General features: G+C 44.2%; 7 protein-coding genes across 8 annotated transcripts in view; all 7 read right to left on the bottom strand.

The window, feature by feature from the left end:
• Nucleotides 1–3,365, bottom strand: part of LOC143018567 (techylectin-5A-like) — a 5,422-nt gene extending 2,057 nt beyond the window's left edge. The window contains exons 1-4 of the mRNA XM_076174051.1: nt 3,166–3,365; nt 2,430–2,846; nt 1,924–2,065; nt 871–1,107 (exon numbers count right to left, since the gene is read on the bottom strand). Coding sequence (XP_076030166.1) covers nt 871–1,107; nt 1,924–2,065; nt 2,430–2,846; nt 3,166–3,333 — 964 coding nt within the window. The 5' untranslated portion in view covers nt 3,334–3,365. The remainder of the gene's footprint in view (nt 1–870; nt 1,108–1,923; nt 2,066–2,429; nt 2,847–3,165) is intronic.
• Nucleotides 3,366–8,138: 4,773 nt separating this feature from the next.
• LOC143018679 (uncharacterized) lies at nt 8,139–8,982 on the bottom strand. The gene is made up of 2 exons (XM_076174266.1): nt 8,822–8,982; nt 8,139–8,721 (listed from the first exon to the last, which is right to left on the bottom strand). Exons 1-2 carry the CDS (start codon nt 8,980–8,982, stop codon nt 8,139–8,141), a joined length of 744 nt encoding a protein of 247 aa, XP_076030381.1.
• A 2,071-nt stretch (nt 8,983–11,053) lies between these two features.
• On the bottom strand, nt 11,054–16,132 carry LOC143018568 (techylectin-5A-like). The gene is made up of 5 exons (XM_076174052.1): nt 15,929–16,132; nt 15,169–15,585; nt 14,084–14,225; nt 13,022–13,255; nt 11,054–11,530 (listed from the first exon to the last, which is right to left on the bottom strand). The coding sequence occupies exons 1-5, from the start codon at nt 16,094–16,096 to the stop codon at nt 11,301–11,303; spliced, it is 1,191 nt and encodes a 396-aa protein (XP_076030167.1). The 5' UTR covers nt 16,097–16,132; the 3' UTR covers nt 11,054–11,300.
• Nucleotides 16,133–22,590: 6,458 nt separating this feature from the next.
• Nucleotides 22,591–32,709, bottom strand: LOC143018565 (microfibril-associated glycoprotein 4-like). Of its 2 annotated transcripts, none has more exons than XM_076174049.1 (5): nt 32,514–32,709; nt 31,762–32,175; nt 25,615–25,753; nt 24,549–24,782; nt 22,591–23,094 (listed from the first exon to the last, which is right to left on the bottom strand). In XM_076174049.1, the coding sequence occupies exons 1-5, from the start codon at nt 32,679–32,681 to the stop codon at nt 22,862–22,864; spliced, it is 1,188 nt and encodes a 395-aa protein (XP_076030164.1). In that variant the 5' UTR covers nt 32,682–32,709; the 3' UTR covers nt 22,591–22,861. The 2 variants fall into 2 exon arrangements, with proteins under 2 accessions (XP_076030164.1, XP_076030163.1); XM_076174048.1 differs by lacking the exons at nt 31,762–32,175; nt 32,514–32,709 and adding exons at nt 26,704–27,120; nt 27,471–27,673 and having other exon boundaries at nt 22,593–23,094.
• Nucleotides 32,710–40,250: 7,541 nt separating this feature from the next.
• On the bottom strand, nt 40,251–45,345 carry LOC143018564 (microfibril-associated glycoprotein 4-like). Its single transcript, XM_076174047.1, has 5 exons — nt 45,136–45,345; nt 44,375–44,800; nt 43,342–43,483; nt 42,277–42,510; nt 40,251–40,740 (listed from the first exon to the last, which is right to left on the bottom strand). The coding sequence occupies exons 1-5, from the start codon at nt 45,301–45,303 to the stop codon at nt 40,508–40,510; spliced, it is 1,203 nt and encodes a 400-aa protein (XP_076030162.1). The 5' UTR covers nt 45,304–45,345; the 3' UTR covers nt 40,251–40,507.
• Nucleotides 45,346–50,511: 5,166 nt separating this feature from the next.
• On the bottom strand, nt 50,512–54,876 carry LOC143018566 (ficolin-2-like). The gene is made up of 5 exons (XM_076174050.1): nt 54,682–54,876; nt 53,929–54,342; nt 52,917–53,058; nt 51,854–52,087; nt 50,512–51,000 (listed from the first exon to the last, which is right to left on the bottom strand). Exons 1-5 carry the CDS (start codon nt 54,847–54,849, stop codon nt 50,771–50,773), a joined length of 1,188 nt encoding a protein of 395 aa, XP_076030165.1. The 5' UTR covers nt 54,850–54,876; the 3' UTR covers nt 50,512–50,770.
• Nucleotides 54,877–60,615: 5,739 nt separating this feature from the next.
• On the bottom strand, nt 60,616–65,484 carry LOC143018563 (techylectin-5A-like). Its single transcript, XM_076174045.1, has 5 exons — nt 65,288–65,484; nt 64,598–65,005; nt 63,569–63,710; nt 62,529–62,762; nt 60,616–61,081 (listed from the first exon to the last, which is right to left on the bottom strand). The coding sequence occupies exons 1-5, from the start codon at nt 65,453–65,455 to the stop codon at nt 60,849–60,851; spliced, it is 1,185 nt and encodes a 394-aa protein (XP_076030160.1). The 5' UTR covers nt 65,456–65,484; the 3' UTR covers nt 60,616–60,848.
• Nucleotides 65,485–69,939: the final 4,455 nt, after the last annotated feature.

Below are 69,939 nucleotides of genomic sequence, written 5' to 3'. Positions count from 1 at the left end.
CCAGAACCATCGGAGCCAAGACATAGTCCATAGCCAACTGTGTCGGTTCCAGTAACCGCATTGAAGTCGCCCAAAACAATAAGTGTGCCTTGTGGCGGGCACTGGTCAAGCTTAGCATAGAGCATTTCTTCTAGGTCATATGCCCACCGGAGGTTCAGTTCACTCCAAGCCTGGCTTGAAGTGTTCGTCCCAATTTGCAACACCACGGCACTCCGTCCAGCGAGTTTTGTGATTTTGACGGGAATGATTTGCGAGTCTCGTCCCCAACATATATGTCCAGTATGACTGCCATAAACATACGCCTGAATTTCGCCTGCTCACGCCCCCACCCACCACCGAGCCCAACGAAGGGAGACTAGAATTTGGCATACATATTAACCCAATAGTCCCAGGGACCATGGGAAAGGAAACGCACCCACCACCTTGACACTAGGAGAAGACACCGCGAACCGTGCAGTCTCTGCCCAGTAGATAGTTGCTTGACTCAAGGTGTGCATGACCCCCCAACAAATTCATATCAAGCAGCACAGCCGATTTCAATCTCCTAAGCAAGAGGGGTCATCCGTCATAGCCTGAATAGAGGTCCAAAGAGGAATGTTGCTAGCCCTATGGGGACACCGCAGTGCAACCCAGCACTGGAACATCATATTGCCTCCAGGAGTACCGTCTCAGTGGTCACTTTCATTTGATTCACAACACATGGGCACTTCAGAGCTATATCCCTCGATGATGGGGATTTGATTTTTCTCAATACGATAGGTGACGAAAGTAACTTGAATAAAGAACAACAAAGGAAAGGTCATGTTTACATGGTCCTGATGTAGGTTTTGGCCCCATGTCTGTTTAGAAAGAAAGAAAAGTTAAACTTACTACTAGATGATTGGTCATTATCCTGGTCGAAAGCTGAGAACTTGGACCCGCTGCTGACTGTCATCGAGTCGCCAGCGTCTCCCGTGTAGGTTCCCACAGTCAGCTTGTACTTGTCGTTAGCGCTGTCCACCTGGAAACTGGCATACTGGGCCCATCGCTTGCTGCCCTCCCAGTCCTCTAACTCCGCTCTCAACACGTACCGTTGGTGATAACTTAGCACATGTATGTTCTCATTGCCTGTTGAAAAAACCAAGTAAATAATGCTCTGTTCGTCACCTCTTTCCTTATTCTATCCATCCTCGTAACCCCCACCACACTTTTCAAACACTTCTCAGACACATTTAGATATCTCCTCTTTGCCTATCTTAAATTCCAATTCTCTGTCCTGTAGAGTGCCGTAGGCATAATCACCCCTTCACACAGTCTTCTCTTTGCATCCATTCCCAGATACCTATTAGATTATTCATGACACTTGTCACTCTACAGTTTACCTCCACCCCTACTCCTCCATTCCCTGCTCCATTTGACCCAGAATGATTAAAAATATTCACCTCCCCTGGCTTCTCTCCTTAAACACTGACCTCTAGCTCACTGCCCCTTGTACGCTTCATGACCTTACAAGGTGGAATTATGTGCGTAAGCAAATCGGTACCACTTCGAAAAGGGCGAAAGACACATTTGTGTAATTTTGATATCCCGTGGGTCAGTTTTGGATGCTCCATGGAGATGATTAAATTAGCGTGATAGCATCTGAGCTATGAGGGAAAAGTGACACCCAGTACAGAAGCGACCAACTCTTCGCCACTGAGTGGGGGGAGGGGAGGAAGGGGGTTCCCGTGGAGTTGAATAAAATCACCTGTAGAAAGATGGGGTGTTTGGGGAAAGGAGGGGAGGTGTGAGTGACGGTGGAAGATGCACCCCATCAACCAAACCTATACGAAACACTTGTTCGTTTATTCCGTTTGCCGCTAAGTGATTTAATGCAGCCGAGGAGGAACCCCCATCCCCGTTGAGGATTCGGAAGGTGACGAGGAAGGCCTTGGAGACACTCACCGAGCCAGTACTCGCCGGCGGGGTTGCCGAAGCCCTCGGCGTACTCGGCGTAGGACCTGTTGAAGTTCTCCTGGTACTCCTCCTCCTGCCGCGCCAGAAGGATCGTCCATCCACCGCCGTCCGTGTCCATGTCGCAGTACACCTGACGGAGAAGCAGACGAAGGGAAGATTTTTTTTTTTTTTCAAAGGCAGAGGAAAGCAGACTGGGACAGAGAGCCAACGAGTTCGGTGATAAACCCCCACCCCGCCCCGAGGAGGAGTGACGACGACCGTGACGTATGTGGGGTGGAGGGTGGGAGGCCGTTCGACCTCCTCCTCCTCCTCATCCTCGGGAACTAGACTGACCATGGCCAACACCAGCTATAACTATAGCAGCAACAACAACGACCCCTGGCTCTTTACACACGACTGAATAAAATCGCCTAGCGTCGACCAGAACAAAGATTCTGAAGCAGGCCACAGGGTCGAGAGAGAGAGAGAGATAAAGAGGAGGGGGTGGGACCTACCTGCATCGTCTTCTTGCACTTGCAGGAGTAGGGCTGGACCGTGTAGACACCGCTCTTCGTGTGGCCCAGGAGGAGTAGGTCCATGCAATCTGCTGGAGGAAGGCGCCCTTCGCCCTTGCCCCCCAGGAGCTCCACTTCCACTGGGGAGGCGAGGGTGCTAACGGCGTCGGGGAGAGGCGAATCTCCTAGAGGCAGAGGCGGTGGAGTCAGGGGGGAGGCGGGGGCGGCGGCGGGCACAGGGTGTGGAAGTGCGCCCTTGGGAGGAAGAGAAGGCTTCCTTCTGCAGGAGGTGGCGTCTTCTTCTCGGCGCTCAAGGAGCCCCGACAGCGCCACCAGATGCGTCGAGAAGTTGTCGAGGACGTGGACGATCCTGTCCGCCGTCATAGACCCGGAGGAGAAAGAGGAGGAGGCTCCGTCCTGCGACACAAAGAGGAGGAGGCGTTAACTGAGTCAGTGCAAAGGGAAGGGAGAAGAGGGTCCATACGCACAGCTTTGTCAGAGCCCCGTTGGTGATAGACCTTGACAGACTTTCTTCTGGCTGACGTCGTCAACAAACAGTAAATTCCCAACTGCGGAGACTTTGTTGACGACTCGAGAGGACTCAGAGTCGAGACTCGCCTTCCGTTGACCTCTGTCGTCCACCTAAAGAGTCTGACACCAGCCAGAAGCAAATCTTCGAGGCCTGCCACCGCCTTCTAATCATTTAAGAAAAAATGTATTAATAATCATCCCCTACCACGTTGAGGTGCAGAGGCGCGTTGCTAGCGTCGAGGAGAGAAGACTTGTCTCTATCGGTGCCATCTTCGTGTCCTTCGGTGTCGCCCTCGGCGGTGGCGACCTCGAGGCCTCGACTCCCCATGAGGCAGTAGACGAGAAGGAGCAGCCACAAGAGTGAGAAACTCATAGCGGAGGACTGAGGCGTACAAAGTGGGTCGCGGTTGCAACAATGTATGTATATACGTGTGTGTGTGTATATGTACACATACACCGAGAAGTGCACCGTTGCCACTAACTCTTTCCATGACGATTATCTACCAATGGCTAACCATTGTATTAAAGATTAAACCTCATAGAGATTATGGATTGCCAACAGCCTAAACGATCCTCATTCTAAATCCACTAACTAGTTAGTTAACTGGGTAACCCACCTAACTAACCTGACAGAAGAAACTGGCAACTCGGTGGCCTCTTGAGGACACTTTACTTGGGGAATTCCTCCTGTGGATCCCACAAGGGTGAAATTACATGATGTGCTCATTAGGCACTCAAGTGTTTATTACTTCATGTTTTACTGTAAACATGACTGAGACTGCGTTCGTGCGCACACGCATGAATGCACACACATGAGAATGTGTATACACGTAGATAGAGATGGTGGAAAGAGAGTGTGGGGGCAGAGAAAGACAAAAGAATGATATGACCGAAAACAGGACGGATGGGGCCTTTTCTCTTTGCTCTGGCCGTCACCAGGCTATCCGATTGATCTCCATAGCAGAACCCACTCGAAAGGGAAAGGGTTATGATCATCACCTGTTGGTACCGCACGCCGGGTGCGCGCTCGCCCCCCTCACACACCGTCGCCAGTCCACCGCGGTTTCTCCGAGCAAGCTTGCGTGCATCCACCCTTCCCATAACAAACAGCTTTCAACGGGATCGATCAACTCTCCCCAGCCATGAGTTCTTTAGGCCTCCCCTTCCTTTGCCTCCTCCACTGAAGGCTGTCTCAGGTGGAGACAGCCCTGTTGGTGGGATCAGCATCAGGGAAACGTGCCACATGACGCTCAGGTTCAAGTTCAACTAAATCAGAGTTTAAGAGTAAAAGGATTAAAGGGAAAACGGACATGGGTTAATGAGTTTAGATCAAATTAGAGATAAGTGAAATATTGAATCTGAAATAAGCGAAAGTGAATATAAAACACGGAGAGGGGACAGAGGAGAAAAGATTGGAGGAGTAATGGCAATAGCAAAAAGTTGTATTGAAGTGGAAGAAATAGAAATGGGAGAAGGCATGGCCGAAATAATGAATATAGAAAAAAGAGGAACAAGATATATAACAGTGGCATACCCACACTCTCAAGAGAGGAGCCTTTAATGAAATGGAATATAGAAACTTGATAAAAAAAATACAACTGAGGAACTACAATGGGTTTAGAGAAAAGAGGAAATATCACTGCTATGGGTGAGCGTGTGTGTGTGTGTTTACTTATTCGTGTGTATTTATGTGTATGTTTACATATCTGCGTACGTGTTTACGAAGTCAGGTCAGGTCAGGGATATCCCTGTTAATGGTACCATGTAACCCATTACTACCTGCCTCATGGTCCGCTGCATTGCAGCCGCACCCAACTATGGGAAGGGCTTCAGGAGTAAACCTCAAGGAAAAATGAGGAGTTGGAGTTACGAAGGAAGTTGCCTGTTGTGTAACAACATCGTTTTGGCAACTCCTGCAACGGCGCTAACGCCAAAGTGTGATAGCGTTGCTGTTCCTCTGGATCCATCAGCGACGTGGAGAGGGAGTGTGGTCGTGCATCCTGGGTGACTGTTTGTCCTACATATCATCTTACCCTGCCTTGCACACACACACACACACACACACACACACACACACACACACACACACACACACACACAAATATATATATATATATATATACTTATATACTGTATAAACATATATATATATATATGAAAAAGGTGGAAACAAGAGAGTCACGGATCTTGTTCCGAGTTTATTCCTGACCGGTTTCGCTTGTAGCTTCTGAAGAAGCTACAAACGAAACCGGTCAGGAATAAACTCGGAACGAAACCCGTGACTCCCTTTTTTTCACCTTTTTCAACTTGTCACAATGTCTCAATGTATGCAGTATATGTATGTATAAATGTGTATGTGTAAACATGCGCTTATGTTCTGTTTTATATATACCTACGCGAATTTCCGGAGACACACAATATATATGTGTATATATATATATATATATATATATATATATATATATATATATATATATATATATATATGTAAAAGAAGGGAGCAGGTTTTCTATAATGCACGTATAGTTCAAAACGATAGCATTGTAGTAGTTATTTAGATTTCCTCTCGTATTTTCAATTTTCCTGATTAAGATTTTGCCATTAACCGGGTGAACAGGAACTAGGTCTTCGTATTCTTCTGCTTCGTTTTCTTTAATTGTAGAGCTCGAAGTTTCGTCTTAAGAAAGACATTTTCAACAGTAGAGTGTAATACCAAAAAATACACAATCAAATACAGCAACGATGACAAGTGTATAGACACGGTAAAGGAAACATGGACTAGAGGTGAAGCTTTTATTCCTGACGTTTCGTCTATCGACTTTCTCAAAGGAATGAGCATACTAGATACATACAGAGTTTATATACACGCCATACGGCGTATGCCGTATGGCGTGTATATAAACTCTGTATGTATCTAGTATGCTCATGCCTTTGAGAAAGTCGATAGACGAAACGTCAGGAATAAAAGCTTCACCTCTAGTCCATGTTTCCTTTACCGTGTCTATACAACTTGTTCACATGGATTTTCAGATGACAAGTGTACAAAAATAAGTGATACAAGGACGATTCTGGTGATGTATGATACAATACAATTCTGGTAAAATAAGATACAAAACAATTACACACAGTAACGAGTAAAATATAAGAACAATTTTTGTAATAAGTGTGAAAGGTACAATACAAGAAAATTATAAGAAGGCGTGTACCTAAATTCTAAGGTAGGTGGGGAAAAATACAAGCATGACCTCTACTGAGCTTTATATATATATATATATATATATATATATATATATACATACATATATATATATATATATATATATATATATTATATATATATACTGTATATATATATATATAATATATATACATATTATATATATATATATATATATATATATATATATATATACATATATGGAAGATCAAGCGGTCGGCACTTAAAGGGGCCAATTGTGTGACCTCAGAGGTCAGGGGAAAAGGGAGCGGTTACTGGAGGAGGGTGAAGAGCCGGAGGAAGAAGGGGAGGGATAAGAGGAGGAGGAAGAGGGTGAGAAGAAGGAGACGGGAGAGGGAGGGAGGGGGTAAATTAGGATTCATAGGCCATGAGGAAAACAATAGAATACTAGAGGTCATATTAGATTGGATATTAATGACTGGTGCTTTGTCTAATATGGATTCTCCCACACCCGACCCTGAGCCAAAGTCCCCTCCTCTCCCCTTTCACCTCGAATGTCTTCTGAGACGGTGTGTCTCCGAAGTCTATGCAAGAAAAGAGAAGTTCACTTCGGAGAGAATCTTAAGTATGAAACTATAGTCTGTGCACTCCAGGGAGTCTGTTCAGGGTGTGGCTTACATCGTGATTTACTACTAGCCATTCTGCCAAATCAACCTTAGTATATGCCTCTCTCTTATTTCCCATCTAGGTCTGTAGTGATTCACAATCCGTTTCGGTTTTTATTTTCCTCAACAATTGAGCATCGTGTGCAAAGGAGCTCATATAGCATTCCACATCTTCATCCATGTCATTCACGTAAATAGTGAACATTATTGGAGCTAATACTGATTCGTGTGAAACTCCACTAATCACCTCCTCCCAACCTGAACACTTTTCTCTGAGCACTACTCTCATTTTTCTACCATGCAGGAAATATTCCATCCATTTTAGTAGGTTATCTTGTATTCCTCGTACATGTGTATGTGTGTCTGTGTCTTTGATTTCAATCCGCTGAAAAAATCTCCATTGGTAAAATATTTGAAATAACTTCGTTTATTCTTTTGGTCACGGCTTGGAAATCAATTTCAGTTTAGATGAAGATATTTTATTCAGCTGAGGGAAGAACCTTTCCCACCACCCTGGACAAAATGGACAGTCAATATGAGAAAGGAATTATGGTTCTCTATTTTTTTCACCTCGCCTATGTATTTCAAGTACAGCAAACAGTTTGTTGTAGGACACTCTTGTCAAGGGGACTTATTATTATTTTACCTTTTTTTTTTTTTTTTTTTGTCTTTTCTGTTTTCTTTTTTGTTTTTACCTTTTTCTGTATATTTCTTCTTTTTGCTTCTTTTTTTATTTTTGTTGCTGTTTTATTCTTCATTTCTTCCTTGTTTGTTTTTCTTTTTTAATTTTGCTTCGACATTTTCAATCTTTTGAGACATTTCATTAGGGAGAAATTACATATTTTTTCTTCTTAATTTTTCTTGATAAATGTTTCTCCTTTTCATTTCATTTGTATCTTCCTTCACTCTCTACTTCGTTTATTTGTTCATTTATTCATTTTTCTCGCATTTTCTTTGCATATTTTTTAATGTCTTTATCTTTTTCTATGCCTTTTTTCATTTCTTTTTGGAGAAAAAAAATAGACGTTTTTCACTTTTGGGTTTTATTCCCCTAAGACCGAATTCAGACCGTGACATTTTCCCTCTGTGGGAACTGAATATGAACCACCTGCCAGATGGTGGCTCTGGTCTTTGGTTTGGTGTCCAGCATCCTCAAGAAGATTTTGTGGAGAGCTTCTTGCTGTCCTTGGCAGAAACTCCAGGTACAAGGTTCTTGAAGGAGGGTCTTCCACGTTTATAGCTGTGGAGGTAATACTCCTTTCGAGTCCTCTTGAAGTCCTAGGGGAACTTCTTGAAGTAAGAGAGGTGCCCAGTGGCCAGCTGGTACAGGACACATCACAAGTACCAGACGTCGGCCTTGTCTCCGGCGTAAGGATTCTGCATCTTGCCCAGCACCTCTGGAGACATATACCAAGGCATTCCCTGAACGGTCGTCATCTCTTGCTTGTAGGCGTTCGATGTCTTCGCCGAAGTACCGAAGTCAGTCACCTTGACGACCTCCTCCTTGTCGTCGAGGACGACTTTGTCGGCTTTGAGGTCAAGGTGAACGAAGCCGTTCTCGTGCATAAAGGTCACGGCGGCCACGAGCTGCATGGCGTAGGAGACGACACGGGCGCTCCAGGCCAGGGAAGAAGAAGAAGAAGCCTGCCCCGATAGAGTTCTCTTGCTGATGGTACTCAACGTACCACGAAGGCAGTGCACAAGGGCTTTGAGAGCCTCGATCTCCTTTGAGGTCTCGTTGGCGCACGCCTTCCCTCTGAGAGGGATCTTGGAGACGCCTGTGCTACCGGTGGCACTGTCTGAGACGACGAAGGTTTCTCCGAAGCCTCCAGACCCCAGGGAAAAATGGATGTGGTAGTTGGCTCTGAAAGGTCTTCGGCTGGCCACTTCAATAGTCTCCGAAGTCGATGGAGACTCTCTTGAGTGACGGCGTTCGAGGTTGTTTCTTTGTCCTCTGTCTCTTCGTTGACTTGTTGTTCATGGTCTTCCACAGGGCCTGTTGCTTTTGGGGCTTCCACCTCTGACGGAGGTTGGACGGAGTTTCAACTTCCCCTCGGAGGACTCCTTGGTGTGCTAGGTCCTCCTCCTGAGTGCCTGAGGAACATTTGAAGAACGACTTCAGGAGCAAGGCAAAGCAGAGACGCGCCCGCGCAAAGTTGGTAATGGAAAGAGGCGCCATACCAACGACTTGGTTGAAGTTGGGGTGGAGCGAACTAGGCCATCCTTGGCTGGGTCGCTCAAGTCAGATGTGACCCTTGAACGCCCATGAGGTCACCCGCCCCAAGTAAGCTGAAGTAGGTTGTGTGGCGTTAGCGTTGCTGACATTTTTAGTCACGAGCGGGAATCGAACTAAGATCGTTGCTATTTTAGCGATCGAGAACTGTACCTCTGTACCGTCAAACCGTGCGTGTGTTTAACTTATTGTAGTACACAGGAAGGGAGCTACGCTCGTAAGGTCCCGTCTCTTACCTTCTATTTATCATACCGCTTTGGCTGCATCGTCTTCTAGGCTGTTCTAAGGTTACGCATTTGTTACGCATCTGTCAAACTTTGTCTACGCGCGCGCGTGTGTGTATGTGTGTGTGTGTGTGTGTGTGTGTGTGTGTGCGTGTGTGTTGAACCATATTTTTACTTAGTTGTATTATACAGGAAAGTAGCAACGCTCGTGGGTAACTGTATCTTACTCTCCAATTTATCATATTTGTGTGTGCGTGCGTACATCACACACAAGGATGTAACTTTACCTGACCTGACCTAACCTAACCATAGCCCACCTTAATATTTGTCACCCCAGGATAGCCCACTTGAAGAATTGTCACCTGGTCGTTATCTGGGAGAACAAATCTTCAGGTGACCCGAAAAATGCTGAAATGTGTGAAAACCGAAAAAGAAAATGGAGATGAAAGAAATCTCCTGACGGCAGATATGGAGGAAGATAAAAGTGGCAGCTGTTACGTCATTGTGGATGACGTCACCACAATGAACTTTTTTGTTTTTATTCTAACTAATTACTTTCAGCTTCCGCTGCCACTTTTTATGTTATTTATCCACACATACGTGCACACACACACGAACACGTACGCACACAGACATACACACATACATACAGACGACTTGACGGCGCAGTGGTAACGATCGCGGCCGCCAACACGGCGGTCCTGGTTCGAATCCAGCACAGGGCTGAAATAATTTTAGTTAGGTTGCTCTGCGAGTCGTTACTTCAACTCTCGTAGGAGGGGAGTTGTGTGCGTGTGAGGTCACAGCATCACCCATAGATCAGTCATATATGAGCTCTGAGCTCTCTTCCGGGAGGGTAATAGCTGTCGATCATAAGTCCAACATGTGATCTAAGACCATGGTGAAGCACGCACACCGGCTAGATGGTGTGGTGTTATCGTGCGATCCGAGTTCGTGCCTCGCCCGAGGCTGAAAATTTAATTATCGCTACACTGTGAGCCGGCACTCCAACTCTGGTGGGTAATGAGTTGTGTGTGTGTGCGTGTGTGTGTGTTTACCTAACTGTATTTACCTAATTATTTTACACAGAAAAGGAGCAACGCTTATTGGGTCCCATCTGCTACTCTCCAATCATCATTCCTAGCCTCTATTTCATATACAGTTCCAACTTAATCTATACCCTTGATTTTCAATCATCATATTTAGATTTGAATTCATGTGTTGTTCCAACTTGGGATATATTACCTTCCAAGCTATTCCAAGTATTTACGCATCTACACGGAAAAATGTGTTTCTTCACATGATCTCTTAAGCCCTTCCATCTTTGATCAATGCAGTCCTACGCCCTTCCATCTCTGTCGATGCAATCTGTCCCCTCTAGTGACCTGAAAACCGTAATCATATCATCTCTTTCTCTTCGATCTTTCAAAGTTGACAGACCCAATTCTATTACTTTTTCTTCATATGTTTTATATGCCAGGCTGGGGACCAGTTTAGTTGCTGCCCTTTGTATTCCCCATATCTTGCTTATATCCCTCACATTGTGTGGGGACCATACCACTGACGCATATTCCAGTCTTGGACGGATCAGGGTTTTGATGAGCTTCAGTTTTGTGTGTGTGTGTGTGTGTTTCTCCAAATAACGTTTTTAGAAATATATAGCACATATGACCTCTTACCAAAATAGTGAGACTGTATTACATATATATATATATTGGAATAAGAAAGAAACAAACATATCTCTCGTTGAGAGCTGCTAATGTAAATTAAAACAAATCGATTGAAAAACGTGATTTTATTGTAAGATTACACTGGAGGCTGTTGAGATACCCTCTTGTTGATTTATACATTTACAAGGGTCTTTTTACTCTTATAAAAGCGGTGAGGTGATCAGAACACTTTTGCCTTGACTCTTCGTGGATGAAAAGAAAAAGATTCTCCTCGATCTGCCCCATGCACTTGCTCCTTAACAATATACAGGGAAAGCTTGGTGGTGGCATTCTTATAAAAAAAAAACAAAGACCTCTGCGTCACCTCTCTTTAACCACAACTCCCGACGTCCATGTGCGCCACGGAGACTTTCCTTTTGCATGCCAGGGGCCTTATCATAAAGTAGAGACTCTTAAGGGAGTAACTGTGCCCATGCCAGGTCTGCCAGTTGACCCCCTTTATCAATCCCTTGTATTTACCCCTCAAGAACTCCCCCGTGGGAAGCGTCAGGTAGCAATTATTGAACCAAAATCCCGCTCCGTATGTGGCTGCGCAGTTTGCTGTGGAAAGAAGGCATAGATTACGAAGGTGTTAAAAGAATATACAATGACAACTCCAAGAAAAGAAAACTAATGACAGAGGCCTGGTCGACCAAAGAGGACAGTATCAACAGATCATCATCATCATCATCATCATCAATTGGGGAGGTGCAGAAGTAAGCGTTTTTTTTTTTTTCTTCTTCTTTTTTGAGCAAGCTCCCGTGCAGCCATCCTTACCATCCCAAATAACTCTCGACAAGTTCAGTCAACTTGTACCAACCATTGAGTATTGTGTCTTGTGGAAACAACCAGTGAGTACAATTAACTTCAGGGAAACTTGACACATGCTCATATACCTAAAACTGACGTTCACGTACTATGCTAGTAACTGGCCTAGACTGTCTTACAGTACAGTCTCTGGTGTGATGCAAAGTCATTCCAGTGCCGAGTGCTCCAAACTGATTAAGAATTGTTACCGGAAACTCTTGGGTGCACACATCATCCCTGACTTTGTCCAGATGAAACCCAGGTGGATTGCATCTCGGGATTCTCCTGGATTTGATACACAGTCAGAGTATTGCGACCACACACCTATCAGTCCCAATGAATTCAGCACCTTGATAAACCATGCAGTTCTGTAGGAGCTTTCGATCTCCGTGGCTAATCTTTCGGCATAACTATACCATGTCCATCGGTGTGGCTCTCGGAACCAAGAACCGCCACTTCTCTGCCTTCCGGACTTTGCGAAGCTCAGAATGAGAAAACTGTTAATGTTCCTGGTTCCAGAACCATCGGAGCCAAGACATAGTTCATAGCCAACTGTGTCGGTACCAGTAACCGCATTGAAGTCGCCCAAAACAATAGGTGTGCCTCGTGGCGGGCACTGGTCAAGCTTAACATAGAGCATTTCTTCTAGGTCATATACCCACTGGAGGTTCACCCCAAGCCTAGCAGCATGTGTTTGCAACCCCACGGCACTCTGTCCAGCGAGTTTTGTAATTTTGACGGGAATGGGTTTCGAGCCCGTCCCCACCATATATGTCCAGTATGATTGCCATGAACATACACCTGAATTTCGCCCCGTCATGCCTCTACCCACCACCGTGCCCAACGAGGGGAGACTAGTATTTGACATACATACAGTATTAACCCAATAGTCCCAGGGTCCATGGGAGAGGAAACGCACCCACCAACTTGACACTAGTAGAAGACACCGCGAACCGTGCAGTGTCTTTCCAGGTGATAGTTCCTTGACTCATGGTGTGCATGACAAAGAAATATATAGATAAATAAATCAGTCCTCACAGCCGATTTCCATCTCCACCTCCAGGAGTCCCGTCTCGGTGGTCACTTTCATCTGACCCACAACACATGAGTATTATATGTTTCTCAATACGATAGGTGACGAAAGTAACTTGAATAAAGAACAACAAAGGAAAGGTCATGTTTACATGGTCCTGATATAGGTTTTGGCTCCATGTCTGTTTAGAAAGAAAGAAAAAATTGACTCACCAGAGCCTTTGTCATTGTCCTGGTCGAAAGCTGAGAACTTGGACCCGTTGCTGACTGTCATCGAGTCGCCAGCGTCTCCCGTGTAGGTTCCAAGAGTCAGCTTGTACTTGTCGTCAGCGCTGTCCACTTGGAAACTGGCATACTGGGCCCAACGCTTGCTGCCCTCCCAGTCCTCTAACTCCGCTCTCAACACGTACCGTTGGTGATAACTTAGCACATGTATGTCCTCATTGCCTGTTAAAAAAATCATATAAATGATGCTCTGTTCGTCACCTCTTTCCTTATTCTATCCATCCTCGTAACCTCCACCACACTTCTCAAACACTTCTCAGATACATATAAATATCTCCTATCTGCCTATCTTAAATTCCAATTCTCTATCCTGTAGAGTGCCGTAGGCACAATCACCCTTCACACAGTCTTCTCTTTGCATCCATTCCCAGATACCTATTATTCATGTCACTTTTCACTCTACAGTTTACTTCCACGCCTACTCCTCCATTCCCTGCTACATGTGACCCAGAATGATTAAAAATATTCACCTTCCCAGGCTTCTCTCCTTAAACACTGACCTCTAGCTCAATGACCCCTGTACGCCTCATCACCTTACAAGATGGAATTATGTGCGTAAGCAAATCGGTACCACTTCGAAAAGGGCGAAAGACACATTTGTGTCATTTTGATATCCCGTGGGTCAGTTTTGGATATCCGCAACCGTACAGCGCTCCAAGGAGATGATTAAATCGCGTAGTAGCATCTGAGCTAAAAGGGAAAAGTGACACCCAGTACAGAAGCGACCAACTCTTCGCCTCCGAATGGGGGGAGGGGCAGAAGGGGGTTCCCGTGGAGTTGAATGAAATCATCTGTAGAAAGACTGGGGTGTTTGGGGAGGGAGAGGGGAGATGTGGGTGACGGTGGAAGATGCACCCCATCAACCAAACCTGTACGAAACACTTGTGCGTTTATTCCGTTTGCCGCAAGGTGATTTCATTCAGCCCAGGAGGAACCTCCATCCCCGTTGAGGATTCGGAAGGTGACGAGGAAGGCCTTGAGGAGACTCACCGAGCCAGTACTCGGCGGCGGGGTTACCGAAGCCCTCGGCGTACTCAGCGTAGGACCTGTTGAAGTTCTCCTGGTACTCCTCCTCCTGCCGCGCCACGAGGATCGTCCATCCACCTCCGTCCGTGTCCATGTCGCAGTACACCTGACGGAGTAGCAGACGAAGGGATTTTTTTTTTTTTTTTTTTTTTTTTTTTTTTTTTTTTTTTTTTTCTTCCATTCTTCAAAGGCAGACAAAACAGACTGGGGCGCGAGCGGTGATAGTACTTATGATAGTAAATGTAACAATACTTAAAACAATAGTAAGATGATAGTAATAGAAATAGTGATTATAGCGCTCATAATAATAATCACAATAATAATGATAACAGCAATAATGATAATGATAATAGTAATAACAGTAATAATAGTAATAATAATGATACTAATAATAGTAATAATAGCAATAATGATATTGATAAGAATTATAATGACTGATAACAATAAAAATATGATAATAATAATAATGATGATGATGATGATAATGATAATAAAGGGCACAATAATGATACTAATAACTGTGATGATAACCATCATTATCACCACCATCATCATTCTCTTAAGACCCGACTGGAGGTGATTGCACTGGAAGGCGAATCAAATCGCCTGGCGGCAGGTCAGAGTAACGTGGAAAGTGTTACCGGGCACGGAAAGGGGAAGCCGGGGCTAACAACAACCAGAAGAAATACTTTAACGTCGAACTACCCGGTCAGAGAGCCAACGAGTTCGGTGATAACCTCCCCGCCCCGCCCCGAGGAGGAGTGACGTCACAAGTGACGACGACCGTGGCGTATGTGGGGTGGAGGGCGGGAAAGCTGCTCGACCTTCTCCTCCTCCTCCTCGTACTCCTACTCGTGCTCCTCCTTCTCTTGGGCAACTACTATAGTAGACTGACCATCACCAAGAGCAGTTATAACTATAGCAGCAACAACGACACCCCTGGCTCTTTACACACGACTGAATACAATCGCCTAGCGTCGACCAGAACAAAGATTCTAAAGGAGGCTACAGGGTCGACAGAGAGATAGAAAGGAGAGGTCGGGACCTACCTGCATCGTCTTCTTGCACTTGCAGGAGTAGGGCTGGACCGTGTAGACACCGCTCTTCGTGTGGCCCAGGAGGAGTAGGTCCATGCAATCTGCTGGAGGAAGGCGCCCATCGCCCTTGCCCCCCAGGAGATCCACTTCCACTGGAGAGGCGAGGGTGCTAACGGCGTCGGGGAGAGGCGAATCTCCCGGAGGTAGAGGCGGTGGAGTCAGAGGGGAGGCGGGGGCGGCGGCGGGCACAGGGTGTGGATGTGCGCCCTTGGGAGGAAGAGAAGGCTTCCTTCTGCAGGAGGTAGCGTCTTCTTCTCGGCGCTCAAGGAGCCCCGACAGCGCCACCAGATGCGTCGAGAAGTTGTCGAGGACGTGGACGATCCTGTCCGCCGTCATAGACTCGGAGGAGAAAGAGGAGGAGGCTCCGTCCTGCAACACAACACAAAAAGGAGGAGGTGTTAACTAAGTCAGTGGAAAAGGAAGGGAGAAGAGGGGGGGAGGGCGTAGTGGGTCCATACGCACAGCTGTGTCAGAGCCCCGTTGGTGGTAGACCTCCACAGACTTTCTTCTGGCTGGCGTCGTCAACAAACAGTAAATTCCCAACTGTGGAGATTTTGTTGACGACTCGAGAGGACTCAGAGTCGAGACTCGCCTTCCGTTGACCTCTGTCGTCCACCTAAGGAGTCAGACACCAGCCAGAAGCAAATCTTCGAGGCCTGCCACCGCCTTCCAAATCGTTTAAGAAAAAAAGGCATTAATAATCATCCCTTACCACGTTGAGGTGCAGAGGCGCGTTGCTAGCGTCGAGGAGAGAAGACTTGTCTCTTTCGGTGCCATCTTCGTGTCCCTCGGTGTCGCCCTCGGCGGCGGCGACCTCGAGACCTCGACTCCCCAAGAGGCAGTAGAGGGAGAGGAGCAGCCACAAGAGTGAGAAACTCATAGCGGAGGGCTGATGCGTACAAACTGGGTCGTGGTTACAGCAATGTATGTATATACGTGTGTGTGTGTATATGTATACATACACCGAGAAGTGCACCGTTGCCACTAACTCTTTTCATGACGATTATCTACCAATGGCTAACCAATGTATTAAAGATTAAACCTCACAGAGATTATGGATTGCAACAGTCTAAACGATCGTCATTCTGAATCCACTAACTAGTTAGTTAACTGGGTAACCCACCTAACTAACCTGACAGAAGAAACTGGCAACTCGGTGGTCTCTTGAGGACACTTTACTTGGGGAATTCCTCCTGTGGATCCCACAAGGGTGAAATTACATGATGTGCTCATTAGGCCCCCAAGTGTTTATTGCTTCATGCTTTACTGTAAACATGACTGAGACTGCGTTCGTGCGCACACGCATGAATGCACACACATGAGAATATGTATACTCGTAGATAGATAGAGAGAGCGTGCAAAGAAAGTGTGGGGCAGAGAAAGACAAAAGAATGGTAAGACCGAAAACAGGACGGATGGGGCCTTTTCTCTCTGCTCTGGCCGTCACCAGGCTATCCGATTGATCTTGTAACGTAATATTAGATATTACGTCATATGTGTAATTAAGTTATAGAATTGTGTTCCTTTGTATTACATAACTATGTTCATATTTCTTGTCTATGTATGTATTGTAACAATGTTAAGCTGTAACGCCCGTCCACTATATGTAGTCTTGCCTACGTGCGGAGAGAGGTGCGCACTTTTGTAGAACAAACAGACAAGCGAAATCCTGAATAGTTCGGAGCGCACAGATTTGACAGTTACTAAATAAGTAGATTGTTCAAGCGAGTCGAGGGTCTTAAAACTACCCATGTTGACGTGTATTAACTTACCCTCCTCCCCTCCTTTCGCTCTCCCGAACACTCACCCGGAAGTATCCCGCTTCCGGTCCAATGGTATATAAGCGGTGGAAATCGCTCACTCCTCGTCATTTTCTCGCATATCTTATCTCTTGATAAAAACTGGAAGTTTAGACTCATGAGACGATTGGTGTGAAGTGATCACCCTTTTTGCCTACATTACGTGTCTGATATACATTGCATTACTTTACTTATATTTGTACTTATTACTTATTCTGATGCATGTTCCTGATCTCTTTGTACTTAGATAGTACCATATTGTATACGTATCTTGTGTTTCTTATTTGAACGATAATTTCCATATTCTTATAATCATGTAACGGTCCCATTGACCCTACTGCCCATTCTCTTTTGTGTTGATTGCCTGTAAATATTTTCCATATTAATAATTTCGTTTACTAGTTTTATCGCTAGTTTAATATTCCTTTCCTAGAATCTTCTTTGTTACCTTTACTTCTAGTCTTACGAATTATCTAGGCCCTGACCAGGTAGTTCAGTCCTACAGTGGCTTCTAGAAGTGAGCTGGTTCTTAAGCACTTAGACGTTATACGTAACGTCTCTTCACTAACCAGCCGGCCCGTAACAATCTACATAGCAGAACTTACTCGAAAGGGAAAGGGATATCATTATCATCATCATCATCTACAGTTGGGACCACACGCCGGGTGTTCGCTCGCCTCTCCCACACACCGTCGCCAGTCCCCCGCGGTTTCTCCGATCCAGCTTGCGTGCATCCACCCTTCCCATAGCAAACAGCTTTCAACGGGTTCGATCAGTTTTCCCCAGCCATGAGTTCTTTAGGCGTCCTCTTCCTTTGCCTCCTCCACTGAAGGCTGTCTCAGGTGGGGACAGACCTGTGGGTGGGATCAACATCAGAGAAACGTGCCACATGACGCTCAGGTTTAAGTTCAACTAACTCAGAGTTGAAGAGTTAAAGGACTAAGGGAAAAATAAACAGGGATAATGAAGTTAATTCAGATTAGATTAAAGTGAAATATTGAAGCTGAAATAAGCGAAGGTTAATATAAAATATGGAGAGGGGACAGAGGAGAAAAGATTGGAGGAGTGATGACAATAGCAAAAAATTGTGTTTAAGTGGAAGAAATAGAAATGGGAGAAGGCATGGCCGAAATAATGAATATAGAAAAAAGAGGAACAAGATATATAACAGTGCCATACCCACCCTTACAAGAGAACAGTGTAGAATGAAAATGGAATATAGAAACTTGATCAAAAATACAACTGAGCAACTAAAAAGGGTTACAGAGAAAAAGATGAAATATCACTCTTACAGGTGAGCGTGTGTGTATGTTTATTTATTAGTGTGTATATATGTTTGCGTATGTTTACATATTTGTATGTGTTTACGAGGTCAGGTCAGGTCAGAGATATCCCTGTTAATGGTACCATGTAACCCATTACTACCTGCCTCATGGTCCGCTGCATTGCAGCCGCACCCAACTATGGGAAAGGCTTCAGGAGTAAACCTCATGAAAAAATCAGGAGTCGGAAGTCACGAAGGAAGTTCCCTGTTGTGTAACAACATCGCTTTGGCAACTCCTGCAACGGCGCTGACGCTAAAGTGTGATAGCGTTGCTGTTCCTCTGGATCCATCAGCGACGTGGAGAGGGAGTGCGGTCATGCATCCTGGGTGACTGTTGGTCCTACATATCATCTTACCCTGCCTTGCACACACACATACACACATACACGCACACAAACACACACACACACACACACATGCACACACACACACGCACAAATATATGTATATATATATATATATATATATATATATATATATTTATATATATATAATATATATGTACATATATACTGTATATACATATATATGTATGAAAAAGGTGGAAAAAAGAGAGTCACGGGTCTCGTTCCGAGTTTATTCCTGACCGGTTTTGCTTGTAGCTTCTGAAGAAGCTACAAACGAAACCGGTCAGGAATAAACTCGGAACGAAACCCGTGACTCTCTTTTTTTCCACCTTTTTCAACTTGTCACAAAATCTCAACATATATATGTATGTATAAATGTGTATGTGTAAACATGCGTTTGTGTACTGTTATATTTATACCTACGCGAATGGCCTGAGACACACACAATATATATATATATATATATATATATATATATATATATATATATATATATGTGTGTGTGTGTGTGTGTGTGTGTATATATATATATATATATATATATATATATATATATATATATACTGTATATATTTGTAAAAGAAGGGAGCAGGTTTTCTATAATGCACGTATAGTTCAAGACGATAGCATTGTTGTAGTTATTTAGATTTCTTCTCGTATTCTCAATTTTCCTTATTAAAGATTTCCATTAACCGGATGAACAGAAACTAGGTCTTCGTATTCTTCCATTTCGTTTCCTTTGATTATAGAACTCGACGTTTCGTCTTAAGAAAGACATTTTCAAGAGTAGAGTGTAATACCAAAAATACACAATCAAATACGGCAACGATGACAAGTGTACTAAAATAAATGATACAAGGACAATTCTGGTGATGTATGATACAATCGAATCCTGGTAAAATAAGATACAAAACAAATACACACAGTAATGAGTAAAATATGTGAACAATTTATGTAATAAGTTGAAAAGGTACAATACAAGAGAATGATAAAGCGTGTACCTACTTTCAAAGGTAGGTGTGGAAAAATACAAGCATGACATGTACTGAGCTTGATATATATATATATATATATATATATATATATATATATATCACAAGACGAAAATGTAGTAGCACATTAAGTAAAATGTTTTAAATTACCCACTATCGGAGAAACAAAGCAAAAGAGACAGACGAACTGTTTATTTCGAACTGTATATTTCTGCTGAAGAGGACCACAGTAGAGGTCGAAATATACAGTTCGTCTGTCTCTTTTGCTTTGTTTCTCAGATAGTGGGTAATTTAAAACATATATACATATATATATAAATATATATATATATATATATATATATATATATATATATATATGAAAGATCAAGCGGTCGGCACTTAAAGGGGCCAATAATGTGACCTCAGAGGTCAGGGGAAGAGGGAGTGGTTACTGGAGGAGGGGGAAGAGCCGGAGGAAGAAGGGGAGGGGCAGGAGGAGGAGGAAGAGGATGAGAGGAAGGAGAGGAGAGGGGAGAGGGAGGGAGGGGATAAGTTAGGTTCCATAGGCGATGAGGAAAACAATAGAATGCTAGAGGTCATATTAGATTGGATATTAATGACTGGTGCTTTGGCTAATATGGATTCTCCCACACCAGACTCTGAGCCAATATCCCCTCCTCTCCCCTTTCACCCCGAATGTCCTCTGAGACGGTGTGTCTCCGAGGTCTATGCAAGAAAAGAGAAGTTCACTTCGGAGAGAAACTTAAGTATGAAACTATAGTCTGTACACTCCATTATGCTACATTTCTCAATGTTGAAGTCCACTTCCCTCTTCTGACTCTATTTCCAAACCTTGTTTGGGTCTGTAGTGATTCACAATCCGTTTCGGTTTTCACTTTCCTCAACAATTTAGCATCGTCTTCAAAGAAGCTCATATAACATTCCATATCTTCATCCATGTCATTCACATAAATATCGAACATTATTGGAGCTAATACTGATCCGTGTGGAACTCCACTAATCACCTCTTCCCAACCTGAACACTTTTCTCTGAGCACTACTCTCATTTTTATACCATGCAGGAAATCCTCCATCCAGTTTAGTAGGTTACGTTGTACTCCTTCTACATGTGTATGTGTGTCTGTGTCTTTGATTTTAACCTACTGAAAAAATCTCCATTGGTAAAATATCCAAAATAATTTCGTTTATTCTTTTGGTCACGACTTGGAAATTAATTTTAGTTTAGATGGAGGTATTTCATTCAGCTGAGGGAAGAACCCTTCCCACCACCCTGGATAGAATGGAGAGTCAATGAGAGAAAAGAATTATGATTTTCTCTTTTTTTTCAACACGCTTATATATTTCAAGGACTGCAAGCAGTTTGTTGTATGGAGACTCTAATGAAGGGGGCTTTTATTATTATTATTTTTTTTTTATTTTTTTTTTTTTTTGGGGGGGGGGGCTTTTCGGTTTTCCTTTTTGTTTCCACCTTTTTCTGTATCTTTCTTCTGATTCTTTTTTTTTTTTTTTCATTTCTTCCTTGTTTCTTTTTCTTTTTTAATTTTGTTTCGACATTTTCAATCTCTTGAGATATTTCATTAGGGAGAAATTATATATTTTTTTCTTTTTCATTTTTCTTGATGAATATTTCTCTTTCTTTTCATTTTATTTGTTTCTTCCTTTAATCTCTTCCTCCTTTATTTCTTCATTTATTAATTTTCTCGCATTTTCTTTGCATATTTTTTTAATGTCTTTATCTTTTTCTATGTCTTTTTCATTTGTTTTTTGGAGAAAAAAATGAACGTTTTTCACTTTTGGGTTTTATTCCCCAAAGACCAAATTCAGACCGTGACATTTTCCCTCTGTGGGAAGTAAATGTGAGCCACCTGCCAGATGGTGGCTCTGGTCTTTGGTTTGGTGTCCAGCATCCTCGAGAGGATTTTGTGGAGAATTTGTGTGTGCGTGTAAGGTCGCAGCATCATCCATAGATCGGTCATATATGAGATCTTAGCTCTCTTCCGGGAGGGTAATAGCTGTCGATCCAAAACCATGAAGCACACACACCGGTTAGATGGTGTGGTGTTACAGTGCAATCCGAGTTCGAGCCTCGCCCAAGGCTGAAAATTTTATTATCGCTACACTGTCAACCGGCACTCCAACTCTGGTTGGTAATGAGTTGTGTGTGTGTGTGTTTACCTAACTGTATTTACTACCTAATTGTTGTATACAGAAGAGGAGCAACGCTTATTGGGTCCCATCTGCTACTCTCCAATCATCATTCGTAGCCCCAAGTTCATATACAGTTCCAACTTAATCTATACACTTGATTTCCAATTATCATATTTAGATTTGAATTCATGTGCTGTTCCAACTTGGGATATATTTCCATCTAAGCTATTCCAAGTATTTATGCATCTACATGGAAAAATGTGTTTCTTCACATGACCTCTTAAGCCCTTCCATCTTTGATCAATGCAGTCCTACGCCCTTCCATATCTGTCGATGTAATCTGTCCCCTTTAGTGACCTGAATACCGTAATCATATCATCTCTTTCTCTTCTATCTTTCAAAGTTGACAGACTCGATTCTATTACTTTTTCTTCATATGTTTTATCTGCCAGGCTGGGGACCAGTTTAGTTGCTGCCCTTTGTATTCCCCATATCTTGCTTATATCCCTCACATTGTGTGGGGACCATACCACTGACGCATATTCCAGTCTTGGACGGATCAGGGTTTTGATGAGTTTCAAATTTGTGTGCATGTGTGTTTCTCCAAATAACATTTTTAGAAATATATAACACATATGACCTCTTACCAAAATAGACTGTATTTCATCTATATATTGGAATACGAATGTGAGACTGTATTCCATCTATATATTGGAATAAGAAAGAAACAAACATATCTCTCGTTGAGAGCTCTTAAGATCAATTAAAACAAATCGATTGAAAAACGTGATTTTATTGTGAGATTATACTCGAGGTTTTTAAGGTACCTCCTTGTTGATTTATGTACATATAAGGTTTTTATTTCGCCCTTATAAAAATGGTGATCGGATCAGACCACTTTTGCCTTGACTCTTCGTGGGATGAAAAGAAAAACTTACTTCCCGCTCTGCCCAATGCACTCGCTCTTTAACGATACACAGGGAGAGCTTGGTAGAGGCATTTTTATCCAAAAGAAGTCCTTTGTGTCACCTTTCAGTGACCACAACTCCCGACGTCCATCTGCGCCACGGAGACTTTTCTTTTGCATGCCAGGGGCCTTATCTTGAAGTAGAGACTCCTAAGGGAGTAACGGTGCCCATGCCAGGTTTGCCAGTTGACCCCCTTTGTCACTCCCTCGTATTTACCCCTCAAGAACTCCCCCGTGGGAAGCGTCAGGAAGCATTTATTGAACCAAAATCCCCCTCCGAATTTGGCTGCGCAGTTTGCTGTGGAAAGAAGGCATAGATTGCGAAGATGTTAGAATAATATACAATGACAATTCCAAGAAAAGAAGACTAATCACAGAGTCCTGGTCGACCAGAGGGGATAACATCAACAGATCATCATCATCAATTGGGGAGGTGCACCAAGAAGCGCTTTTTTTTTTTTTTAGCAAGCTCCCGTGCAGCCATCCTTACCATCCCAAACAACTCTCGACAATTTCAGTCAGCTTGTACCAACCATGAATTCTGTGGGCGTCCCCTTAGTCTATCCCATTGAGTATTGTCTCCTGTGGAAACAACCAGTGAGTACAATTAACTTCAGGGAAACGTGACACATGCACATATACCTAAAACTGACGTTCACATATTATGCTAGTAACTGGTCTAGACTGTCTTACAGTACAGTCTCTGGTTTGATGCAAAGTCATTCCAGTGGCGAGTGCTCCAAACTGATTAAGAATTTTTACCGGAAACTCCTGGGCGCACACATCATCCCTGGCTTTCTCCAGATGAAACCCAGGTGGATTGCATCTCGGAATTCTCCTGGATTTGATACACAGTCAGAGTATTGCGACTACACACCTATCAGTCCCAAAGAATTCAGCACCTTGATAAACCATGCAGTTCTGTAGGAGCTTTCGGCATAACCATACCTTGTCCATCGGTGTGGCTCTCGGAACCAAGAACCGCCGATTTTCTGCCTTCCGGACTTTGCGAAGTTCAGAATGAGAGAACTGTTAATGTTCCTGGTTCCAGAACCATCGGAGCCAAGACATAGTTCATAGCCAACTGTGTCGGTACCAGTAACCGCATTGAAGTCGCCCAAAACAATAGGTGTGCCTCGTGGCGGACACTGGTCAAGCTTAGCATAGAACATTTCTTCAAGGTCATATGCCCACTGGAGGTTCACCCCAAGTCTAGATTCATGTGTTTGTACCTAATTTTCAACACCACGGCACTCCGTCCAACTAGTTTTGTAATTTTGACGGGAATGGGTTTCGAGCCCGTCCATACGCCTGAATTTCGCCCTGTCACGCCTCTACCCACCACCGAGCCCAACGAGGGGAGACTAGTATTTGACATACATATTAACCCAATAGTCCCAGGTACCATGGGAGAGGAAACGCACCCACCAACTTGACACCAGTTGTTGACATCGCGAACCGTGCAGTGTCTTTCCAGGTGATAGTTCCTTGACTCATGGTGTGCATGACAAAGAAATAAATAGATAAATAAATCAATCATCACAGCCGATATCTATCTCCACCTCCAGGAGTCCCGTCTCGGTGGTCATTTTCATCTGACCCACAACACATGGGTATTTTATGTTTCTCGATACGATAGGTGACGAAAGTAACTTGAATAAAGAACAAAAAAAGGAAAGGTCATGTTTACATGGTCCTGATATAGGTTTTGGCCCCATGTCTGTATAGAAAGAAAGAAAAAAATTAACTCACCAGAATATAGGTCATTGTCCTGGTCGAAAGCTGAGAACTTGAACCCGTTGCTCTCTTTCATCGAGTCGCCAGCGTCTCCCGTGTAGGTTCCCAGAGTCAGCTTGTACTTGTCGTCAGCGCTGTCCACTTGGAAACTGGCATACTGGGCCCAACGCTTGCTGCCCTCCCAGTCCTCTAACTCCGCTCTCAACACGTACCGTTGGTGATAACTTAGCACATGTATGTTCTCATTGCCTGTTAAAAAAATCATATAAATGATGCTTTGTTCGTCACCTCTTTCCTCATTCTATCCATCCTCGTAACCTCCACCACACTTCTCAAACACTTCTTCTCAGACACATTTAAATATCTCCTATCTGCCTATCTTAAATTCCAATTCTCTGTCCTGTAGAGTGCCGTAGGCATAATCACCCCTTCACACAGTCTTCTCTTTGCTTCCATTCCCAGATACCTATTATTCATGACACTTTTCACTCTACAGTTTACCTCCACCCCTACTCCTCCATTCCCTGCTCCATGTGACGCAGAATGATTCAAAATATTCACCTTCCCTGTCTTCTCTCCTTAAACACTGACCTCTAGCTCAATGACCCTTGTACGCCTCATCACCATACAAGGTGGAATTATGTGCGTAAGCAAATCTGTACCACTTCGGAAAGGGCGAAAGACACATTTGTGTCATTTTGATATCCCGTGGGTCAGTTTTGGATATCCGCAACCGTACAGCGCTCCAAGGAGATGATTAAATCGCGTGGTAGCATCTGAGCTAAAAGGGAAAAGTGACACCCAGTACAGAAGCGACCAACTCTTCGCCTCCGAATGGGGGGAGGGGAAGAAGGGGGTTCCCGTGGAGTTGAATGAAATCATCTGTAGAAAGAGTGGGGTGTTTGGGGAGGGAGAGGGGAGATGTGGGTGACGGTGGAAGATGCACCCCATCAACCAAACCTGTACGAAACACTTGTGCGTTTATTCCGTTTGCCGCAAGGTGATTTCATTCAGCCCAGGAGGAACCTCCATCCCCGTTGAGGATTCGGAAGGTGACGAGGAAGGCCTTGAGGAGACTCACCGAGCCAGTACTCGGCGGCGGGGTTACCGAAGCCCTCGGCGTACTCAGCGTAGGACCTGTTGAAGTTCTCCTGGTACTCCTCCTGCCGCGCCACGAGGATCGTCCATCCACCGCCGTCCGTGTCCATGTCGCAGTACACCTGACGGAGTAGCAGACGAAGGGAAGATTTTTTTTTTTTTTTTTTTTTTTTTTTTTTTTGTTTTTTTTTTTTTCTCACCTGCTTCTTCAAAGGCAGACAAAACAGACTGGGGCGCGAGCGGTGATAGTACTTATGATAGTAAATGTAACAATACTTAAAAACAATAGTAAGATGATAGTAATAGAAATAGTGATTATAGCGCTCATAATAATAATCACAATAATAATGATAACAGCAATAAAGATAATGATAATAGTAATAACAGTAATAATAGTAATAATAATGATACTAATAATAGTAATAATAGCAATGATATTGATAAGAATTATAATGACTGATAACAATAAAAATATAATAATAATAATAATGATGATAATGATAATAAAGGGCACAATAATGATACTAATAACTGTGATGATAACCATCATTATCACCACCATCATCATTTTCTTAAGACCCGACTGGAGGTGATGGCACTGGAAGGCGAATCAAATCGCCTGGCGGCAGGTCAGAGTAATGTGGAAAGTGTTACCGGGCACGGAAAGGGGAAACCGGGGCTAACAACAACCACAAAAAATACTTTAACGTCAAACTACCCGGTCAGAGAGCCAACGAGTTCGGTGATAACCTCCCCGCCCCGCCCCGAGGAGGAGTGACGTCACAAGTGACGACGACCGTGGCGTATGTGGGGTGGAGGGCGGGAAGGCCGCTCGACCTTCTCCTCCTCCTCCTCCTCCTCGTACTTCTACTCGTGCTCCTCCTTCTCTTGGGCAACTACTATAGTAGACTGACCATCACCAAGAGCAGTTATAACTATAGCAGCAACAACGACACCCCTGGCTCTTTACACACGACTGAATACAATCGCCTAGCGTCGACCAGAACAAAGATTCTAAAGGTGGCTACAGGGTCGACAGAGAGAGAGATAGAAAGGAGAGGTCGGGACCTACCTGCATCGTCTTCTTGCACTTGCAGGAGTAGGGCTGGACCGTGTAGACACCGCTCTTCGTGTGGCCCAGGAGGAGTAGGTCCATGCAATCTGCTGGAGGAAGGCGCCCATCGCCCTTGCCCCCCAGGAGCTCCACTTCCACTGGGGAGGCGAGGGTGCTAACGGCGTCGGGGAGAGGCGAATCTCCCAGAGGTAGAGGCGGTGGAGTCAGAGGGGAGGCGGGGGCGGCGGCGGGCACAGGGTGTGGATGTGCGCCCTTGGGAGGAAGAGAAGGCTTCCTTCTGCAGGAGGTGGCGTCTTCTTCTCGGCGCTCAAGGAGCCCCGACAGCGCCACCAGATGCGTCGAGAAGTTGTCGAGGACGTGGACGATCCTGTCCGCCGTCATAGACCCGGAGGAGAAAGAGGAGGAGGCTCCGTCCTGCAACACAACACAAAGAGGAGGAGGCGTTAACTAAGTCAGTGGAAAAGGAAGGGAGAAGAGGGGGGGGGGCGTAGTGGGTCCATACGCACAGCTGTGTCAGAGCCCCGTTGGTGGTAGACCTCCACAGACTTTCTTCTGGCTGGCGTCGTCGACAAACGGTAAATTCCCAACTGTGGAGACTTTTTTTACGACTCGAGAGGACTCAGAGTCGAGACTCGGCTTCCGTTGACCTCTGTCGTCCACCTAAGGAGTCAGACACCAGCCATAAGCAAATCTTCGAGGCCTGCCACCGCCTTCCAAATCGTTTAAGAAAAAAAGGCATTAATAATTAATTAATCATCCCATACCACGTTGAGGTGCAGAGGCGCGTTGCTAGCGTCGAGGAGAGAAGACTTGTCTCTTTCGGTGCCATCTTCGTGTCCCTCGGTGTCGCCCTCGGCGGCGGCGACCTCGAGACCTCGACTCCCCAAGAGGCAGTAGAGGGAGAGGAGCTGCCACAAGAGTGAGAAACTCATAGCGGAGGGCTGATGCGTACAAACTGGGTCGTGGTTGCAGCAATGTATGTATATACGTGTGTGTGTGTATATGTATACATACACCGAGAAGTGCACCGTTGCCACTAACTCATTTCATGACGATTATCTACCAATGGCTAACCAATGTATTAAAGATTAAACCTCACAGAGATTATGGATTGCAACAGTCTAAACGATCGTCATTCTGAATCCACTAACTAGTTAGTTAACTGGGTAACCCACCTAACTAACCTGACAGAAGAAACTGGCAACTCGGTGGTCTCTTGAGGACACTTTACTTGGGGAATTCCTCCTGTGGATCCCACAAGGGTGAAATTACATGATGTGCTCATTAGGCACCCAAGTGTTTATTACTTCATGTTTTACTGTAAACATGACTGAGACTGCGTTCGTGCGCACACGCATGAATGCACACACATGAGAATGTATATACTCGTAGATAGAGAGATGGTGCAAAGCGAGTGTGGGGCTGAGAAAAACAAAAGAATGGTAAGACCGAAAACAGGACGGATAGGGCCTTTTCTCTTTGTTCTGGCCGTCGCCCGACTATCTGATTGATCCCCATAGCAGAACCCATTCGAAAGCGAAAGGGTTATCATCATCATCTACTGTTGGTATCGCACGCCGGGTGTGCGCCCGCCTATCCCACACACACCGTCGCCAGTCCCCCGCGGTTTCTCTTAGCAAGCTTCTGTGCATCCACCCTTTCTATAAGGATTACAACGGCGGAGCATCCCGATAGGGGACCTTTTGGTCCATATCTAGGTCGGATGCGAAAAACAAATCATAATAAAAAATTGATAAATAAAAACTATAATAATGTAAATAACAAATAAAATACATGAATAAATGCAAAGGTATAGTTAGATAATAAACAAACAGGCAAATAGCAAACAATAATGAATTGACACATGACCAATGATAAATGAAAATCAAAACAGACAAATGATAACAAAACAAAAACAAATAATATGAAATAAATTATAATCATTACAGCATCTTGCTTAGGTGTTTATCTAAATGATTTTTAAAGCTTCGAACTGAATTACATTGCACTACCTGTGCAGGAAGTTTATTCCATTCATTGAGTACACGGTTGGCAAAATTGTTTCTGCCTACTTCCAAATTGAATCTATTTCCGGACAGTTTGAGACCATTGTTTCTTGTCTGATTCTCATTCAATGTGAAAATTTTGTCACTTTTGATGTTGTCAATCCCCTTTAGAATCTTAAAGACCTGTATCAGATCACCGTAAAGTCTACGCTTTTTTTAGGGAAAAAAGATTCATATGTTTTAGTCGATTTTCGTATGTTTTATTTTTGATAGTTGGAATCAGTTTTGTGGCTCGCCGTTGTACTTTTTCTAGTCTGTCAATGTCTTTAATGAGATTCGGTGACCATACGGAAACAGCATATTCCAAATGTGGACGAACTAACGATTTATATAGCTTGTTAATGAGTGATGGACTTTTGCAATCAAAAGATCGCGCAATCAGTTCTAGAATCTTATTTGCTTTCTCAGAGGCTGAAATACACTGTTTGGATGAATTGAGATCGTTGCTGATAATTACGCCGAGATCTTTTTCACTATTCACTTGTGTTAACGAATTTCCAAAAAACTTGTAATCGTACTTACTGTTACCTTTACTTATGTGCATTACCTTATTTGTGTTAAATTTCATGAGCCACTTTTCAGACCATTGTTGTAATTTCTCTAAATCTTCTTGAATATCTAATTGATTTAAGTGATCCTTTGCCATACCGCACAGTTTTGTATCATCAGCAAATTTGGAAACAGTAGATTTTAGTCCATGGTCTATATCATTTATATATACTATGAATAGAAGTGGCCCAAGAACGAAACCCTGAGGAACTCCACTTGTGACATTTTTCCATCCAGAAGTTTTTCCATTTAAAACAACTCTCTGTTTTCGATTATTCAACCAATTACTAGTCCAACTTAATAGGCTACCACTTATTCCGTGCGAAGCTAATTTAATAGTCTTTTGTGTGGGACGGTATCCCTCTGTGGGAAGTGAATGTGAGCCACCTGCCAGATGGTGGCTCTAGTTTTTGGTGGTTTGGTGTCCAGCATCCTCGAGAGGATTTTGTGGAGAATTTGTGTGTGCGTGTAAGGTCGCAGCATCACCCATAGATCGGTCATATATGAGATCTAAGCTCTCTTCCGGGAGCGTAATAGCTGTCGATCACGAGTCCATCGCGCGATCCAAAACCATGAAGCATCCACACCGGATAGATGGTGTGGTGTTACAGTGGGATCCGAGTTCGAGCCTAGCCCAAGGCTGAAAATTTCATTATCGCTACACTGTCAACCGGCACTCCAACTCTGGTGGGTCATGAGTTGTGTGTGTGTGTGTGTGTGTGTGTGTGTTTATCTAACTGTATTTACCTAATTGTTGTATACAGAAGAGGAGCAACGCTTATTGGATCCCATCTGCTACTCTCCAATCATCATTCCTAGCCTCAAGTTCATATACAGTTCCAACTTAATCTACACCCTTGATTTCCAATTATCATATTTAGATTTGAACTTGGGATATATTGCCATCTAAGCTATTCCAAGTATTTATGCATCTACATGGAAAAATGTGTTTCTTCACATAACCTCTTAAGCCCTTCAATCTTTGATCAATTCAGTCCTACGCCCTTCCATCTCTGTCGATGCAATCTGTCCCTTTCAGTGACCTGAATACCGTAATCATATCATCTCTTTCTCTTCTATCTTTCAAAGTTGACAGACCCAATTCTATTACTTTTTCTTCATATGTTTTATCTGCCAGGCTGGGGACCAGTTTAGTCGTTGCCCTTTGTATTCCCCATATCTTGCTTATATCCCTCACATTGTGTGGGGACCATACCACTGACGCATATTCCAGTCTTGGACGGATCAGAGTTTTGATGAGTTTCAATTTTATGTGCATGTGTGTTTCTCCAAATATCATTTTTAGAAATATATAACACATGACCTCTTACCAAAATAGTGAGACTGTATTTCATCTAAATATTGGAATAAGAAAGAAAGAAACATATCTCTCGTTGAGAGATGCTGAGATCAATTAAAACAAATCGATCGAGAAACGTGATTTTATTGTGAGATTACACTGGAGGCTGTTGAGATACCCCCTTGTTGATTTATGCACATACAAGGGTCTTTTTTCCTCTTATAAAAGTGGTAAGCTGATCAGAACACTTTTGCTTTAACTCTTCGTGGGATGAAAAGAAAAAGATTCTCCTCACTCGCTCTTTAACGATACACAGGGAAAGCCTGGTGGCGGCATTCATATGAAAAAAAGTCCTTTGCGTCACCTTTCAGTAATAGAAATAGTGATTATAGCGCTCATAATAATAATTACATTAATAATGATAACAGCAATAATAATAATGATGATAATAGTAATAACAGTGATAATAGTAATAATAATAATGATAGTAATAATAACAAAAAATAAAATTAATAAAAATGATAATGACAATGATAACAATAAAGATATAATAATAATAATAATGATGATGATGATAATGATAATAATGGAAACAATAATGATAACAATAACTGTGATGATAACCATCATTATCACCACCATCATCATTCTCTTGAGACCCGACTGGGGCTGATGGCACTGGAAAGTGTCACCGGGCACGGAAAGGGGAAGCCGGGGCTAACGACGACCAGAAGAAATACTTTAACGTCCAACTTCCCGGACAGAGACCCAACGAGTTCGGTGGTAACCTCCCCGCCCCGCCCCGAGGAGGAGTGACGTCACAAGTGACGACGACCGTGGCGTATGTGGGGTGGAGGGCGGGAAAGCTGCTCGACCTTCCCTCCTCCTCCTCCTCCTCCTCCTCCTCCTCCTCGTACTCCTACTCATCCTCCCCGTACTCCTACTCATCCTCCTCGTACTCCTACTCATCCTCCTTCTCTTGGGCAACTGCTATAGTAGACTGACCATCACCAACAGCAGCTATAACTGGCTCTTTACACACGACTGAATACAATCGCCTAGCGTCGACCAGAAGAAATATTCTGAAGGAGGCTACAGGGTCGACACAGAAAGAGATAGAAAGGAGAGGTCGGGACCTACCTGCATCTTCTTCTTGCACTTGCAGGAGTAGGGCTGGACCGTGTAGACACCGCTCTTTGTGTGGCCCAGGAGGAGTAAGTCCATGCAATCTGCTGGAGGAAGGCGCCCTTCGCCCTTGCCCCCCAGGAGCTCCACTTCCACTGGAGAGGCGAGGGTGCTGACGGCGTCGGGGAGAGGCGAATCTCCCAGAGGTAGAGGCGGTGGAGTCTGGGGGGAGGCGGGGGCGGCGGCGGGCACAGGGTGTGGAAGTGCGCCCTTGGGAGGAAGAGAAGGCTTCCTTCTGCAGGAGGTGGCGTCTTCTTCTCGGCGCTCGAGGAGCCCCGACAGCGCCACCAGATGCGTCGAGTTGTCGAGGACGTGGACGATCCTGTCCGCCGTCATAGACCCGGAGGAGAAAGAGGAAGAGGCTCCGTCCTGCGACACAAAGAGGACGAGACGTTAACTGAGTCAGTGCAAAGGGAAGGGAGAAGAGGGGGGGGGGGCGTAGTGGGTCCATACACACAGCTGTGTCAGAGCCCCGTTGGTAGTAGACCTTGACAGACTTTCTTCTGGCTGGCGTCGTCAACAAACGGTAAATTCCCAACTGCGGAGACTTTGTTGACGACTCGAGAGGACTCAGAGTCGAGACTCGGCTTCCGTTGACCTCTGTCGTCCACCTAAGGAGTCTGACACCAGCCATAAGCAAATCTTCGAGGCCTGCCACCGCCTTCCAAATCATTTAAGAAGAAAATGTATTAATAATCATCCCCTACCACGTTGAGGTGCAGAGGCGCGTTGCTAGCGTCGAGGAGAGAAGACTTGTCTCTTTCGGTGCCATCTTCGTGTCCCTCGGTGTCGCCCTCGGCGGCGGCGACCTCGAGACCTCGACTCCCCATGAGGCAGTAGACGAGAAGGAGCAGCCACAAGAGTGAGAAACTCATAGCGGAGGACTCAGACGTACAAACTGGGTCGCGGTTGCAACAATGTATGTATATATGTGTGTGTGTGTATACATACACCGAGAAGTGCACCGTTGCCACTAACTTTTTTCATGACGATTGTCTACCAACGGTTAACCAATGAATTAAAGATTAAACCTCACAGTGGTTATGGATTGCCAACAGCCTCAACGATCCTCATTGTGAATCCGCTAACAAGTAAGTTAACCTGGTAACCCAACTAACCTGGTAAGAAGAAACTGGCAACTCGGTGGTCTCTTGAGGACACTTTACTTGGGGAATTCCTCCTGTGGATCCCACAAGGGTGAAATTACATGATGTGCTCATTAGGCACCCAAGTGTTTATTACTTCATGCTTTACTGTAAACATGACTGAGACTGCGTTCGTGCGCACACGCATGAATGCATACACATGAGAATGTGTATACTCGTAGAGATGGTGGGAAGAGTGTGGGGCAGAGAAAGACAAAAGAATGGTAAGACCAAAAACAGGACGGATGGGGCCTTTTCTCTTTGTTCTGACCGTCACAAGGCTATCCGATTGATCTCCATAGCAGAACCCATTCGAAAGCGAAAGGGTTATCATCATCATCTATTGGTACCGCACGCCGGGTGTTCGCTCGCCTCTCCCACACACCGTCGCCAGTCCACCGCGGTTTCTCCGATCCAGCTTGCGTGCATCCACCCTTCCCAACAAACAGCTTTCAACGGGATCAATCAACTCTCCCCAGCCATGAGTTCTTTAGGCGTCCCCTTCCTTTGCCTCCTCCAATGAAGGCTGTCTCAGGTGGAGACAGCCCTATGGGTGGGATCAGCATCAGAGAAACGTGCCACATGACGCTCATGTTCAAGTTCAACTAAATTAGAGTTCAAGAGTTAAAGGATTAAGGGAAAAACGAACAGGGATAATGAAGTTAGTTCACATTAGATATAAGTGAAATATTGAAGCTGAAATAAGCGAAGGTTAATATAAAACACGGAGAGGGGACAGAGGAGAAAAGATTGGAGGAGTGATGACAATAGCAAAAAATTGTATTGAAGTGGAAGAAATAGAAATGGGAGAAGGCATGGCCGAAATAATGAATATAGAAAAAAGAGGAACAAGATATATAACAGTGGCATACCCACCCTCACAAGAGAACAGCGTAGAATGAAATGGAATATAGAAACTTGATCAAAAATACAACTGAGCAACTAAAAAGGGTTGCAGAGAAAAAGATGAAATATCACTCTTACAGGTGAGCGTGTGTGTGTTTATTTATTCGTGTGTATATATGTTTGTGTATGTTTACATATTTGTATGTGTTTACGAGGTCAGGTCAGGTCAGAGATATCCCTGTTAATGGTACCATGTAACCCATTACTACCTGCCTCATGGTCCGCTGCATTGCAGCCGCACCCAACTATGGGAAAGGCTTCAGGAGTAAACCTCATGAAAAAATCAGGAATTGGAGTCAGGAAGGAAGTTCGCTGTTGTGTAACAACATCGCTTTGGCAACTCCTGCAACGGCGCTGACGCCAAAGTGTAATAGCTTTGCTGTTCCTTTGGATCCATCAGCGACGTGGAGAGGGAATGGATCGTGCATCCTGGGTGACTGTTGGTCCTACATATCATCTTACCCTGCCTTGCACACACACACACATACACACACACAAACACACACACACACACACATGCACACACACACACACACGCACAAATAGATGTATATATATATATATTTATATATATATAATATATATGTACATATATACTGTATATACATATATATGTATGAAAAAGGTGGAAAAAAGAGAGTCACGGGTCTCGTTCCGAGTTTATTCCTGACCGGTTTTGCTCTGAAGAAGCTACAAGCGAAACCGGTCAGGAATAAACTTAGAACGAGACCCGTGATTCTCTTTTTTCCACCTTTTTCAACTTGTCACAAAATCTCAACATATATATGTATGTATAAATGTGTATGTGTAAACATGCGTTTGTGTACTGTTATATTTATACCTACGCGAATGGCCTGAGACACACAATATATATATATATATATATGTGTGTGTGTGTGTGTGTGTGTGTGTGTGTGTGTCTGTGTGTGTATATATATATATATATATATATATATATATATATATATATATATATATATGTAAAAGAAGGGAGCAGGTTTTCTATAATGCACGTATAGTTCAAGACGATAGCATTGTTGTAGTTATTTAGATTTCTTCTCGTATTCTCAATTGTCCTGATTAAAGATTTCCATTAACCGGATGAACAGAAACTAGGTCTTCGTATTCTTCCATTTCGTTTCCGTTGATTATAGATCTCGACGTTTTGTCTTAAGAAAGACATTTTCAAGAGTAGAGTGTAATAACAAAAATACACAATCAAATACGGCAACGATGACAAGTGTACTAAAATAAATGATACAAGGACAATTCTGGTGATGTATGATACAATAGAATCCTGGTAAAATAAGATACAAAACAATTACACACAGTAATGAGTAAAATATGGGAACAATTTTTGTAATAAGTTGAAAAGGTACAATACAAGAGAATGATAAAGCGTGTACCTACTTTCAAAGGTAGGTGTGGAAAAATACAAGCATGACATGTACTGAGCTTGATATATATATATATATATATATATATATATATATATATATATATATATCACAAGACGAAAATGTAGTAGCACATTAAGTAAAATGTTTTAAATTACCCACTATCGGAAAAACAAAGCAAAAGAGACAGACGAACTGTTTATTTCGAACTGTATATTTCTGCTGAAGAGGACCACAGTAGTGGTCGAAATATACAGTTCGTCTGTCTCTTTTGCTTTGTTTCTCAGATAACACACACACATATATATATATATATATATATATATATATATATATATATATATATATATATATATATATGAAAGATCAAGCGGTCGGCACTTAAAGGGGCCAATAATGTGACCTCAGAGGTCAGGGGAAGAGGGTGTGGTTACTGGAGGAGGGGGAAGAGCCGGAGGAAGAAGGGGAGGGGCAGTAGGAGGAGGAAGAGGATGAGAGGAAGGAGAGGAGAGGGGAGAGGGAGGGAGGGGATAAGTTAGGTTCCATAGGCCATGAGGAAAACAATAGAATGCTAAAGGTCATATTAGATTGGATATTAATGACTGATGCTTTGGCTAATATGGATTCTCCCACACCAGACTCTGAGCCAATATCCCCTCCTCTCCCCTTTCACCAAGAAAAGAGAAGTTCACTTTGGAGAGAAACTTAAGTATGAAACTATAGTCTGTACACTCCATTATGCTACATTTCTCAATGTTGAAGTCCACTTCCCTCTTCTGACTCTATTTCCAAACCTTGTTTGGGTCTGTAGTGATTCACAATCCGTTTCGGTTTTCACTTTCCTCAACAATTTAGCATCGTCTTCAAAGAAGCTCATATAACATTCCATATCTTCATCCATGTCATTCACATAAATATCGAACATTATTGGAGCTAATACTGATCCATGTGGAACTCCACTAATCACCTCTTCCCAACCTGAACACTTTTCTCTGAGCACTACTCTCATTTTTATACCATGCAGGAAATCCTCCATCCAGTTTAGTAGGTTACGTTGTACTCCTTCTACATGTGTATGTGTGTCTGTGTCTTTGATTTTAACCTACTGAAAAAATCTCCATTGGTAAAATATCTAAAATAATTTCGTTTATTCTTTTGGTCACGACTTGGAAATTAATATTAGTTTAGATGGAGGTATTTTATTCAGTTGAGGGAAGAGCCCTTCCCACCACCCTGGATAGAATGGAGAGTCAATGAGAGAAAAGAATTAGGATTTTCTCTTTTTTTTTTCAACTCGCTTATATATTTCAATGAAAGCAAACAGTTTGTTGTATGGACACTCTTATCAAGGGGACTTTTATTATCATTATTATTATTATTATTATTATATATATATATATATATATATATATTTTTTTTTTTTTTTTTTTTTTTCTCGGTTTTCCTTTTTGTTCCCTCCTTTTTCTGTATCTTCCTTCTCTTTGATTCCTTTTTTTATTGCTTTTTTATTCATTTCTTCCTTGTTTCTTTTTAGTTTTTTTTATTTTTTTCGACATTTTCAATCTCTTGAGACATTTCATTAGGGAGAAACTACATATTTTTTCCTTTTAATTTTTCTTGATAAATATTTCTCTTTCTTTTCATTTTATTTGCTTCTTCCTTTATTATCTTTTTCGTTTATTTGTTCGTTTATTCATTTTTCTCGTATTTTCTTTGCATATTTTTTAATGTCTTTATCTTCTTCTATGTCTTTTTTCATTTCTTTTTGGAGAAAAAAATGGACGTTTTTCACGTTTGGGTTTTATTGCCCTAAGACCGAATTCAGAACCGTGACATTTTCCCTCTGTGAGCCACCTGCCAGATGGTGGCTCTGGTCTTTGATTTGGTGTCCAGCATCCTGGAGAAGATTTTGTGGAGAGCTTCTTGCTGTCCTTGGCAGAAACCTCCTGTTACAAGGTTCTTGAAGGAGGGTCTTCCTTTCGGGTCCCCTTGAAGTCCTAGGGGAACTTCTTAAAGTAAGGGAGGTGTCCAGTGGCCAGCTGGTACAGGACGCATCCTAAGTACCAGACGTCGGCCTTGTCTCCGGCGTAAGGGTTCTGCTTCTTGTCCGGCACCTCTGGATACATATACCAAGGCATTCCCTGAACGGTCGTCATCTCTTGCTTGTAGGCGTTCGATGTCTTCACCGAAGCACCGAAGTCATCACCTTGACAACCTCCTCCTTGTCGTCGAGGACGTCGTTGTCGGCTTTTAGGTCGAGGTGAAAGAAGCCGTTCTCGTGCATAAAGGTCACTGCGGCCACGAGCTGCCTTGCGTCGGAGACGACACGGGCGCCCCAGGCTAGAGAAGAAGAAGAAGTTTGCCCCGACAGAGTTCTCTTGCTGATGGTACTCAACGTACCACGAAGGCAGTGCTGATGGTACTCAACGTACCACGAAGGCAGTGCTGATGGTACTCAACGCACCACGAAGGCAGTGCACAAGGGCTTTGAGAGCCTCGATCTCCTTTGAGGTCTCGTTGGCGCACGCCTTCCCTCTGAGAGGGATATTGGAGACACCTGTGCTACCCGTGGCCTTGTCTGAGACGACGAAGGTCTCTTCGAAGCCTCCAGAGCCCAGGGAAAAATGGATGTGGTAGTTGGCTCTGAAAGGTCTTCGGCTGGCCACTTCGATAGACTCCGAAGTCGATGGAGACTCTTGAGTGACGACGTTTGAGGATGTTTCTTTGTCCTCGGTCTCTTCGTCGTCTTGTTCGTAGTCTTCCACAGGGCTTATTGCTTTTGGGGCTTCCACCTCTGACGGAGGTTGGATGTGGGTTTGAACATCCCCTCGGAGGACTCCTTGGTGTGTTAGGTCCTCCTCCTGAGTGCCTGAGCTACATCTGAAGAATGACTTCAAGAGCAAGGTAAAGCAGAGACGCACCCGTGCAAAGTTGGTGATGGAAAGAGGCGCCATACCAACGACTTGGTTGAAGTTGGGGTTGAGCGAACCAGGTCATCCTTGGCTGGGTCGCTCAAGTCAGATGTGACCCTTGAACGCCCATGAGGTCACCCGCCCCAAGTAAGCGGAAGTAGGTCGTGTGACGTTAGCGTTGTTGATATTTTCAGTCACGGGCGGGAATCGAACTGAGATCGTTGCTGTATTAGCGATCGAGAACTGTACCTCTGTACCGTCGAACCGTGTGTGTGTGTGTCTTTAGCTAATTGTAGTACACAGGAAGGGAGCCTCGCTCGTAGGGTCCCGTCTCTTATCTTCTATTTATCATACCTCTTTGGCTGCATCTTCTTCTAGGCTGTTCTAAGGTTCCGCATTTGTTACGCATCCATCAAACTTTATGCGCGCGCGCGCGCGTGTGTGTATGTGTGTGTGTGTTTAACCATATTTTTACTTAGCTGTATTATTCAGGAAAGTAGCAACGCTCGTGGGGTCCTGTATCTTACTCTCCAATTTATCATACCTGTGTATGCGTGCGTGCTCGTATAAATACATCACACACAAGGATGTAACCTTATCTGACCTGACCTAACCTAACCATAGCCCACCTTAATATTTGTCACCCCAGGATAGCCCACTTGAAGAATTGTCACACGGTCATTATCTGGGATGACAAATCTTCAGGTGACCTGAAGAATACTGAAAAGTATGAAAACCGAAAAAGAAAACGGAGAAAAGAAAAGGGAGATGAAAGAAATCTCCTGGCGGCAGATATGGAGGAAGATAAAAGTGGCAGATGTTACGTCATTGTAGATGACGTCACCACAATGACCTTTGTTCTAACTGATTACTTTCAACTTCCGCTGACATTTTTTATGTTATTCACACATACACACACACACACACACACACACACACATGCAGACGACTTGTCGGCGCAGTGGTAGCGATCGCGGCCGCCAACATGGCGGTCCTGGTTCGAATCCATCCCAGAGCTGAAATAATTTCAGTTACGCTGCTCTACGAGTCTTTACTCCAACTCCCGTGGAAGGGGAGTTATGTGTGTGTGTGTGCGTGTAAGATCACAGCATTATCCATAGATCAGTCATAGATGAGCTCTGAGCTCTCTTCCGGGAGGGTAATAGCTGTCGATCACGAGTCCAACACGTGACCCAAGACCATGGTGAAGCACACACACCGGCTAGATGGTGTGGTGTTATCGTGTGATCCGAGTTCGAGACTCGCCCAAGTCTGAAAATTTCATTATCGCTACACTGTGAGCCGGCACTCCAACTCTGGTGGGTAATGAGATTTGTGTGTGTGTTTGTGTTTGTGTGTGTGTGTTTCTCTAACTGTAATCACCTAATTGTAGTATAGAGGAAAGGAGGAACGCTCATTGGGTCCCATCTCTTACTCTCCAATCTATCATTCGTAGCCTCATATTCATGTACAGTTCCAACTTAATCTATACCCTTGATTTTAAATTATCATATTTAGATTTGAATTCGTGTGTTGTCCCAACTTGGGATTTACCTTCTAAGCTATTCCAAGTATTTATGCATCTACATGGAAAAGTGTGTTTCTTCACATCGTCTAGACATGTGGTCTTTGTCAATTTGCTCCCATGACCTCTTAAGCCCTTCCATCTGTGTCAGTGTATTCTTCCCCTTTAGTGACCTGAATACCGTAATCATATCACCTCTTTCTCTTCTATCTTTCAAAGTTGACAAACCTAATTCTCTTACTTTTTTTCTTCATATGTTATATCTGCCAGGCTGGGGACCAGTTTAGTTGCTGCTCGTTGTATTCCCCATATCCTGCTTATATCCTTCACATTGTCTGGGGACCATACCACTGACGCATATTCCAGTCTTGGACGGATCAGGTTTTGATGAGTTTCAATTTTGTGTGTGTGTGTTTCTCCAAAGAACGTTTTTAGAAATATATAGAACATATGACCTCTTACCAAAATAGTGAGACTGTATTTCATCTATATATTGAAATAAGACAGAAACAAACATATCTCTCGCTGAGAGCTGCTAAGATCAATTAAAACAAATCGATTGAAAAACGTGATTTTATTGTGAGATTACACTGGAGGCTGTTGAGATACCCCCTTGTTGATTTATGCAGATACAAGGTTCTTTTTTACTCTTATAAAATTGGTGAGCTGATCAGAACACTTTTGCCTTGACTCATCGTGGGATGAAAAGAAAAAGATTCTCTTCGCTCTGCCCCATGCACTCGCTCCTTAACATTACACAGGGAAAGCTTGGTGGTGGCATTCTTATAAAAAAAACAAAGACCTGTGCGTCACCTCTCAGTAACCACAACTCCCGACGTCCATGTGCGCCACGGAGACTTTCCTTTTGCATGCCAGGGGCCTTATCTTGAAGTAGAGACTCTTAAGGGAGTAACTGTACCCATGCCAGCTGTGCCAGATGACCCCCTTTTTCGTTCCCTCGTATTTATCCCCCAAGAACTCCCCCGTGGGAAGCGTTAGGTAGCAATTATTGAACCAAAATCCCCCTCCGTATGTGGCTGCGCAGTTTCCTGTGGAAAGAAGGCATAGATTACGAAGGTGTTAAAAGAATATGCAATGACAACTCCAAGAAAAGAAGACTAATCACAGAGGCCTGGTCGACAAGAGAGGACAGTATCAACAAATCATCAACATCATCAATTGGGGAGGTGCACCAGGAAGCGATTTTTTTTTTTTTTTTTTTTTTTTTTTTTAAGCAAGCTCCCGTGCAGCCATCCTTACCATCCCAAACAATTCTCGACAAGTTCAGTCAACTTGTACCAACCATGAATTCTATGGGCGTCCCCTTAGTCTATCCCATTGAGTATTGTCTCCTGTGGAAACAACCAGTGAGTACAATTAACTTCAGGGAAACGTGTCACGTGCTCATATACTTAATCATATACTTAAAACTGACGTTCACGAGTTATGCTAGTAACTGGCCTAGACTGTCTTACAGTACAGTCTCTGGTTTGATGCAAAGTCATTCCAGTACCGAGTGCTCCAAACTGATTAAGAATTGTTACCGGAAACTCCTGGGCGCACACATCATCACTGACTTTCTCCAGATGAAACCTAGGTGGATTGCATCTCGGGATTCTCCTGGATTTGATACACAGTCAGAGTATTGCGGCCACAAATCTGTCAGTCCCAAAGAATGCAGCACCTTGATAAACCATGCAGTTCTGTAGGAGCTTTCGATCTCCGTGGCTAATCTTTCGGCATAACTATACCTTGTCCATCGGTGTGGCTGTCGGAACCAAGAACCGGCACTTCTCTGCCTTCCGGACTTTGCGAAGCTCAGAATGAGAAAACTGTTAATGTTCCTGGTTCCAGAACCATCGGAGCCAAGACATAGTTCATAGCCAACTGTGTCGGTACCAGTAACCGCATTGAAGTCGCCCAAAACAATAGGTGTGCCTCGTGGCGGGCACTGGTCAAGCTTAGCCTAGAGCATTTCTTCAAGGTCATATGCCTACTGGAGGGTCACCCCAAGCCTAGCTTCATGTGTTTGTACCTAATTTGCAACACCACGGCACTCTGTCCAGCGAGTTATGTAATTTTGACGAGAATGGGTTTCGAGCCCGTCCCCACTATATATGTCCAGTATGATTGCCATGAACATACGCCTGAATTTCGCCCCGTCACGCCTCTACCCACCACCGAGCCCAACGAGGGGAGACTAGTATTTGACATACATATTAACCCAATAGTTCCAAGGTTCCATGGGAGAGAAAACGCACCCACCAACTTGACACTAGTAGAAGACACCGCGAACCGTGCAGTGTCTTTCCAAGTGATAGTTCCTTGACACATGGTGTGCATGACAAAGAAATAAATAGATAAATAGATCAATCATCACAGCCGATTTCCATCTCCACCTCCAGGTCCCGTCTCGGTGGTCACTTTCATCTGACCCACAACACATGAGTATTTTATGTTTCTCAATACGATAGGTGACGAAAGTAACTTGAATAAAGAACAACAAAGGAAAGGTCATGTTTACATGGTCCTGATATAGGTTTTGGCCCCATGTCTGTTTAGAAATAAAGAAAAAATTAACTCACCAGAATATAGGTCATTGTCCTGGTCGAAAGCTGAGAACTTGGACCCGTTGCTGACTGTCATCGAGTCGCCAGCATCTCCCGTGTAGGTTCCCAGAGTCAGCTTGTACTTGTCGTCAGCGCTGTCCACTTGGAAACTGGCATACTGGGCCCAACGCTTGCTGCCCTCCCAGTCCTCTAACTCCACTCTCAACACGTACCGTTTGTGATAACTTAGCACGTGCATGTTCTCATTGCCTGTTGAAGAAATCATATAAATGATGCTCTGTTCGTCACCTCTTTCCTCATCCTATCCATCCTCGTAACCTCCACCACACTTCTCAAACACTTCTTCTCAGATACATTTAGATATATCCTACCTGCCTATCTTAAATTCCATGTCTCTATCCTGTAGAGTGGCGTAGGCACAATCACCCTTCACACAGTCTTCTCTTTGCATCCATTCCCAGATACCTATTATTCATGTCACTTTTCACTCTACAGTTTACTTCCACGCCTACTCCTCCATTCCCTGCTACATGTGACCCAGAATGATTAAAAATATTCACCTTCCCAGGCTTCTCTCCTTCAACACTGACCTCCAGCTCAATGCCCCTTGTACGTGTCATCACCTTACAAGATGGAATTATGTGCGTAAGCAAATCGGTACCACTTCGAAAAGGGCGAAAGACACATTTGTGTCATTTTGATATCCCGTGGGTCAGTTTTGGATGTCCGCAACCGTACAGCGCTCCAAGGAGATGATTAAATCGCGTAGTAGCATCTGAGCTAAAAGGGAAAAGTGACACCCAGTACAGAAGCGACCAACTCTTCGCCACCGAATGGGGGGAGGAGAGGAAGGGGCTTCCCGTGGAGTTGAATGAAATCATCTGTAGAAAGACTGGGGTGTTTGGGGAGGGAGAGGGGAGATGTGGGTGATGGTGGAAGATGCACCCCATCAACCAAACCTATACGAAACACTTGTGCGTTTATTCCGTTTGCCGCTAGGTGATTTCATTCAGCCAAGGAGGAGCCCCTATCCCCGTTGGGGATTCGGAAGGTGACGAGGAAGGCCTTGAGGACACTCACCGAGCCAGTACTCGGCGGCGGGGTTACCGAAGCCCTCGGCGTACTCGGCGTAGGACCTGTTGAAGTTCTCTTGGTACTCCTCCTCCTGCCGCGCCAGGAGCATCGTCCATCCACCTCCGTCCGTGTCCATGTCGCAGTACACCTGAAGGAGTAGCAGACGAAGGAAATCTCTTTTTTTCAAAGGCAGAGGAAAACAGACTGGGGGGCGGGCGGTGATAGTACTTATGATAGTAAATGTAACAATCCTTAAAAAACAATAGTAAGATGATAGTAATAGAAATAGTGATTATAGCGCTCATAATAATAATTACATTAATAATGATAACAGCAATAATAATAATGATAATAGTAATAACAGTGATAATAGTAATAATAATGATAATAGTAATAATAACAAAAATAATATTAATAAAAATGATGATGACAATGATAACAATAAAGATATAATAATAATAATAATAATGATGATGATGATGATAATGATAATAATGGAAACAATAATGATAACAATAACTGTGATGATAACCATCATTATCACCACCATCATCATTCTCTTGAGACCCGACTGGGGCTGATGGCACCGGAAAGTGTCACCGGGCACGGAAAGGGGAAGCCGGGGCTAACGACGACCAGAAGAAATACTTTAACGTCCAACTTCCCGGACAGAGACCCAACGAGTTTGGTGATAACCTTCCCGCCCCGCCCCGAGGAGGAGTGACGTCACAAGTGACGACGACCGTGGCGTATGTGGGGTGGAGGGCGGGAAAGCTGCTCGACCTTCTCCTCCTCCTCCTCCTCCTCGTACTCCTACTCATCCTCCTCGTACTCCTACTCATCCTCCTCCTTCTCTTGGGCAACTGCTATAGTAGACTGACCATCACCAACAGCAGCTATAACTATAGCAACAACAACGGCACCCCTGGCTCTTTACACACGACTGAATACAATCGCCTAGCGTCGACCAGAAGAAATATTCTGAAGGAGGCTACAGGGTCGACACAGAAAGAGATAGAAAGGAGAGGTCGGGACCTACCTGCATCTTCTTCTTGCACTTGCAGGAGTAGGGCTGGACCGTGTAGACACCGCTCTTTGTGTGGCCCAGGAGGAGTAAGTCCATGCAATCTGCTGGAGGAAGGCGCCCTTCGCCCTTGCCCCCCAGGAGCTCCACTTCCACTGGAGAGGCGAGGGTGCTGACGGCGTCGGGGAGAGGCGAATCTCCCAGAGGTAGAGGCGGTGGAGTCTGGGGGGAGGCGGGGGAGGCGGGGGCGGCGGCGGGCACAGGGTGTGGAAGTGCGCCCTTGGGAGGAAGAGAAGGCTTCCTTCTGCAGGAGGTGGCGTCTCCTTCTCGGCGCTCGAGGAGCCCCGACAGCGCCACCAGATGCGTCGAGAAGTTGTCGAGGACGTGGACGATCCTGTCCGCCGTCATAGACCCAGAGGAGAAAGAGGAGGAGGCTCCGTCCTGCGACACAAAGAGGAAGAGGCGTTTACTGAATCAGTGCGAAGGGAAGGGACAAGGGGGCGGGGCGTAGTGGGTCCATACGCACAGCTGTGTCAGAGCCCCTTTGGTGGCAGACCTTGACAGACTTTCTTCTGGCTGGCGTCGTCAACAAACAGTAAACTCCCAACTGTGGAGACTTTGTTTACGACTCGAGAGGACTCAGAGTCGAGACTCTCCCCTTCCGTTGACCTCTGTCGTCCACCTAAGGAGTCTAACACCAGCCAGAAGCAAATCTTCGAGGCCTACCACCGCCTTCCAATCATTTAAAAAAAAATGTATTAATAATCATCCCCTACCACGTTGAGGTGCAGAGGCGCGTTGCTAGCGTCGAGGAGAGAAGACTTGTCTCTTTCGGTGCCATCTTCGTGTCCCTCGGTGTCGCCCTCGGCGGCGGCGACCTCGAGACCTCGACTCCCCAAGAGGCAGTAGAGGGAGAGGAGCAGCCACAAGAGTGAGAAACTCATAGCGGAGGATTGAGGCGTACAAACTGGGTCGTGGTTGCAACAATGTATGTATATACGTGTGTGTGTGTGTATATACATACACCGAGAAGTGCACCGTTACCACTAACTTTTTTTCATGACGATTGTCTACCAATGGCTAACCAATGTATTAAAGATTAAACCTGTCAGAGATTATAGATTCCCAACAGCCTAAACGATCCTCATTCTGAATCCACTAACTAGTTAGTTAACTGGGTAACCCACCTAACTAACCTGACAGAAGAAACTGGCAACTCGGTGGTCTCTTGAGGACACTTTACTTGGGGAATTCCTCCTGTGGATCCCACAAGGGTGAAATTACATGATGTGCTCATTAGGCACCCAAGTGTTTATTACTTCATGTTTTACTGTAAACATGACTGAGACTGCGTTCGTGCGCACACGCATGAATACACACACATGGGAATGTGTATACTCGTAGATAGATACAGATGATGGGAAGAGAGTGTGGGGGCAAAGAAAGAGAAAAGAATGGTAAGACCGAAAACAGGACGGATGGGGCCTTTTCTCTTTGTTCTGGCCATCGCCAGGCTAGCCGATTGATCTCCATAGCAGAACCCATTCGAAAACGAAAGGGTTATCATCATCATCTATTGGTACCGCACGCCGGGTGTTCGCTCGCCTCTCCCACACACCGTCGCCAGTCCACCGCGGTTTCTCCGAGCCAGCTTGCGTGCATCCACCCTTCCCATAACAAACAGCTTTCAACGGGATCGATCAACTCTCCCCAGCCATGAGATCTTTAGGCGTCCCCTTCCTTTGCCTCCTCCCCTGAAGGCTGTCTCAGGTGGAGACAGTCCTGTGGGTGGGATCAGCATCAGAGAAACGTGCCACATGACGCTCATGTTTAAGTTCAACTAAATTAGAGTTTAAGAGTTAAAGGATTAAGGGAAAAACGAACAGGGATAATGAAGTTAGTTCACATTAGATATAAGTGAAATATTGAAGCTGAAATAAGCGAAGGTTAATATAAAACACGGAGAGGGGACAGAGGAGAAAAGATTGGAGGAGCGATGACAATAGCAAAAAATTGTATTGAAGTGGAAAAAATAGAAATGGGAGAAGGCATGGCCGAAATAATGAATATAGAAAAAAGAGGAACAAGATATATAACAGTGGCATACCCACCCTCACAAGAGAACAGCGTAGAATGAAATGGAATATGTAAACTTGATAAATAATACAACTAAGCAACTAAAAAGGGTTGCAGAGAAAAAGATGAAATATCACTCTTACAGGTGAGCGTGTGTGTGTTTATTTATTCGTGTGTATATATGTTTGTGTATGTTTACATATTTGTATGTGTTTACGAGGTCAGGTCAGGTCAGAGATATCCCTGTTAATGGTACCATGTAACCCATTACTACCTGCCTCATGGTCCGCTGCATTGCAGCCGCACCCAACTATGGGAAAGGCTTCAGGAGTAAACTTCATGAACAAATCAGGAGTCGGAAGTCACGAAGGAAGTTCCCTGTTGTGTAACAACATCGCTTTGGCAACTCCTGCAACGGCGCTGACGCTAAAGTGTGATAGCGTTGCTGTTCCTCTGGATCCATCAGCGACGTGGAGAGGGAGTGCGGTCATGCATCCTGGGTGACTGTTGGTCCTACATATCATCTTACCCTGCCTTGCACACACACACACATACACACACACAAACACACACACACACACACATGCACACACACACACTCACAAATATATGTATATATATATATATATATATATATATTTATATATATATAATATATATATACATATATACTGTATATACATATATATGTATGAAAAAGGTGGAAAAAAGAGTCACGGGTCTCGTTCCGAGTTTATTCCTGACCGGTTTTGCTTGTAGCTTCTGAAGAAGCTACAAACGAAACCGGTCAGGAATAAACTCGGAACGAAACCCGTGACTCTCTTTTTTCCACCTTTTTCAACTTGTCACAAAATCTCAACATATATATGTATGTATAAATGTGTATGTGTAAACATGCGTTTGTGTACTGTTATATTTATACCTACGCGAATGTCCTGACATTTTCCCTCTGTGGGAATTGAATGTGAGCCACCTGCCAGATGGTGGCTCTGGTCTTTGATTTGGTGTCCAGCATCCTGGAGAAGATTTTGTGGAGAGCTTCTTGCTGTCCTTGGCAGAAACCTCCTGTTACAAGGTTCTTGAAGGAGGGTCTTCCTTTCGGGTCCCCTTGAAGTCCTAGGGGAACTTCTTAAAGTAAGGGAGGTGTCCAGTGGCCAGCTGGTACAGGACGCATCCTAAGTACCAGAAGTCGGCCTTGTCTCCGGCGTAAGGGTTCTGCTTCTTGTCCGGCACCTCTGGAGACATATACCAAGGCATTCCCTGAACGGTCGTCATCTCTTGCTTGTAGGCGTTCGATGTCTTCGCCGAAGCACCGAAGTCATCACCTTGACAACCTCCTCCTTGTCGTCGAGGACGTCGTTGTCGGCTTTTAGGTCGAGGTGAACGAAGCCGTTCTCGTGCATAAAGGTCACTGCGGCCACGAGCTGCCTTGCGTCGGAGACGACACGGGCGCTCCAGGCCAGGGAAGAAGAAGAAGAAGCCTGCCCCGATAGAGTTTTCTTGCTGATGGTACTCAACGTACCACGAAGGCAGTGCACAAGGGCTTTGAGAGCCTCGATCTCCTTTGAGGTCTCGTTGGCGCACGCCTTCCCTCTGAGAGGGATCTTGGAGACGCCTGTGCTACCGGTGGCCTTGTCTGAGACGACGAAGGTTTCTCCGAAGCCTCCGGACCCCAGGGAAAAATGGATGTGGTAGTTGGCTCTGAAAGGTCTTCGGCTGGCCACTTCAATAGTCTCCGAAGTCGATGGAGACTCTCTTGAGTGACGACGTTCGAGGTTGTTTCTTTGTCCTCTGTCTCTTCGTTGACTTGTTGTTCATGGTCTTCCACAGGGCCTGTTGCTTTTGGGGCTTCCACCTCTGACGGAGGTTGGACGGAGTTTCAACATCCCCGCGGAGGACTCCTTGGTGTGCTAGGTCCTCCTCCTGAGTGCCTGAGGAACATTTGAAGAACGACTTCAGGAGCAAGGCAAAGCAGAGACGCGCCCGCGCAAAGTTGGTAATGGAAAGAGGCGCCATACCAACGACTTGGTTGAAGTTGGGGTGGAGCGAACTAGGCCATCCTTGGCTGGGTCGCTCAAGTCAGATGTGACCCTTGAACGCCCATGAGGTCACCCGCCCCAAGTAAGCTGAAGTAGGTCGTGTGGCGTTAGCGTTGCTGACATTTTTAGTCACGAGCGGGAATCGAACTAAGATCGTTGCTATTTTAGCGATCGAGAACTGTACCTCTGTACCGTCAAACCGTGCGTGTGTTTAACTTATTGTAGTACACAGGAAGGGAGCTACGCTCGTAAGGTCCCGTCTCTTACCTTCTATTTATCATACCGCTTTGGCTGCATCGTCTTCTAGGCTGTTCTAAGGTTACGCATCCGTCAAACTTTGTCTACGCGCGCGCGTGTGTGTATGTGTGTGTGTGTGTGTGTGTGTGTGTGTGTGTGTGTTGAACCATATTTTTACTTAGTTGTATTATACAGGAAAGTAGCAACGCTCGTGGGTAACTGTATCTTACTCTCCAATTTATCATATTTGTGTGTGCGTGCGTGCTCGTATGAATACATCACACACAAGGATGTAACTTTACCTGACCTGACCTAACCTAACCATAGCCCACCTTAATATTTGTCACCCCAGGATAGCCCACTTGAAGAATTGTCACCTGGTCGTTATCTGGGAGAACAAATCTTCAGGTGACCCGAAAAATGCTGAAAAGTGTGAAAACCGAAAAAGAAAATGGAGATGAAAGAAATCTCCTGACGGCAGATATGGAGGAAGATAAAAGTGGCAGCTGTTACGTCATTGTGGATGACGTCACCACAATGAACTTTTTTGTTTTTATTCTAACTGATTACTTTCAGCTTCCGTTGCCACTTTTTATGTTATTTATCCACACATACGTGCACACACACACGAACACGTACGCACACAGACACATACACACACATACATACATACATACAGACGACTTGACGGCGCAGTGATAACGATCGCGGCCGCCAACACGGCGGTCCTGGTTCGAATCCAGCACAGGGCTGAAATAAGTTTAGTTAGGCTGCTCTGCGAGTCGTTACTTCAACTCTCATAGGAGGGGAGTTGTGTGTGTGTGCGTGTGAGGTCACAGCATCACCCATACATCAGTCATAGATGAGCTCTGAGCTCTCTTCCGGGAGGGTAATAGCTGTCGATCATAAGTCCAACATGTGATCTAAGACCATGGTGAAGCACACACACCGGCTAGATGGTGTGGTGTTATCGTGCGATCCGAGTTCGTGCCTCGCCCGAGGCTGAAAATTTAATTATCGCTACACTGTGAGCCGGCACTCCAACTCTGGTGGGTAATGAGTTGTGTGTGTGTGTGTTTACCTAACTGTATTTACCCATTTGTTTTACACAGAAATGGAGCAACGCTTATTGGGTCCCATCTGCTACTCTCCAATCATCATTCCTTGCCTCTATTTCATATACAGTTCCAACTTAATCTATACCTTTGATTTTCAATCATCATATTTAGATTTGAATTCATGTGTTGTTCCAACTTGGGATATATTACCTTCCAAGCTATTCCAAGTATTTACGCATCTACACGGAAAAATGTGTTTCTTCACATGATCTCTTAAGCCCTTCCATCTTTGATCATTGCAGTCCTACGCCCTTCCATCTCTGTCGATGCAATCTGTCCCCTCTAGTGACCTGAAAACCGTAATCATATCACCTCTTTCTCTTCGATCTTTAAAGTTGACAGACCCAATTCTATTACTTTTTCTTCATATGTTTTATATGCCAGGCTGGGGACCAGTTTAGTTGCTGCCCTTTGTATTCCCCATATCTTGCTTATATCCCTCACATTGTGTGGGGACCATACCACTGACGCATATTCCAGTCTTGGACGGATCAGGGTTTTGATGAGCTTCAGTTTTGTGTGTGTGTGTGTGTGTGTTTCTCCAAATAACGTTTTTAGAAATATATAGCACATATGACCTCTTACCAAAATAGTGAGACTGTATTACATATATATATTGGAATAAGAAAGAAACAAACATATCTCTCGTTGAGAGCTGCTAATGTAAATTAAAACAAATCGATTGAAAAACGTGATTTTATTGTAAGATTACACTGGAGGCTGTTGAGATACCCTCTTGTTGATTTATACATTTACAAGGGTCTTTTTACTCTTATAAAAGCGGTGAGGTGATCAGAACACTTTTGCCTTGACTCTTCGTGGATGAAAAGAAAAAGATTCTCCTCGCTCTGCCCCATGCACTTGCTCCTTAACAATATACAGGGAAAGCTTGGTGGTGGCATTCTTATAAAAAAAAACAAAGACCTCTGCGTCACCTCTCTTTAACCACAACTCCCGACGTCCATGTGCGCCACGGAGACTTTCCTTTTGCATGCCAGGGGCCTTATCATAAAGTAGAGACTCTTAAGGGAATAACTGTGCCCATGCCAGGTCTTCCAGTTGACCCCCTTTATGAATCCCTTGTATTTACCCCTCAAGAACTCCCCCGTGGGAAACGTCAGGTAGCAAGAATAGAACCAAAATCCCCCTCCGTATGCGGCTGCGCAGTTTCCTGTGGAAATAAGGCATAGATTACGAAGGTGTTAAAAGAATATACAATGACAACTCCAAGAAAAGAAAACTAATGACAGAGGCCTGGTCGACCAAAGAGGACAGTATCAACAGATCATCATCATCATCATCATCATCATCATCATCATCATCATCATCAATTGGGGAGGTGCAGAAGGAAGCGCTTTTTTTTTTCTTCTTCTTCTTTTTTGAGCAAGCTCCCGTGCAGCCATCCTTACCATCCCAAATAACTCTCGACAATTTCAGTCAACTTGTACCAACCATTGAGTATTGTCTCCTGTGGAAACAACCAGTGAGTACAATTAACTTCAGGGAAACTTGACACATGCTCATATACCTACAACTGACGTTCACGTACTATGCTAGTAACTGGCCTAGACTGTCTTACAGTACAGTCTCTGGTTTGATGCAAAGTCATTCCAGTGCCGAGTGCTCCAAACTGATTAAGACTAGTATTTGACATACATATTAACCCAATAGTCCCAGGGTCCATGGGAGAGAAAACGCACCTACCAACTTGACACTAGTAGAAGACACCGCGAACCGTGCAGTGTCTTTCCAAGTGATAGTTCCTTGACACATGGTGTGCATAACTAAGAAATAAATAGATAAATAGATCAATCATCACAGCCGATTTCCATTTCCACCTCCAGGTCCCGTCTCGGTGGTCACTTTCATCTGACCCACAACACATGAGTATTTTATGTTTCTCAATACGATAGGTGACGAAAGTAACTTGAATAAAGAACAACAAAGGAAAGGTCATGTTTACATGGTCCTGATATAGGTAATGGCACCATGTCTGTTTAGAAAGAAAGAAAAAATTGACTCACCAGAGTCTTTGTCATTGTCCTGGTCGAAAGCTGAGAACTTGGACCCGTTGCTGACTGTCATCGAGTCGCCAGCGTCTCCCGTGTAGGTTCCCAGAGTCAGCTTGTACTTGTCGTCAGCGCTGTCCACCTGGAAACTGGCATACTGGGCCCAACGCTTGTTACCCTCCCAGTCCTCTAACTCCGCTCTCAACACGTACCGTTTGTGATAACTTAGCACGTGCATGTTCTCATTGCCTGTTGAAGAAATCATATAAATGATGCTCTGTTCGTCACCTCTTTCCTCATCCTATCCATCCTCGTAACCTCCACCACACTTCTCAAACACTACTCAGATACATTTAGATATCTCCTATCTGCCTATCTTAAATTCCATGTCTCTATCCTGTAGAGTGGCGTAGGCACAATCACCCTTCACACAGTCTTCTCTTTGCATCCATTCCCAGATACCTATTATTCATGTCACTTTTCACTCTACAGTTTACTTCCACCCCTACTCCTCCATTCCCTGCTACGTATGACCCAGAATGATTAAAAATATTCACCTTCCCAGGCTTCTCTCCTTCAACACTGACCTCCAGCTCAATGCCCCTTGTACGTGTCATCACCTTACAAGATGGAATTATGTGCGTAAGCAAATCGGTACCACTTCGAAAAGGGCGAAAGACATATTTGTGTCATTTTGATATCCCGTGGGTCAGTTTTGGATATCCACAACCGTACAGCGCTCCAAGGAGATGATTAAATCGCGTGGTAGCATCTGAGCTAAAAGGGAAAAGTGACACCCAGTACAGAAGCGACCAACTCTTCGCCTCCGAATGGGGGGAGGAGAGGAAGGGGGTTCCCGTGGAGTTGAATGAAATCATCTGTAGAAAGACTGGAGTGTTTGCTGGAGGGAGAGGGGAGATGTGGGTGATGGTGGAAGATGCACCCCATCAACCAAACCTATACGAAACACTTGTGCGTTTATTCCGTTTGCCGCTAGGTGATTTCATTCAGCTGAGGAGGAGCCCCTATCTCCGTTGAGGATTCAGAAAGTGACGAGGAAGGCCTTGAGGACACTCACCGAGCCAGTGCTCGCCGGCGGGGTTACCGAAGCCCTCGGCGTACTCGGCGTAGGACCTGTTGAAGTTCTCCTGGTACTCCTCCTCCTGCCGCGCCAGGAGCATCGTCCAACCACCTCCGTCCGTGTCCATGTCGCAGTACACCTGACGGAGTAGCAGACGAAGTGAAGTTTTTTTTTTTTTTTTTTTTTTTTCCAAAGGCAGACATAACAGACTGGGAGGCGGGCGGTGATAGTACTTATGATAGTAAATGTAACAATCCTTAAAAAACAATAGTAAGATGATAGTGATAGAAATAGTGATTATAGCGCTCATAATAGTAATTACATTAATAATGATAACAGCAATAATAATAATGATAATAGTAATAATAATAATACTAATAATAGTAATAATAGCAAAGATGATATTGATAAAAATGATAGTGACAATGATAACAATAAAAATATGATAATAATAATAATAATAATAATGATGATGATGATAATGATAATAATGGAAACAATAATGATAACAATAACTGTGATGATAACCATCATTATCACCACCATCATCATTCTCTTGAGACCCGACTGGGGGTGATGGCACTGGAAAGTGTCACCTGGCACGGAAAGGGGAAGCCGGAGCTAACGACGACCAGAAGAAATACTTTAACATCCAACTTCCCGGACAGAGACCCAACGAGTTCGCTGATAACCTTCCCGCCCCGAGTAGGAGTGACGTCACAAGTGACGACGACCGTGGTGTATGTGGGGTGGAGGGCGGGAAAGCTGCTCGACCTTCTCCTCCTCCTCCTCCTCCTCGTACTCCTACTCATCCTCCTCCTTCTCTTCGGCAACTACTATAGTAGACTGACCATCACCAACAGCAGCTATAACCATAGCAGCAAAAACGACACCCCTGGCTCTTTACACACGACTGAATACAATCGCCTAGCGTCGACCAGAAGAAATATTCTGAAGGAGGCTACAGGGTCGACACAGAAAGAGATAGAAAGGAGAGGTCGGGACCTACCTGCATCTTCTTGCACTTGCAGGAGTAGGGCTGGACCGTGTAGACACCGCTCTTTGTGTGGCCCAGGCGGAGTAAGTCCATGCAATCTGCTGGAGGAAGGCGCCCTTCGCCCTTGCCCCCCAGGAGCTCCACTTCCACTGGAGAGGCGAGGGTGCTGACGGCGTCGGGGAGAGGCGAATCTCCCGGAGGTAGAGGCGGTGGAGTCTGGGGGGAGGCGGGGGCGGCGGCGGGCACAGGGTGTGGAAGTGCGCCCTTGGGAGGAAGAAAAGGCTTCCTTCTGCAGGAGGTGGCGTCTCCTTCTCGGCGCTCGAGGAGCCCCGACAGCGCCACCAGATGCGTCGAGAAGTTGTCGAGGACGTGGACGATCCTGTCCGCCGTCACACACCCGGAGGAGAAAGAGGAGGAGGCTCCGTCCTGCGACACAAAGAGGAGGAGGCGTTAACTGAGTCAGTGCGAAGGGAAGGGACAAGGGGGGAGGGGGAGGGCGTAGTGGGCCCATACGCACAGCTGTGTCAGAGCCCCGTTGGTGGTAGACCTTCACAGACTTCCTTCTGGCTGGCGTCGTCAACAAACGGTAAATTCCCAACTGTGGAGATTTTGTTTACGACTCGAGAGGACTCAGAGTCGAGACTCTCCTTCCGTTGACCTCTGTCGTCCACCTAAGGAGTCTGACACCAGCCAGAAGCAAATCTTCGAGGCCTGCCACCGACTTCCAATCATTTAAGAAAAAATTTATTAATAATCATCCCCTACCACGTTGAGGTGCAGAGGCGCGTTGCTAGCGTCGAGGAGAGAAGACTTGTCTCTTTCGGTGCCATCTTCGTGTCCCTCTGTGTCGCCCTCGGCGGCGGCGACCTCGTGACCTCGACTCCCCAAGAGGCAGTAGACGAGAAGGAGCAGCCACAAGAGTGAGAAACTCATAGCGGAGGACTGAGGCGTACAAACTGGGTCGTGGTTGCAACAATGTATGTATATATGTGTGTGTGTGCATACATGCACCGAGAAGTGCACCGTTGCCACTAACTTTTTTCATGACAATTGTCTACCAATGGTTAACCAATGAATTAAAGATTAAACCTGTCAGAGATTATAGATTCCCAACAGCCTAAACGATCCTTATTCTGAATCCACTAACTAGTTAGTTAACTGGGTAACCCACCTAACTAACCTGACAGAAGAAACTGGCAACTCGGTGGTCTCTTGAGGACACTTTACTTGGGGAATTCCTCCTGTGGATCCCACAAGGGTGAAATTACATGATGTGCTCATTAGGCACCCAAGTGTTTATTACTTCATGTTTTACTGTAAACATGACTGAGACTGCGTTCGTGCGCACACGCATGAATACACACACATGGGAATGTGTATACTCGTAGATAGATACAGATGATGGGAAGAGAGTGTGGGGGCAAAGAAAGAGAAAAGAATGGTAAGACCGAAAACAGGACGGATGGGGCCTTTTCTCTTTGTTCTGGCCATCGCCAGGCTAGCCGATTGATCTCCATAGCAGAACCCATTCGAAAGCGAAAGGGTTATCATCATCATCTATTGGTACCGCACGCCGGGTGTTCGCTCGCCTCTCCCACACACCGTCGCCAGTCCCCCGCGGTTTCTCCGAGCCAGCTTGCGTGCATCCACCCTTCCCATAACAAACAGCTTTCAACGGGATCGATCAACTCTCCCCAGCCATGAGATCTTTAGGCGTCCCCTTCCTTTGCCTCCTCCCCTGAAGGCTGTCTCAGGTGGAGACAGTCCTGTGGGTGGGATCAGCATCAGAGAAACGTGCCACATGACGCTCATGTTCAAGTTCAACTAAATTAGAGTTTAAGAGTTAAAGGATTAAGGGAAAAACGAACAGGGATAATGAAGTTAGTTCACATTAGATATAAGTGAAATATTGAAGCTGAAATAAGCGAAGGTTAATATAAAACACGGAGAGGGGACAGAGGAGAAAATATTGGAGGAGTGATGACAATAGCAAAAAATTGTATTGAAGTGGAAGAAATAGAAATGGGAGAAGGCATGGCCGAAATAATGAATATAGAAAAAAGAGGAACAAGATATATAACAGTGACATACCCACCCTCACAAGAGAACAGCGTAGAATGAAATGGAATATGTAAACTTGATAAATAATACAACTGAGCAACTAAAAAGGGTTGCAGAGAAAAAGATGAAATATCACTCTTACAGGTGAGCATGTGTGTGTTTATTTATTCGTGTGTATATATGTTTGTGTATGTTTACATATTTGTATGTGTTTACGAGGTCAGGTCAGGTCAGAGATATCCCTGTTAATGGTACCATGTAACCCATTACTACCTGCCTCATGGTCCGCTGCATTGCAGCCGCACCCAACTATGGAAAGGCTTCAGGAGTAAACCTCATGAAAAAATCAGGAGTCGGAAGTCACGAAGGAAGTTCCCTGTTGTGTAACAACATCGCTTTGGCAACTCCTGCAACGGCGCTGACGCTAAAGTGTGATAGCGTTGCTGTTCCTCTGGATCCATCAGCGACGTGGAGAGGGAGTGCGGTCATGCATCCTGGGTGACTGTTGGTCCTACATATCATCTTACCCTGCCTTGCACACACACACATATACACACACACAAACACACACACACACACACATGCACACACACACACTCACAAATATATGTATATATATAATATATATATACATATATACTGTATATACATATATATATATGAAAAAGGTGGAAAAAAGAGAGTCACGGGTCTCGTTCCGAGTTTATTCCTGACCGGTTTTGCTTGTAGCTTCTGAAGAAGCTACAAACGAAACCGGTCAGGAATAAACTCGGAACGAAACCCGTGACTCTCTTTTTTCCACCTTTTTCAACTTGTCACAAAATCTCAACATATATATGTATGTATAAATGTGTATGTGTAAACATGCGTTTGTGTACTGTTATATTTATACCTACGCGAATGTCCTGAGACACACAATGTATATATATATATATATATATATATATATATATATGTGTGTGTGTGTTTGTGTATATATATATATATATATATATATATATACTGTATATATATACTGTATATATTTGTAAAAGAAGGGAGCAGGTTTTCTATAATGCACGTATAGTTCAAGACGATAGCATTGTTGTAGTTATTTAGATTTCTTCTCGTATTCCCAATTTTCCTGATTAATTATTTCCATTAACCGGATGAACAGAAACTAGGTCTTCGTATTCTTCCATTTCGTTTCCTTTGATTATAGATCTCGACGTTTTGTCTTAAGAAAGATATTTTCAAGAGTAGAGTGTAATAACAAAAATACACAATCAAATACGGCAACGATAACAAGTGTACTAAAATAAATGATACAAGGACAATTCTGGTGATGTATGATACAATAGAATCCTGGTAAAATAAGATACAAAACAATTACACACAGTAATAAGTAAAATATGGGAAAAATTTTTGTAATAAGTTGAAAAGGTACAATACAAGAGAATGATAAAGCGTGTACCTACTTTCAAAGGTAGGTGGGGAAAAATACAAGCATGACATGTACTGAGCTTTATATATATATATATATATATATATATATATATATATATATATATATATATATATATATATATATATATCACTAGACGAAAATGTAGTAGCACATTTAGTAAAATGTTTTAAATTACCCACTATCTGAGAAACAAAGCAAAAGAGACAGACGAACTGTTTATTTCGAACTGTATATTTCTGCTGAAGAGGACCACAGTAGAGGTCGAAATATACAGTTCGTCTGTCTCTTTTGCCTTGTTTCTCAAATAGTGGGTAATTTAAAACATATATATATATATATATATATGAAAGATCAAGCGGTCGGCACTTAAAGGGGCCAATAATGTGACCTCAGAGGTCAGGGGAAGAGGGAGTGGTTACTGGAGGAGGGGGAAGAGCTGGAGGAAGAAAGGGAGGGGCAGTAGGAGGAGGAAGAGGATGAGAGGAAGGAGAGGAGAGGGGAGAGGGAGGGAGGGGATAAGTTAGGTTCCATAGGCCATGAGGAAAACAATAGAATGCTAGAGGTCATATTAGATTGTATATTAATGAGTGGTGCTTTGGCTAATATGGATTCTCCCACACCAGACTCTGAGCCAATATCCCCTCCTCTCCCCTTTCACCCCGAATGTCCTCTGAGACGGTGTATCTCCGAGGTCTATGCAAGAAAAGAGAAGTTCACTTCGGAGAGAAACTTAAGTATGAAACTATAGTCTGTACACTCCATTATGCTACATTTCTCAATGTTGTACTACCCGTGGCCGTGTCTGAGACGACGAAGGTCTCTCCGAAGCCTCCAGACCCCAGGGAGAAATGAATGTTGTAGTTGGCTCTGAATTGTCTTCGGCTGGCTACTTCGATAGTCTCCGAAGACGATGGATACTCTTGAGTGACAACGGTCGAGGTTGTTTCTTTGTCCTCGGTCTCTTCGTCGACTTGTTGTTCGTAGTCTTCCACAGGGCTTATTGCTTTTGGGGCTTCCACCTCTGACGGAGGTTGGATGTGGGTTTCAACATCCCCTTGGAGGACTTCTTGGTGTGCTAGGTCCTCCTCCTGAGTGCCTGAGCAACATCTGAAGAATAACTTCAGGAGCAAGGCAAAGCAGAGACGCACCCGCGCAAAGTTGGTAATGGAAAGAGGCGCCACACCAATGACTTAGTTGAAGTTGGGGTGGAGCGAACCAGGTCATCCTTGGCTGAGTCGCTCAAGTCAGATGTGACTCTTGAACACCGAGGAAGTCACCCGCCACAAGTAAGCTGAATTAGGTCGTGTAACGTTAGCGTTGCGGACATTTTCAGTCACGAGCGGGAATCGAACTGAGATCGAACCGTGTGTGTGTGTGTGTGTGTTTAGCTAATTGTAGTACACAGGAAGGGAGCTACGCTCGTGAGGTCCCGTCTCTTAACTTATATTTATCCTACCTCTTTGGCTGCATCTTCTTCTAGGCTGTTTTAAGGTTACGCATTTGTTACGCATCCATCAAACTTTGTGCGCGCGCGCGCGCGTGTATGTATGTGTGTGTGTGTGTGTGTGTGTGTTTAACCATATTTTTACTTAGTTGTATTATTCAGGAAAGTAGCAACGCTCGTTGGGTCCTGTATCTTACTCTCCAATAATCATACCTGTGTATGCGTGCATGCTCGTATAAATACATCACACACAAGGATGTAACCTTATCTGACCTGACCTAACCTAACCATAGCCCACCTAAATATTTGTCACCCCATGGTAGCCCACTTGAACAATTGTCACCTGGTCGTCATCTGGGATGACAAATCTTCAGGTGACCCGAAGAATGCTGAAAAGTGTGAAAACCGAAAAAGAAAATGGAGAAAAGAAAACGGAGATGAAAGAAATCTCCTGGCGGCAGATATGGAGGAAGATAAAAGTGGCAGATGTTACGTCATTGTAGATGACGTCACCACAATGACCTTTGTTGTTTTTATTCTAACTGATTACTTTCAACTTCCGCTGACATTTTTTGTTACTCACACACACACACACACACACACACACACACACACACATATACAAACGACTTGACGGCGCAGTGGTAGCGATCGCGCCCGCCAACATGGCGGTCCTGGTTCGAATCCAGCACAGGGCTGAAATAATTTCAGTTACACTGCTCTACGAGTCGTTACTCCAACTCCCGTGGGAGGGGAGTTGTGTGTGTGTGCGTGTAAGATCACAGCATTATCCATAGATCAGTCATAGATGAACTCTGGGCTCTCTTCCGGGAGGGTAGTAGCTGTCGATCACGAGTCCAACACGTGATCCAAGACCGTGGTGAATCACACACACCGGCTAGATGGTGTGGTGTTATCGTGTGATCCGAGTTCGAGACTCGCCCAAGGCTGAAAATTTCATTATCGCTACACTGTGAGCCGGCACTCCAACTCTGGTGGGTAATGAGTTTTGTGTGTGTGTGTGTCTTTACTTAACTGTATTTACCTAATTGTAGTATACAGGAAAAGAGCAACGCTCATTGGGTCCGATCTCCTACTCTCCAGTTCATCATTCCTAGCCTCAAATCCATGTACAGTTCCAATTAATCTATACCCTTGATTTTCAATAATCATATTTAGATTTGAATTCATGTGCTGTCCCAACCTTGGATATATTACCTTCTAAGCTATTCCAAGTATTTATGCATCTACATGGAAAAATGTGTTTCTTCACAACTTCTAGACATGTGGTCTTTGTCAGTTTGCTCCCATGACCTCTTAAGCCCTTCCATCTGTGTCAGTGTATTCTTCCCCTTTAGTGACCTGAATACTGTAATCATATCACCTCTTTCTCTTCTATCTTTCAAAGTTGACAAACTTAATTCTATTACTTTTTCTTCATATGTTTTATCTGCCAGGCTGGGGACCAGTTTAGTTGCTGCTCTTTGAATTCCCCATATCTTGCTTATATCCTTCACATTGTCTGGAGACCATACCACTGACGCATATTCCAGTCTTGGACGGATCAGGGTTTTGATGAGTTTCAATTTTGTGTGTGTGTGTTTCTCCAAAGAACGTTTTTAGAAATATATAGCACATATGACCTCTTACCAAAATAGTGAGACTGTATTTCATCAATATATTGAAATAAGAAAGAAAGAAACATATCTCTCGCTGAGAGCTGCTAAGATCAATTAAAACAAATCGATTGAAAAACGTGATTTTATTGTGAGATTACACTGGAGGCTGTTGAGATACCCCCTTGTTGATTTATGCACATACAAGGGTCTTTTTACTCTTATAAAAGTGGTGAGCTGATCAGAACACTTTTGCCTTGACTCTTCGTGGATGAAAAGAAAAAGATTCTCCTCGCTCTGCCCCATGCACTCGCTCCTTAACGATACATATTCTTATAAAAAAAAAAGTCCTTTGCGTCACCTTTCAGTAACCACAACTCCCGATGTCCATGTGCGCCACGGAGACTTTCCTTTTGCATGCCAGGGGCCTTATCTTGAAGAAGAGACTCTTAAGGGAGTAACTGTGCCCATGCCAGGTCTGCCAGTTGACCCCCTTTATCAATCCCTCGTATTTACCCCTCAAGAACTCCCCCGTGGGAAGCGTCAGGTAGCAAGCCTTGAACCAAAACCCCCCTCCGTATTTGGCTCCGCAGTTTACTGTGGAAATAAGGCATAGATTACGAAGGTGTTAAAAGAATATACAATGACAACTCCAAGAAAAGAAGACCAGTCACAGAGGCCTAGTCGACAAGAGAGGACTTTTTTTTTTTTTTTTTTTTTTTTTTGCATCCTCCCGTGCAGCCATCCTTACCATCCCAGACAACTCTCGACAAGTTCAGTCAACATGTACCAACCATGAATTCTGTGGACGTCCCCTTAGTCTATCCCATTGAGTAATGTCTCTTGTGGAAACAACCTGTGAGTACAATTAACTTCAGGAAAACGTGACACATGCTCATATACCTAAAACTAAAGTTCACGAATTATGCTAGTAACTGGCCTAGACTGTCTTACAGTACAGTCTCTGGTTTCTTGCAAAGTCATTCTAGTGCCAAGTGTTCGAAGCTGATTAAATATTGTTACCGGAAACTCCTGGGCGCACACATCATCCCTGACTTTCTCCAGATGAAACCCAGGTGGATTGCATCTCGGGATTCTCCTGGATTTGATACACAGTCTGAGTATTGCGACCACACACCTATCAGTCCCAAAGAATTCAGCACCTTGATAAACCATGCAGCTCTGTAGGAGCTTTCGATCTCCGTGGCTAATCTTTCGGCATAACTATACCTTGTCCATCGGTGTGGCTGTCGGAACCAAGAACCGGCACTTCTCTGCCTTCCGGACTTTGCGAAGCTCAGAATGAGAGAACTGTTAATGTTCCTGGTTCCAGAACCATCGAAGCCAAGACATAGTTCATAGCCAACTGTGCCGGTACCAGTAACCGCATTAAAGTCGCCCAAAACAATAGGTGTGCCTCGCGGCGGGCACTGGTCAAGCTTAGCATAGAGCATTTATTCAAGGTCATATGCCCACTGGAGGGTCACCCCAAGCCTAGCAGCATGTGTTTGTACCTAATTTGCATCATCACGGCACTCCGTCCAGCGAGTTTTGTGATTTTGACGAGAATGGGTTTCGATCCCGTCCCCACCACATATGTCCAGTATGATTGCCATGAACATACGCCTGAATTTCGCCCCGTCACGCCTCTACCCACCACCGAGCCCAACGTGGGGAAACTAGTATTTGAAATACATATTAACCCAATAGTCCCAGGGACCATGGGAGAGGAAACGCACCCACCAACTTGACACTAGTAGAAGACACCGCGAACCGTGCAGTGTCTTTCCAGGTGATAGTTGCTTGACTCATGGTGTGCATGACAAAGGAATAAATAGATAAATAAATCAATCATCACAGCCGATTTCCATCTCCACCTCCAAGAGTCCCGTCTCGGCGGTCACTTTCATCTCACCCACAACACATGAGTATTTTATGTTTCTCAACTTGAATAAAGAACAACAAAGGAAAGGTCATGTTTACATGGTCCTGATATAGGTTTTGCCCCATGTCTGTTTAGAAAGAAAGAAAAAATTTAACTCACCAGAGCTTTCGTCATTGTCCTGGTCGAAAGCTGAGAACTTGGACCCGTTGCTCTCTTTCATCGAGTCGCCAGCGTCTCCCGTGTAGGTTCCCAGAGTCAGCTTGTACTTGTCGTCAGCGCTGTCCACCTGGAAACTGGCATACTGGGCCCAACGCTTGCTGCCCTCCCAGTCCTCTAACTCCACCCTCAACACGTACCGTTTGTGATAACTTAGCACGTGCATGTTCTCATTGCCTGTTGAAAAAATCATATAAATGATGCTCTGTTTGTCACCTCTTTTCTCATCATATCCATCCTCGTAACCTCCACCACACTTCTCAAACACTTCTTCTCAGATGCATTTAGATATATCCTATCTGCCTATCTTAAATTCCATGTCCCTATCCTGTAGAGTGCCGTAGGCATAATCACCCCTTTACACAGTCTTCTCTTTGCATCCATTCCCAGATACCTATTATTCATGACACTTTTCACTCTACAGTTTACTTCCACCCCTACTCCTCCATTCCCTGCTACATGTGACCCAGAATGATTAAAAACATTCGCCTTCCCTGGCATCTCTCCTTAAAGACTGACCTCTATCTCACTGCCACCCTTACCCCTTACAAAGATGAATTATGTGCGTCAGCAAATCAGTACCACTTCGAAAAGAGCAAAAGACACATTTTGTGTGCTTTTGATATCCCGTGAGTAAGTTTTGGATATCCGCAACCCTATAGCGCTCCAGGGAGATGATTAAATCGCGTGATAGCATCTGAGCTAAGAGGGAAAAGTGACACCCAGTACAGAAGGGACTAACCCTTCGCCACCGAGAGGGGGGAGGGGAGGAAGGGGGTTCCCGTGGAGTTGAATGAAATCACCTATAGAAAGGAGAGGGGAGGTGTGGGTGACGGTGGAAGATGGACCCCATCAACCAAACCTGTACGGAACACTTGTGCGTTTATTCCGTTTACCGCTAGGTGATTTCATTCAGCCGAGGAGGAACCCCCATTCCCGTTGAGGATTCGGAAGGTGACGAGGAAGGCCTTGAGGACACTCACCGAGCCAGTACTCGCCGGCCGGGTTGCCGAAGCCCTCGGCGTACTCTGCGTAGGTCCTGTTGAAATTCTCCTGGTACTCCTCTTCCTGCCGCGCCACGAGGACCGTCCATCCACCGCCGTCCGTGTCCATGTCGCAGTACACCTGACGGAGTAGCAGACGAAGGGAAGATTTTTTATTTGTCAAAGGCAGAAGAAAACAGACTGGGGCGCGGTGTTATGATAGTAAATGTAACAATACTTAAAAAACAATAGTAAGATGATAGTAATAGCAATTGTGATTATAGCGCCCATAATAATAATTACAATAATAATGATAACAGCAATAATAATGATGATATTGATAATAGTAATAACAGTGATAATACTAATACTAATAATAGTAATAGTAATAATAACAGTAACAATAGTAATAATGATAATGATAATAGAAATATAATAATGATAATAATAGTAATAATAATGATGATGATAATGATAATAATGGCAACAATAATGATAACAATAATTGTGATGATAACCATCATTATCACCACCATCATCATTGTCTTGAGACCCGACTGGGGGTGATGGCACTGGAAGGTGAATCAAATCGCCTGGCGGCAGGTCAGAGTAACGTGGAAAGTGTCACCGAGCACGGAAAGGGGAAGCCGGGGCTAACGACGACCAGAAGAAATACTTAAACATCGAACTCCCCGAACAGAGAGCCAACGAGTTCGGTGATAACCCCCCCGCCCCGCCCCGAGGAGGAGTGACGTCACAAGTGACGACGACCATGGCGTATGTGGGGTGGAGGGCGGGAGGCCGCTCGACCTCCTCCTCCTCGTACTCCTACTCATCCTCCTACTCCTCCTCCTCCTCGGTAACTACTATCATCACCAACAGCATCTATAACTATAGCAGCAAGAACAACGACTCCTGGCTCTTTACATACGACTGAATACAATCGCCTAGCGTCGACCAGAACAAAGATTCTGAAGGAGGCCACAGGGTCGAGAGAGAGTGAGATAGTGAGGAGGGGGCGGGACCTACCTGCATCGTCTTCTTGCACTTGCAGGAGTAGGGCTGGACCGTGTAGACACCGCTCTTCGTGTGGCCCAGGAGGAGTAAGTCCATGCAATCTGCTGGAGGAAGGCGTCCTTCGCTCTTGCCCCCCAGGAGCTCCACTTCCACTGGGGAGGCGAGGGTGCTAACGGCGTCGGGGAGAGGTGAATCTCCCAGTGGCAGAGGCGGTGGAGTCAGGGGGGAGGCGGGTGCGGCGGCGGGCACAGGGTGTGGAAGTGCGCCCTTGGGAGGAAGAGAAGACTTCCTTCTGCAGGAAGTGGCTTCTTCTTCTCGGCGCTCGAGGAGCCCCGACAGCGCCACCAGATGCGTCGAGAAGTTGTCGAGGACGTGGACGATCCTGTCCGCCGTCATAGACCCGGAGGAGGAGGCTCCGTCCTGCGACATAAAGAGGACGAGGCGTTAACTGAGTCAGTGCAAAGGGAAGGGACAAGGGGAGGGGAGGGGTATAGTGGGTCCATACGAAGAGCTGTGTCAGAGCCCCGTTGGTGGTAGACTTTGTTGACGACTCGAGAGGACTTAGAGTCGAGACTCTCCTTCCGTTGACCTCTGTCGTCCACCTAAGGAGTCTGACACCAGCCAGAAGCAAATCTTCGAGGCCTGCCACCGACTTCCAATCATTTAAGACAAAAATGTATTAATAATTAAATCATCCCCTACCCCGTTGAGGTGCAGAGGCGCGTTGCTAGCGTCGAGGAGAGAAGACTTGTCTCTTTCGGTGCCATCTTCGTGTCCCTCGGTGTCGCCCTCGGCGGCGGCGACCTCGAGACCTCGACTCCCCATGAGGCAGTAGAGGGAGAGGAGCAGCCACAAGAGTGAGAAACTCATAGCGGAGGACTGAGGCGTACAAACTGGGTCGTGGTTGCAACAATGTATGTATATACGTGTGGGTGTGTATATGTATACATACACCGAGAAGAGCACCGTTGCCACTAACTCTTTTCATGACGATTATCTACCAATGGCTAACCAATGTATTAGATATTAAACCTCACAGAGATTATGGATTGCCAACAGCCTAAACGATCCTCATTCTAAATCCACTAACTAGTTAGTTAACCTGGTAACCTAACCTAACCTAACTAACCTGACAGAAGAAACTGGCAACTCGGTGACCTCTTGAGGACACTTTACTTGGGGAATTCCTCCTGTGGATCCCACAAGGGTGAAATTACATGATGTGCTCATTAGGCCCCCAAGTGTTTATTACTAAATGTTTTACTGTAAACATGACTGAGACTGCGTTCGTGCGCACACGCATGAATGCACACACATGAGAATATGTATACTCGTAGATAGATAGAGAGATGGTGGAAAGAGAGTGTGGGGCAAAGAAAGAGAAAAGAATGGTAAGACCAAAAACAGGACGCATGGGGCCTTTTCTCTTTGCTCTGGCCGTCACCAGGCTATCCGATTGATCCCCATAGCAGAACCCACTCGAAAGGGAAAGGGTTATCATCATCATCTCCTATTGGTACCGCACGCCGGGTGTGTGCTCGCCTCTCCCACACACCGTCGCCAGTCCCCCGCGGTTTCTCTGAGGTAGCTTGCGTGCATCCACCCTTCCCATAACAAACAGCTTTCAACGGGATTGATCAATTCTCCCCAGCCATGAGTTCTTTAGGCGTCCCCTTCCTTTGCCTCCTCCACTGAAGGCTGTCTCAGGTGGAGACAGCCCTGTGGGTGGGATCAGCATCTGGGAAACGTGCCACATGACACTCAGGTTCAAGTTCAACTAAATCAGAATTTAAGAGTTAAAGGATTAAGGGAAAAATGAACAGGGATAATGAGGTTAATTCAGATTAGATTAAAGTGAAATATTGAAGCTGAAATAAGCGAAGGTGAATATAAAATATGGAGAGGGGACAGAAGAGAAGATTGGAGGAGGAGTGATGATAATAGCAAAAAATTGTATTGAAGTGGAAGAAATAGAAATGGGAGAAGGCATGGCCGAAATAATGAATATAGAAAAAAGAGGAACAAGAGATATAATAGTGGCATACCCACACTCTCAAGAGAGGAGCCTGGAATGAAATGGAATATAGAAACTTGATAAAAAATACAACTGAGGAACTACAATGGGTTTAGAGAAAAGAGGAAATATCACTCCTATGGGTGAGCGTGTGTGTGTGTGTTTACTTATTCTTGTGTATCTATGTGTATGTTTACATATCTGCGTACGTGTTTAGGAGGTCAGGTCAGGTGAGGGATATCCCTGTTAATGGTACCATGTAACCCATTACTACCTGCCTCATGGTCCGCTGCATTGCAGCCGCACCCAGCTATGGGAAGGGCTTCAGGAGTAAACCTCAAGGAAAAATCAGGAGTCGGAAGTCACGAATGAAGTTCCTTGTTATATAACAACATCGCTTTGGCAACACCTGCAACGGCGCTGACGCCAAAGTGTTAAAGATTTGCAGTTGCTTTGGATCCATCAGCGACGTGGACAGGGAGTGGGGTCGTGCATGATGGGTGACTCTTAGTCCTTTATATAATCTTACCCTGCCTTGCGCGCGCGCACACACACACACACACACATACACACACACACACACACACTCACACACACACACACGCATGCACGCACGCACAAAAAAATATATATATATATATATATGTATATATATATATATAATATGTGTGTGTGTGTGCGTTTGTATGTATATATATATATATATATACTGTATATACATATATATGTATGCATATATGCGTGTGTAAACACACAAAACAATACATGCACAAACACATGTATACACATACATACACACACACGCACACACACACACATATATGTATATATATACATATATATGTATATATATATATATATATATATATATATATATATATATATATAATATGTAAAAGAAGGGAGCAGATTTTCTGTAAAGCACGTATAATTGAATAATATAGCATTATAGTAGTTATTTAGATTTCTTCCCGTATTCTCAATTTTCCTGATTAAAATTTTGCCATTTACCGGGTGAACAGAAAGTAGGTGTTCGTATTCTTCCATTTCGTTTCCTTTAGTTGTAGAGCTCGACGTTTCGTCTTAAGAAAGATATTTTTAAGACTATACTATAATAACAAAAAGTACACAATCAAATACAGCAACGATGACAAATGTACAAAAATAAATGATATAAGGACAATTCTGGTGAAGGATGATACAATACAATTCTGGTAAAATAATTTACAAAACAATTACACACAATAACGAGTAAAATGTAAGAACAGTTTTGGTAATAAGTGGGAAGGGAATGCCAAGAAACCGGCTACCTACATTCAAAGGTAGGCGTGAAAAAATGCTAGCATTAGATGTACTGAGCTATATGTGTATATATATATATATATATATATATATATATATATATATATATATATATGTATGTATGTATAGTATATAGATAGAGAGATGGGAAAGCGATCAGCACTCAAAGGGGCCAATAATGTGACCGCAGAGGTCAGGGGAAGATGGAGCGGTTACTGGAGGAGGGAGAAAGGGAGGAAGAGGTTAAGTGGAAGGAGAGGGGAGAGGGAGGGAGGGGGTAAGTTAGGATTCATGGGCCATGAGGGAAACAATAGAATACTAGAGGTTATATTAGATTGGATATTAATGACTGGTGCTTTGTCTAATATGGATCCTCCCACACCAGATCCTGAGCCAAAGTCCCCTCCTCTCCCCTTTCACCCCGAATGTCTTCTGAGACAGTATGTCTCCGAGGCCTATGCAAGAAAAGAGAAGTTTACTTAGGAGAGAGACTTAAGTATGAGACTAAAGTCTGTGCACTCCAGGGAGTCTGTTCGGGATGTGGCATTTTCGTTCTCCTAGACAAAAAATAGCAACTAAAGGAAATGAGTCACCATATCCATAAATGAGGACCACAAGGGCGGTGACAGCTATAAACAGACTATAGCTTGTCACTTTTTTTTTTTTTTTGCAATTGTTGTTGTTTTTTAACAATTTCTTCGTCAAAATAGGTAAAATACACTTTTATTGATCTTAGCAAGCTGTAGGATTCTCTGACAATTTTGTTAATTTGTTTATGAGGGGACAAGTCATTTGATATAATTACCCCCAGGTCTCTTTGAGATCTTATTTTCTTTACCTCCTTTGTTCCAATTATATATTGTCCTGATATTCTTTTTTTTTTTACTTTTACGACCTCCATTATGCTACCTTAATTTTGAAGCCCACTTCCCACTTCTGACTCCATTTCCAATCCGTTTCGGTTTTCATTTTCCTCAACAATTTAGCATCGTCTGCAAAGAAGCTCATGTAACATTCCACATCTTCATTCATGTCATTTACATAAATAGCAAACATTATTGGAACTAATACCGATCCCTGTAGAACTCCACTAATCACCTCTTCCCAACCTGAACACTTTTCTCTGAGCACTACTCTCATTTTTCTACCATGCAGGAAATCCTCCATCCAGTTTAGTAGGTTACCTTGTATCCCTCCTATATGTGTATGTGTGTCTGTGTCTTTGATTTCAATCCGCTGGAAAAAATCTCCATTGGTAAAATATCTAAAATAATTTCGTTTATTCTTTTCGTCACGACTTGGAAATTATTTTAAGTTTAGATGGAGGTATTTTATTCAGCTGATGGAAGAACCCTTCCCACCACCCTAGACAGAATGGACATTCAATGAGAGAAAAGAATTATGATTTTATCTTTTTTTTTCAACTCGCTTATATATTTCAAGGACTGCAAACAGTTTGTTGTATGGATACTCTTATCAAGAGGACTTTTATTATTATTATTTTATTTATTTATTTATTTATTATTATTATTTTTTTTTTTTCCGGTTTTCCTTTTTGTTTCCACTTTTTTCTGTATTTTTCTTCTCTTTGCTTCCTTTTTTAATTGTTACTTTATTCTTCATTTCCTTGTTTCTTTTTCTTTTTTAATTTTGTTTCGACATTTTCAATCTCTTGAGACATTTCATTGGGGAGAAATTACATATTTTTTCTTCTTAATTTTTCTTGATAAATATTTCTCTTTCTTTTCATTCTATTTGTTTCTTCCTTTACTCTCTTCTTCGTTTATTTGTTCATTTATTCATTTTTCTCGCATCTTATGTCCATAATTTTTTTAATGGTAATAAGTGGACAAGGTGCAGGGATGACCCGTCATCTAGGAGGTGCTAAGATGGGAGGGAGGGTGGAGGGGTGTGGAGAGTTTTCAGGGATGGAATGGGTGGGAATGAGTTTATGCTTTTTCCTTTTTGGCTACCTCCCTAGTAAGGGGGAAAAAGCCTTGGTATATGTATGTATGTATCTTTATCTATGTCTTTTTTC

The sequence above is a fragment of the Oratosquilla oratoria genome, chromosome 35, assembly GCF_046742065.1.
Source record: "Oratosquilla oratoria isolate Oo_2021 chromosome 35, ASM4674206v1, whole genome shotgun sequence".
Classification (NCBI taxonomy): Eukaryota; Metazoa; Arthropoda; class Malacostraca; order Stomatopoda; family Squillidae; genus Oratosquilla; species Oratosquilla oratoria.
Note: the sequence above shows the minus strand (reverse complement) of the source record. Positions and strands in the feature narration are given on the sequence as shown.

Excerpts from the sequence above, each read along its gene's own strand:
- LOC143018679 (XM_076174266.1), bottom strand. The coding sequence starts at position 8,982 with ATGGCGCCTCTTTCCATTACCAACTTTGCGCGGGCGCGTCTCTGCTTT. Across the intron at positions 8,722-8,821 it reads CCGTCCAACCTCCGTCAGAG|AGAGTCTCCATCGACTTCGG; the intron begins GTGGAAGCCCCA and ends CCGTCACTCAAG.
- LOC143018568 (XM_076174052.1), bottom strand. The coding sequence starts at position 16,096 with ATGAGTTTCTCACTCTTGTGGCTGCTCCTCTCCCTCTACTGCCTCTTG. Across the intron at positions 14,226-15,168 it reads AGTGCAAGAAGACGATGCAG|GTGTACTGCGACATGGACAC; the intron begins GTAGGTCCCGAC and ends CTACTCCGTCAG. Across the intron at positions 11,531-13,021 it reads GGACAATGACAAAGGCTCTG|CAAACTGCGCAGCCACATAC; the intron begins GTGAGTCAATTT and ends TTCTTTCCACAG.
- LOC143018565 (XM_076174048.1), bottom strand. The coding sequence starts at position 27,638 with ATGAGTTTCTCACTCTTGTGGCAGCTCCTCTCCCTCTACTGCCTCTTG. Across the intron at positions 27,121-27,470 it reads CGCCTCTGCACCTCAACGTG|GACGGAGCCTCCTCCTCTTT; the intron begins GTATGGGATGAT and ends GTTGTGTTGCAG. Across the intron at positions 24,783-25,614 it reads CGCCGCCGAGTACTGGCTCG|GCAATGAGAACATACATGTG; the intron begins GTGAGTCTCCTC and ends TTTTTTTAACAG.
- LOC143018564 (XM_076174047.1), bottom strand. The coding sequence starts at position 45,303 with ATGAGTTTCTCACTCTTGTGGCTGCTCCTCTCCCTCTACTGCCTCTTG. Across the intron at positions 44,801-45,135 it reads CGCCTCTGCACCTCAACGTG|GACGGAGCCTCCTCCTCTTT; the intron begins GTAGGGGATGAT and ends TTTGTGTCGCAG. Across the intron at positions 42,511-43,341 it reads CGCCGCCGAGTACTGGCTCG|GCAATGAGAACATGCACGTG; the intron begins GTGAGTGTCCTC and ends TTTCTTCAACAG.
- LOC143018566 (XM_076174050.1), bottom strand. The coding sequence starts at position 54,849 with ATGAGTTTCTCACTCTTGTGGCTGCTCCTTCTCGTCTACTGCCTCTTG. Across the intron at positions 54,343-54,681 it reads CGCCTCTGCACCTCAACGTG|GACGGAGCCTCCTCCTCTTT; the intron begins GTAGGGGATGAT and ends TTTGTGTCGCAG. Across the intron at positions 52,088-52,916 it reads CGCCGGCGAGCACTGGCTCG|GCAATGAGAACATGCACGTG; the intron begins GTGAGTGTCCTC and ends TTTCTTCAACAG.
- LOC143018563 (XM_076174045.1), bottom strand. The coding sequence starts at position 65,455 with ATGAGTTTCTCACTCTTGTGGCTGCTCCTCTCCCTCTACTGCCTCATG. Across the intron at positions 62,763-63,568 it reads GGCCGGCGAGTACTGGCTCG|GCAATGAGAACATGCACGTG; the intron begins GTGAGTGTCCTC and ends TTTTTTCAACAG. Across the intron at positions 61,082-62,528 it reads GGACAATGACGAAAGCTCTG|TAAACTGCGGAGCCAAATAC; the intron begins GTGAGTTAAATT and ends TTATTTCCACAG.